This window comes from Melitaea cinxia, chromosome 14 (assembly GCF_905220565.1).
Source record: "Melitaea cinxia chromosome 14, ilMelCinx1.1, whole genome shotgun sequence".
Lineage (NCBI taxonomy): Eukaryota > Metazoa > Arthropoda > Insecta > Lepidoptera > Nymphalidae > Melitaea > Melitaea cinxia.
Genome location: NC_059407.1, coordinates 9,234,132 through 9,296,583, shown reverse-complemented (window position 1 = coordinate 9,296,583; position 62,452 = coordinate 9,234,132). Strand labels below are relative to the sequence as shown.

At 35.0% G+C, this 62,452-nt stretch overlaps 5 protein-coding genes across 5 annotated transcripts; 2 read left to right on the top strand and 3 right to left on the bottom strand.

Moving 5' to 3' along the window:
- Positions 1-4,027: 4,027 nt before the first annotated feature.
- On the top strand, positions 4,028-10,363 carry LOC123659744 (tether containing UBX domain for GLUT4). The gene is made up of 8 exons (XM_045594925.1): positions 4,028-4,205; positions 4,301-4,493; positions 4,577-4,793; positions 5,776-6,175; positions 6,562-6,756; positions 9,358-9,520; positions 9,796-9,979; positions 10,197-10,363. The coding sequence occupies exons 1-8, from the start codon at positions 4,125-4,127 to the stop codon at positions 10,303-10,305; spliced, it is 1,542 nt and encodes a 513-aa protein (XP_045450881.1). The 5' UTR covers positions 4,028-4,124; the 3' UTR covers positions 10,306-10,363.
- A 1,469-nt stretch (positions 10,364-11,832) lies between these two features.
- LOC123659743 (zinc finger CCCH domain-containing protein 3) lies at positions 11,833-13,497 on the bottom strand. Its single transcript, XM_045594924.1, has one exon. The coding sequence runs from the start codon at positions 13,495-13,497 to the stop codon at positions 11,944-11,946; it is 1,554 nt and encodes a 517-aa protein (XP_045450880.1). The 3' UTR covers positions 11,833-11,943.
- A 12-nt stretch (positions 13,498-13,509) lies between these two features.
- On the bottom strand, positions 13,510-22,730 carry LOC123659747 (U6 snRNA phosphodiesterase). Its single transcript, XM_045594927.1, has 6 exons — positions 22,639-22,730; positions 22,448-22,541; positions 16,946-17,091; positions 15,814-15,997; positions 14,033-14,195; positions 13,510-13,692 (listed from the first exon to the last, which is right to left on the bottom strand). Exons 2-6 carry the CDS (start codon positions 22,531-22,533, stop codon positions 13,510-13,512), a joined length of 762 nt encoding a protein of 253 aa, XP_045450883.1. The 5' UTR covers positions 22,534-22,541; positions 22,639-22,730.
- Positions 22,731-28,848: 6,118 nt separating this feature from the next.
- Positions 28,849-55,154, top strand: LOC123659745 (dehydrogenase/reductase SDR family member 4). The gene is made up of 6 exons (XM_045594926.1): positions 28,849-29,170; positions 49,093-49,270; positions 49,683-49,760; positions 52,470-52,616; positions 54,203-54,337; positions 54,859-55,154. Exons 1-6 carry the CDS (start codon positions 29,040-29,042, stop codon positions 55,027-55,029), a joined length of 840 nt encoding a protein of 279 aa, XP_045450882.1. The 5' UTR covers positions 28,849-29,039; the 3' UTR covers positions 55,030-55,154.
- On the bottom strand, positions 55,146-58,290 carry LOC123659751 (protein ecdysoneless homolog). The gene is made up of 3 exons (XM_045594932.1): positions 57,814-58,290; positions 56,933-57,135; positions 55,146-56,768 (listed from the first exon to the last, which is right to left on the bottom strand). The coding sequence occupies exons 1-3, from the start codon at positions 58,010-58,012 to the stop codon at positions 55,491-55,493; spliced, it is 1,680 nt and encodes a 559-aa protein (XP_045450888.1). The 5' UTR covers positions 58,013-58,290; the 3' UTR covers positions 55,146-55,490.
- Between the last annotated feature and the right edge of the window lie 4,162 nt (positions 58,291-62,452).

Below are 62,452 nucleotides of genomic sequence, written 5' to 3'. Positions count from 1 at the left end.
TTTTGAAATATAATCAATTACAATGAAACGTCACTCAACCGGTATGCGCAGTGTGCACTGCGCACCGTATGACCGTCAGGGATGTTAGATGGCCACTCAAAAATCCTTGTACTGAATTAGGTATAAAATGGTACTGAAAACGAAAAAATGGTACGCCTTTGCTCCGCTGCGGCGCTGCTAACACTGATGTATAAACTGTGTCGGAAATCGCAGCCAAGCGAAAAAAAAAATATAATTCAATTTCGTGTACCGATAATAGAGAACAAACCTTTCTTTTTTGATATTATATAACATTTCAGATATAAAATGTAAAATAAATTGAAAAAAAAATCGTAACGAAGATTTTCATCGGAAACGAGGGTTGTTCGCTCAAGCAAACAGTACAAGAGAAGTTCGAAACCGAAGTTAACGAATTTGGACGCCGAAGAAATATTTTTACTAACCGTACAGTGGCAAAAAACTAACGGCTGACTGACAACTCTGTTTGATATATTTCATATGCATCTCTAAAATTTGTTGGTTATTCTATATTGTCGGTGTATTTTTGTCGATCAACGGCCAGTCCTGGTATTTTTGCATACCACTACGTACCATGTACCATGATTGAGTAGGCATGGAACATGGTATGTGACGCTAAAAAATGGTATGTGTACCATCAAAATGGTACGTCTGACATCCCTGATGACCGTACCATATTACCGCACCAATCAATAGTAAGGACTTACAAACAGCGGCGTTGTTGCGAACGAAAAGTTATGCTTATGACACCATCAAACTAATCTCACAGTCACAAGTCACACACGCCGTGACCATATTTAGTAGATTTCTACTTTTTTGGTAGATTTCGAGTTATCTGTAACAGTATCTAGTGGGTAAAAAAATTTTGATATATTTTGGTAGAATTAACGCTTTTCAACTATTCTGGTACTTTTTTCTTCATATGGCAAACCTCTCAAAAAAATGTGGAGTATTCTACTTTTAATCGAATGGGTTGTAACTATCGCTTTCCACTATTATATTTTCGAGAGGAAAAGCTGTTGGAGGAATCACACATGTAGTAAAAAAAATTGAATAGGTTAGTTTGTCTTTAATTTTTATTCTTTTCGTAACCGTTCGTGCCATGAGCCAGTGATGTAAAAGTTACCGATTTATCGGTGGAACTCCTGATTTAATTGGTGAATAAATACCGATAAAATGATTTCAGGGTATAATTTCCAGATTTACTCCATTTTAGCACATGAAACTTAAATTATACGAGTTTTGAGGTTGTAACACTGTTTGTACCTAAATTTAACTGTACATTCCCGGAGGCATTTTAAACTAGTCTCTTTTAAGCAAGCCAATCTAAGCTGTATTTCATAGGTACTAAGGTTTTAATATTATTGTCTTTGGGATAGGCGCTTCCCAGAGTTATCAATTCCGAGTGAAACACAAAACTTCAATAAAAAGTAGAATAGATTAAAGATGCTAAGAAAGAGGGCTTTCAAATCAAATTAATGGACTCAGCTTTATGACAATGTTCCCTACAGTCCGGCCGCTTTAAGAATGCGTTTCTGACAGATCGTGATCCACAAAGCGATGTAACTTTGAACGGGCGTACAATTTACGGCAAAATTTCAAATATCTTTTATTTACCTTATTAACGAGTGATCAAATTAAAATAATTATGCCAACTTACAGTAAATGTATTAATTTTGGGCTAAAATTATTACAATTATTTTATTAAAACATATAAAAACAATAGCTTTTAAAAGTCAATCCAAGTCAAACGGCGCTGTTTCAAGGTTATGTCAACTGTTTGTTTTTGTAGTGATCTGATAAAATAACGAGGCAATTGTAATCGAATATTTTTGTAATCTTAATATGATCTGTAGGTATAATATAAAATAAAACCTTATAGTTTTATAATAATTAATAGTTAGTTAATAATATAATAAGGCTGGTACGTCCAAACAAAACTTAAGAGAATTAGTGTCATAATATCAGTCAGATGAATAATAATTGTATTTGCAGGCAAACGAAAAAAACCCACTTCAATTATATCGACAAGTAATACAACGTAGGTAGACGAAAAAATAGTCAAGTAAAAACGCATTATCAAAGATTTCTCCAAAAGTTGTAATCAGATCTCAATGAAATTTAAATGTGACCACATGATAAACATCGGCTTTCGATTAAATAAAAAATAATCAAAATCGGTACACCCAGTAAAAAGTTATGGAGATTTTCGAGTTTCCCTCGATTTCTATGGGATCACATCATCAGATCCTGGTTTCCTTATCACGGTACCACACCAAGGATATCTCCTTTCCAACAAAAAAAAAAGAATTATCAAAATCGGTTCATAAATGACGAAGTTATCTCCGAACATACATTAAAAAAAATTATATATATATCGACTGTCCCTTCTTACAGTATCGAAAATGAAAATTTTCGATTTTTTTATTGTATGAAAAAACTACTTTATATGTATATTTTCATAGAAAAAAGATAAAAAGCTATAAAAGACATATAAAACCACATTTTTCGTGAGTTTATACTCAATATCGATACTTAACTTGCCTATAAAATAAATAAATAAATTAATTAACAAATCATTCAGCGTGAAAAATCGTGCTTAATTTCGGTACTATACGCGGTTACAAGGAGCGTGCGAGCAGGACGAAATTACCCCTTTCTTGCGGCTTCTTCCGTCGCATTTCAACCCTCTTTGTTTTATTTAAAATCGTTTAAGAATATCATTATTTTTCTTACCTAACAGTTTAGAATTTACAGGCCAAGTATCGAAACTTGTAAAATACGTTGACGTACTGTATCGAAAGTGACACTTCCGATAATTTACTAAGTAATATATATATGTACAACGTAAAATGTCGAAAGAGTCACATTCGATAAACTTTGATAAAATTATTCACAAGTAAATAATCAAAACTGCCTGTTTCGAGTGTCCGTATAGCATAATAAATGACGATTTTGTACACAAAATTAACTTCATATTGCTCTCCTGTAAAATGCCTTTTTTCAATTTCTATATTATATGTAGGGACAGTTGATATATGCGGTCGAATTGAGTAACCTCCTCCTTTTTTGAAGTTGGTTATTAAAAAAAACATTGAAAATAAAATAACTTATCACTTTGATTTTGAAAAAGATGAAGATGCTTTATGCGTTTTTAAAAGAAGCATGCGAAAAAGTCACAAGAGATGACTGGATGAAAGTGCTTGAAAAAACTAAAAACATTATATTTGATGACTTTGCCGCGATATCCGTATAGATACTATTATTGACAATAATTTGATTATACACGTTAGTGAAGATGCGGCGACTCCTCAAGCAAATCGGAACATTAAATTGTTTGACATAGTCTTCATTGTTTAAGGCTTAAAGGCGTTTACATTCAGAAATTACGATTTAATTTAATTAACTGATTCATTAAAAAATTATTTACATTGTGAATATTTATTAAGAGCCATTTCACAAAAATCGGTAACAATCCACAAAATTGTAATATGTACGATTTTATTTTTGTGTTACCCACACATTAGGAATTTTAAACATTTTTGAATATCATATCAAAAATTGACCGCTCCAGCGGGATTCGAACCCGCGTCTCCGACTGACCGTGTCGGCGCTCTAGCCAATTAAGCTATGGAACGATGTACCCGCTAGAGCGAAATTTTTGATATGATGATTTTTATTTTCGTTTTTAGCGAACCGTGGCGCCGTCTATAGTGAGTTCTTTACAGAGACCCGTAACTATTCAAAGTTTCATATTACAATGAAAATCTTTGACAGGAGACGACACCATGCTATTTTTAATATGTACGATTTTATTTTTGTGTTACCCACACATTAGGAATTCTAAACATTTTTGAATATCATATCAAAAATTGACAGCTCCATCGGGGTCAATTTTGGTCTGAATATGAATGAAATCGGTCACACTGACTCAGACTCACAGACAGATGACAGACCACAGTGAAATGTGGCTCCGCTGCAAGACCTTTATATAAGACAGTGATTTGTATTTATATTGACAATATGACAATCGTTTTCGTAGTTTGATTTGACATATTGTTTTAACGAGTAATTCTGATCAAAAATTTTTATATATAATTTAAAAAATGTCACGAGATATCGTTATTCTAACACCAAATGGAAGGAGAGTAAAAGTACATTGTACTGCAGACACAAATATTTTACAGGTAGATAAAATAATCGATTTTGAATCCTTCGTGGAATTTTAGAAAAAGTATAAAAATATATAATATGTTAATTTAATACATTAATTTTATTTTAGCTCTTAGAAGATGTATGTGCTAAACAAGGACTTGAACCAAATGATTATGATTTAAAACACCATAAACATATTTTAGATTTAACAACAACAGTTAGATTTTGTAATTTACCTAATAAGGCCTTTCTTGAATTGGTTGAAGCTGAAAAGAAAAGAGTAGAATCAAATGTTACTATAGGACTTACATTGAATGATGGTAATTATTATAAAATATTATTTTAATGTAATTTTAATGACCAAAATAAAAACTTATACTTTTATCTATTTAATTTTTTAAAGGTGAAAGACTTACTGGTGATTTTTCACCAAATATATCACTTTATGATTTAATAACATTATTGGCTCCAAATGAGCTTCAGCAATTAAAAAATCCAACTATTTCGTACATGAGACAAGAAGTAACTGGTGTTTCTGCCTTAAAGGAAAAATCTTTAAGGCAACTAGGACTAATAGCAGGCAGGGCTGTTCTGAGGTTGTTAGATAAAACAGAAGCAACGTAAGTGACTTAAATAATTGTAACAAAATTTGATTCTCAATCATTAATTTTATACTATTAAAAGTAAGAATCAATGTTTAAAAACCATTCTTAAACAAAAATTATAAGTTATAAAATTCTTAAACCATCTATTTCTATTAATTTCTACAAATTAATTATATGGTTTGTAAGCTCATTTATATTTTAACAGCAAATAAATAACTAGTTTGAACTGCTGTAACATAACCATATTTTTATACTTAAAATATCCCATTCTCCAGAGTACCATTATCTTAGGTAACTGGAGCATCCCATTAAAACTATTTTACTTCTATTGAATCTAAGAAACTGTTCTAAAAAACTTTTGTAATATAATAGATAGTGTAAACAAATATGTATAGATAGTATATTTAAAAATAAGAAGTTGTAAGCAAAATATTTAATATTTTTAGGTTTTTACCTTAGTACATTGTGTTTATAGGTAAAGAAGAAAATTCTTTATCTAATAATATACTTAACGGTTGTTTGTTCCTATGGTAAGCAACTTATGACTGTGTAATACGTAACAGCCGACTGTTATAACTATTTGTTTTTTGATAAATATACATAGAAAGTTTACATATAAATATATAAATACAAATATAAAATCCAGACTTGGTTATAATATTTGTATTACCCCATGGAGTAGAAAGCACAGGCACAGGCCACTACAAACTGCGCAACAGGTGCATTTTATTATTATTATTCTATAACAAGCAGGCAGTTGAGACAACTGATAAAAAAGACTGCAAACGATAAATAATTTTTTGGATATATATGCATCCAGTCTATTGTTGAACTGGTTTGTGGGCTATGCAGACATCATATCTGGTGGCAACATGTTCAAATACCCACACAACTCTGTTAGCAAAAAAAACTAGTGTGAGTTATTTAATTATAAAGCCCTAGATAATTGAAGTTATTGTAGTAACAAACAAAAAACATTTTTTTTTTATAATTATAGGCAAGCAAATGTATCATCAGTCTATCGACGTGTCAAAACTGAAACACCTGAGAGTGATTTAAAAGCTTCTGCAAAACAAACACTTCCTGATAAAAATGAACATTTGAATTCTGATGATTTATGTAAACCTGGTCCTTCCACTACTAAAGATGAGATTGTACCAAAGTTTTTTGATCCAGTGAAACTAATACAAAAAGAAAAACAACAGAAAGAGATAACAATAGAGGTAAAACCAGAAAGTAGTAAAGTTGATGAACTTGAGACAGTTGAAAATATTGCAGTCCACAACAAAAATCCTGTAACCAAATCATGTAAAAGTGTAGCACATGAGCCTCCGCAAACTTTAATGACTCAAGAGTTACTTGAAAGGCGTCTAAAGATAGAGGATGAAGTTACATTTGTAAGTGATGTTCTATTATGATACGTAGGCATGATAAAAGGGTAATATTTGGTGAATTTGAAACCAATAAAGTAATAGCAAATGAATTGTATTTTACTGTAAATAGAGAATAGAGAAAAGTCATAAGCAATATGATCTATCTTTGATTTTAGGTCTGTTCACGTGGTTTGATCCATTGATCGTACGCAACACATAAAAAGATTTTGATATATTATTTTTTTCACAATCCAAAACCATAATATTATACAATATTTATATTCACAGTAGTGAAACTGTTAAAGTCTATTCCTAAATTATATTTAGAGTAATATTTATCCACAACTGGGAAACTGGCCCTAAGCACATATTTTTCTACTGTTATATTAAGGCCATTGATAAATTTTTAGATTGGGTCGCAAAAAGCAATAGCTTTTATGCAACCTGACGGAAATGAAGAGGAATTGTCTGATTTACCAGATGATTTCTATGAGTTAACTATTGAAGAAGTAAGAAAAATTTATCATGAGTTGCAAAAGCGTCGTATTGAACTAGAAAACACGCCAATGCTTACATCAACAAAGAGAGAAGAATTTGCACAGCAGGTAAAAACAGTATGCCTAAATGTACTATTTTTTACTCTCTATCATTTAAACTTATGTAAAACCTGAGGATAATATTGATCAGCGACTCTCAAACGTTCTGTCGCGACTCATTTTATTTATATTTGTTCGTTGATTCAAGCAATTCTCCACTGATTCAAGCAATTCTCAACCACTTTTTGTTGCATCGATTTTTATTTATTTTATTTGGTTGCAAAATACGAACTGTTACTTATTTCTTAAAGCCAAAGTATCTGGACAATATGGACGAATATGATTAACATTTTTCGATCTTACCGTCATATGAACTGGTTATTTAAATAAAAAATTACGAGTGCAATTAGAAAAAAAAAGGAAAAAAGTAATCAGTCTGGAGATATGAAGATTTGCACCGGGGTCTTCGCATTTCAAAACCGACCGATTTCCCAACTGAGCTATTATAATTATTACAACAAATTTTTCCGATTTTCGTCCTATTTCGATTTTACCTTTCCTTTCAAAAGTTTTAGAACGTCATGTTTATCAACAAATCAGTCTGTTTTTAAACAAAAATTGTATCCTTAGTCCTCTCCAGTCAGGTTTCCGCCCCGGTCATAGTACGACTACCGCTCTCGTAAAAATTACCGATGACATTCGCTGTGCAATGGACAATAAGCAGCTTACCGTACTGGTCCTTCTTGACTTCAGCAACGCTTTTAGCAGTGTTGATTTTGACCTACTGGCAAGTGTGCTAAGTTCTCTTAACATATCTCCTTTGGCAGCGGACTGGTTTCGTCGTTACCTGCAAGGACGTCGGCAGCGCATACAATTTGACGAAAGTTTTTCTGACTGGTGTGACGTCAAAGCCGGTGTTCCGCAGGGTGGTGTGCTGTCTCCTCTCCTGTTTTCTATTTTCATAAACTCTATTACTTTCAATTTAAATTCTCTCTACCACTTATATGCAAACGACCTCCAACTTTACCTAACTTCGAATCTTGAGAATCTCCCTAATACTATAGCTGCGATTAATTCAGATTTGGCTACTGTCTCCGAATGGTATTAGCAATATGGTCTTACGGTTAACCCATCAAAAAGTCAAGTAATCCTGATCGGTAGTCAGAAAATTACTGCAAAAATTGACTACACAAATTTGCCTCTTATTTCTTTTGACGGTGTTAAATTACCTTTTTTGGACAAAGTGAAGAACCTTGGTATCTACTTCGATCAAGAATTATCCTGGACTCACCAAATTAGCGTAGTGAGTAGGAAAATGTTTGCTGCCGCGGGGTCATTGAGACGTTTACGTAACTTTCTCCCTATTCCAACCAAAATTGCGCTTGCGAATTCACTTATGCTTTCGATTTTGGACTACGCTGACGTATGCTATCTTAACCTCACTGAATATCAGTTAAATAAACTTGAGCGACTTCAAAATGTTGCGATTAGGTTCATATTTGGCTTGCGTAAATATGACCACATTTCGGAATTTCGTAAAAAACTCAACTGGTTACCCATTCGTCTTCGCCGGAATTCTCATATATTGTCTCTTCTGTACTATGTACTATTTCATCCGTCAACACCTGTTTACATAAAGGATAAGTTCGAACTCCTTGGTTCACATAGTGAAATTTTAAGGTCATCAGAAAACCTTAAGCTGCGTATACCCCTTCACAGAAAAAACTTTTATAAAAACTCCTTTGCTGTGCAAGCTGTTTTGCTATGGAACGACTTAGCCGTGGTCATAAGACGAGCTCAAAGTTTGTTTCTGTTTAAGAAGCATTTGAAAGCATATTACCTCACTCTATAAATTATTTTAAAGTCACTAAATTCAATTGATAAAAGATCATTAAATTTGCCATTAATCTATATATTATAAGATTACTGTATTTATATTAGTGTGTATGTATGTAAATGTTTATATTTATTTTTTATTGCGTACGTACGTGTATAATGTATATGTGTAATGTATAATTGTTATATATTCTATTTTTTTTTTCTTTTACTTATTTAAATCTGTATACCACCTGCCCATCTGAAAAGCAATATCCCTTTCATTATCAGGTTGTCTGGAAGAGATTGCTTTTTAGCAATAAGATCGCCTGGTTGTACAATTTGTAACTATAATTGCTTGTAATTTTAATTTTGTTCTTTATTTAAATGTGCAATAAAGTATATTATTATTATTATCTTATAGACGACAGCGAAATTGACTTTCATATTCTAATGATATTGTGAAACGACAACAACTAAAAATTAATCCTAGCTAGATCGATTTATCGCCCCCGAAATCCTCTGCATACTAAATTTCGTGAAAATCGTTGGAGCCGTTTTCGAGATTCAAATTATATGTTAAAGATAAAATAGAATAGAGAAAAGAAAAAGAAATAGAGAAATAGAAAATTGGATTGACAACGCAATGAGGCAGCTGTCACTGCTATTGGCTGTTGTGCTACCGGTTGCAGGCTCGATACTCGCTCATTAACAATTTTTTTTAGTTTTGCGATATTTTTTTTGTGTTATGTGTGTTCCAGACATCCACAAGGTTTTATTGGATGGGATATTTTGAGTTTTTAAGCATTAACTATTATTAATAAATAACATGAATAAATTACATTATTTTTTCAGGAAACGGCTTCAAAATTGAACACATATAAAAATGTTGTCGTAAGAATACAATTTCCTGATAATATAATACTCCAAGGTGTATTCAATCCAAACAATACATTAGAAGATGTGCAAAATTTCATTAAAGAACATTTACAAGTTCAAGATAAACCCTTTCATATATGTAAGTGGAGTGATTTTAAAATGTATATAGATAGAATATTCTATTGTTTTCAATAATAACCAACTATCCAATATTGAGTCATCATTATTATAAAATGGACTTAAAAACTGGTTGAAACAGCCTAATTATTACAAATAAACAAAAAGTTTAGCATGTTGTCACGATTGCATCATACAACATATAAAAATTTCCTACCCAACATTAAGGTGTGCTTGACATGTTGACATTACATATTAAAAATTAGTTAATAAAAAAAATGTTTTCCTATTTCTTAGTCACAACGCCACTCAAAGAAACTTTAGATCCAAAAACAACATTACTCGAAGCAAAATTTGTACCCTGTGTTCACATGCATTTTAAATGGCTAGAAGATAATTCAGGTCCACCATATTTAAAAGAAGAAATTTACTCAAAGAAGACAACAAATGATGCAGCTTATATTTTAGCATCAAAGTATCGGTAAGAAATTAAGTTATTTATTGTTAAGTAGCTGTCAGTCTACCGCCGTTTTTTTATGAATGTATTTTTAAAATGATCTTTTATACAAACCTTATCCTGACAATAACAAACAAAACAAAGAATAATCCAGTTTGATGTATACACATACATTTCTGCAATTCATTTTTATTTATGTAAATAGGTTCATATAGATTAAATACTTTGTTATTTCTTGCAGTGCACCTAGCAGAAGAAAATTAGAAGATTCACCTAATAAGTCACATAAATCTAATAATGAGACAACAGGTACTAAACAAAGTAAAGTGCCTAAGTGGTTTAAGAAATAGAAAGTTATAATAGGGGATTGGACAAATTATCAGAAAATGTCTTAAATTAATCTTTATGGGTATTTATTTCTATAAAAATATTTTTTTTAGCCTTTTAGGTACTCAAAATCATGTTTTAATATTGTTTAAGAATCCCGCCAAAACGCCACGTTATGTCATCTGAGAGCGCGTGACGTCATTTGTTGTAATAACAATGGGCGTGTTCCACCTAAGCCCCACAACGCCATCGATCACGACCGCTAAAATTGCCATTCCACTAACATAAAAAACGCTACGGGCGTTGTGGGCAAATTTTATAAGTGGAACGCATATTTGGGCTCTGTTAAGTATCAGGCGTCAGCTGTGTGCTCGCAATATGGCGACATGGTGAAAACATGATGCGAGCGTTGCGGATGCTTAGTGGAACGCGGCCAATGCTTGATCCCACAAATGACGTCACGCACTGTAGTGGGTGCAGTGGACGCCGCGTTGGCGCAACGGTTACAGCCATGGATTGTACCTGTGGCGGTTGCGGTTGAGATCCCCGCACATGACAACATTTGTATTGGCCATATAGGTGTTTGCCGTGGTCTGGGTGTTTGTGCAGTCCTTGTGGGTCTCCCCACCGTGCCTCGGAGAGCACGTTAAGCCGTCGGTCCCGTTGTAATCATATACACCTGATAGCAATTGTTACTCATATTAGGAAATATATCCGCCAACCCGCATTGGAGCAGCTTGGTGGATTAAGCTCTGATCCTTCTCCTACATGGGGAAAGAGGCCTGTGCCCAGTAGTGGGATATTACAGTCTGAAGCATACTGTAGTGAGTGTTTCTTTGTCTTTCCTTGTCTTTATTCAAAAATACATAAATGAATTTTATTCAATTATTATTCGATAAATAATCGTAGAACAGTATATTTATTTTATCTAAGTACAAGATTAATCTGATTACTTTCCAATCCCCTATTATGTATTTGTTTAAAATCTTTAATTTATGTTAAGTTAAATAAATAGTAATTGTTTGATAATTAATTAAATGATGGTAAGGTAATACCATCCTATACCTTATAATTTGAAGAAACGTGTTTTTGTAAAGGTTTAGTTTTATTTTTCTTAATGTTCAATTTCTAAAAAATAAATAGAAAAATAAAAAAATGTTTTAAAAAGTGTAATGAATTTTTTGTTATATCATTTATGTGAATAATGCCTAGTAACTAACATAAGTAGTTCTTATAAGCATAGTAGATCATATACATATATTCTATATTTATTTAAAACTATAAAAATATTTAATACAGTCTTCAGAAGCGCAAAAATAAAGATACATCAATTTCAAAATTTTATACAACGAATATAATTTTAAAAAAAGCAACTTTCATACAAATTTAACCTTTACCCCCTACTTTATACCCCTCTTGCTGACTTACTCAGATGAGCAATATCAGTGATAGATATAAGTATGTTAATGAGATGAGTTTTTGAGTGTTGGTAATACTGGAGAGAAAAATATTCTTTACTCAGGATCTATGGGAACAATAACACACAACAATGTATTAATTGAAATTTATTTCAAAGTATTATATATATACATACAGATCTAGTTAAACATACAATAACGCGTACAAAAATAAACTTTACATTATGAAAATATTAACATATTTTACAACTCTATGAACGAAGGCAAAGTACCTATCTTACATCTAGTTGGTTTTATATTGCTAATTTCGTTAGAAGAGGAAAAAGATGATTCTTTGTAATACCTACACTCGACATTACTCTGATCGTCATTTTGTGTGTTAATGTTAGTACTATCACTACACAATGTTAACCTTTTACTTTGAATACTACCTTTTGGTTTCCCTTTTTTTAATTTTATAATTTTGTTTTGTATTTTATTACGTGAATTAATCGATAACAATTTAGGCTGATTTACTTTCACATGTCTTAATTTGCATGTGTCACCTTTTTCACAGTACCCCCTCAAGAAGTTGGGGCACATTTTGATTTTTTCACTTAATTTAACATGCACATAAGGGCAGTTTTCTTTAGTACAAACACCCTTTAAATAAAAGAAACACGTAGGCATCTTATTAGCTGTTAACTCGTGTGAAAGTGTACAATTACTGTCGTGACATATTCCTTTTAAGAATTTTCTACATAATGATACATGTTTCTTGTCATGGAGAAATTCACATTTTCCATAATCTTTTCTTAGACATTTTCCGTATTTGGTAAATAATCGACAAGGAATATTATTAACTTTGAAATTTGCCCTTAACAATTTTATTTTACTAGGATCATTTTTATTTAAAGCTTGAATAAACGCTTTCGGAGAATTAAGATGTGTAAGGGGTTTTGAACTAGGTCGTATCAGTTTATATCTATTATTATTCAAAGAAAATTCAAGCTTATTGAATTTTGCAGTATTTTTTGTCTGCAAAACTGTGGGGTTTGATTTAAGCTCCTTAGCCTTGATTACTGAAAGGTTTTTCTTCAAGTATGTTATAGGTACTGTTTTATACTTGCTTATTTTGATTTTTGTTATTTTCTCTGAGGGCTTGTTCTCAGATCTAACATATTCATGATTTTTTATACTATGATTGACATTATTATTACATGTGCCAACACTCAAACTTTTATTTGGAGTTTCATTTAAACTGGAACTTATCTTTTCTTTTAAATTCTCAAGTTTATTTTCTGCTTTAATATTTGATAAATCTTTATTCTTTCTAACAATGGTGTAACGAGACTTAACAATCGGTACTCCATTTTGATATTTATCATGTAGTACTTTTTGTGTATTAATACTTTGATTGCTTATGTCTGTCTTTTGTGTGGTATACATACTATTGTATTGTCTATCTTCCCTGTAGTTATTTCTTTGGCTAATTACATTTTTAGTTACATTTGCTACTAATGAGTATTTTGATGTAGATATTAATTTTGGAGAAGACTTCATACTCTCAGCTTTTATATTTGTTTCCTGGAATGTTGAGTTTGCCCGATTTTCATGCTTGACTTGTTTAAAATTTGGATTAACATAAATCCGCCTATTAGAGTTATTTTCTACAAATAACATATCATTTTGCATTTGCTGTGGAAAACATTGATACAAATTTTGAACATTAGGATGTATAAAGGGCCAACTGTTGTTTATTAGAGGTCCTTTAAAATTTGGATTTAAATACACTTTTTTATTTAAATTCCCATCCATTTTTTTTTTTAATTATTTAAAACAGTATTGATAAACTTTATTTCCACTTTTACAGTTCACTTTTATAATATTTACAGGGTTGAGTATTTTGTTTTTCTGATGATTAAAAATTTCATTTAAATATTGTAAGTTTTTCAAAATCAATTCCTTTTTATTTCCATTAATACTCAAAATACTCATATGAAATAATGGGTTCTGTGAAAAAAAAACTAAATATATATCTAGATTATTTATAATAATTAAACAACTAACAACACAAATCATATTTGAAAACGTTAATGCATTCAAATATCATCTTATTAATACAGACATGTACATCACAAATGCATCTCCATTAGTGATAAATATTACACATTAAAGATAAAGCTAGCTAAAACCACAATTTATTGATTCGAGAAAAATCTTCAATAAGAATTTAAATAATATTATCCATAATACAGTTGGTAATTAAATTAAGATTTATTACTTATATATTAATTTAAAATAATTTACTTTTATTAAATTATTGTAATTATAATTTATGTGTATTTCTTACCTCATAAAACTTTGGTAGTTTAAAGTCACCTAATATGTTATCTATTTTTTCAACTATATTGATCAAATATTCGTGACTCATAGCATCTACTCCAAGAGCAAGAAAAGTACGGGTTTTTTCTTCATTACAATATACTTCGACGGAATCAAAGTTCAAGTCAAAACTGCAATAAAACAAAATATAAATAAACCCCTGTACTTAGTACCTTTGATGTCTTAAAATGTTATTTATTTCCTGAAACAGTTTGCTGTGTTTGATGAAAGTTGATTGTTTAAAATTTTATTTATTGTTTCATTTATTTCTTCATAACATACCTACCCTTCCTTTTTAAACAGTTTAAATTTTTTTAGTTGTGGATGTCGGTAGAGCAAGCAATTATCTATAAAACGATATATAATTTATGTGGAGTACTGGTTTTTTTCTAAAAAAGCGTATAAATATATATGTTTTTTTTTATTCTTGTATTAGTACAGTCAGTTCAGCCTATTGCAGTCCACTGCTGGATATAGGCCTCCCCAAGTTCACGCCAGGCATCCCGGTTTTCCGTAATCCTCATCCAGCCTACACCGGCAGTCTGACGTAGATCGTCGGTCCAACGGGCTGGAGGACGTCCCACACTGCGTTTGCCAAGACGCGGTCTCCAGTCCAGGGATCCGTCTGCTCCAACGGCCATCGGCCCTGCGACACAGATGACCAGTCCTGTGCCACTTCAACTTGCTAATTCTGTGGGCTATCTCGGTTACTTTCGTTCTCTCGCGGATAGTCTCATTTTTAATCCGATCTTTGAGAGAAACCCCAAGCATAACCCGTTCCATTGCACGTTGAGCGACTTTAAACTTGTGGACCAGTCCCTTCGTCAGTTTCCAGGTCTCGGCTCCCTATGTTAACACAGGCAGGACGCATTGCTCGAAGACTTGTCTTCAAGCATTGCGGAATCTTCGAAGTGAAGACTCGACGAAGCCTGCCAAACGCCGTACAGCCCAACTGAATCCTCCTATCGGCCTCCTGCTCGAAGATGTTGCGACCTAGTTGGATAGTATTGTCAAGGTAAATATAATCCTGAACATATTATTGTCGAGAAGGGCACCATCGACCGATACCGGTCTCGGTATGACTTGGTTGTTAAACATAACTTTCGTTTTGTCCAAGTTCATACCGAGACCGACACGTCGAGACGACTCGTTTAGGCCGGCCAGCATTTGGCCTAGCTCATCCAACGTCTCCGCATCCTCGCTCTCCTCGTCGGCGAAACGAAGGTGAGAGATGTATTTGCCGTTGACGTTGATGCCTCGTTCCCCCCAACCCAAGGTCTTAAAGATATCCTCCAGCGCAGTGGTAAACAGTTTCGGTGATATTACATCTCCCTGTCTTACCCCACGCTAGAGGAAAATGGGTCTTGTTCTCTGGTCCTATGAGAACTGGTCTGGTGATATGAACGATCATCGTCGCCGCGTCGAACATACATCTCAGTACCTCGATATATCGCCAGTCGATATGACATATCTGCGAAGAGTCCAAGACAGCCCAGGTCTCGACAGAGTTGAAGGATTTCTTGTAGTCCACAAATGCTATACACAGTGGCTGATTATATTCTTCTGTCTTTTGAATAATCTGCCGAACAGTATGGATGTGGTCTGGTGCTGCAGCCATTTCGAAACTCAGCCTGCTCTGACGGTTGGAATTCGTCGAGCCTTCTGATGAGACGTTTCGTAAAAACCTTGTATTAGTACATAAAAAAGTAAATAATTTATATAATAGTTGTTATAACTTAATAAATTTACCTTTCGATATTGCTCAATACTTCCTGTAATGATGTTGTGAGTGGTTTTATCATGTGATACCTTAGAACAAATGTCTTAGACAGACTTATGTGGACGTTTTCACATACAATACATGACTCGTCAATAGTTGTCAATACAGTATGTAATAAATCTATAATTTTCAACAATTTATCTTTTTTTGGATCTAAAAAAGAAAAACTTTAAATATATGAATCTATACTAATATTATAAAGCTGAAAAGTTTGTTTGTTTGTTTGTTTGAACGCGCTAATCTCAGAAACTACTGGTCCGATTAAAAAAATTCTTTTAGTAGAGATAGCCCATTTATCTAGGAAGGTTATGGGCTATATATCATCACGCTAAGAACAAAGGAGCGGAGCACCAATGAAGAATGTTTCAAAACCAGGGTTTTTTTTTTCCTTTAGAGAGCTTTCGCTGCGTGCACTGTGAAAACCGTTAAAGTTTCGCAAAAATCATGTATGACAGAATTGATCCTCTTTAAAAGTTTTAAAAAAAAGTCCGCGACAGCATATATCTATCTTTTAAGGTTGACTCACTGTAACCCTTTTTTATGCTAACCAAGTTTGTTCTAAAAGAATGCATTATTTGCAAACATGATATTAATTCTTATCTAAATAAATACGTTATTCATCACAAGTATTTAATTTAAAACAAAATAGCCTTTTACATAATTCGATTTCAATGAGTATCTCAGGAACATCGCAGCAAAATAATGATCAAGTATTGCGCGCGCCTCTATTCCACGCGGAGGAAGTCGCGCGCAGAAGCTAGTATTTTATATTTTTTATGTAACATTGGTAAAATTATATGTAGTATCTTGGCACTAGTGAAGTATGTTATACTTTTATTATTTACAAATAATATAAAATAATATCTAAGTAATAATTACAAATTATCAATGAGTAACCTTTACACTAGTAGTAGATGGACTGTGTATGTCCTGTGTGTGTTTTGCTACTGTGCTTCGGAAAGGACATAAAGCCATTGGTCTTGATTGTTATCATAGACACCAGATAGGGATTGTGCGAGGTGTGCGTATTCATAGTAGGGAAATTATCAACCAACAGACAGTGAAGGCTTTGATAATGGAACCTTAGATAATAGTACTTACATTCAATGTAGACAAATGTTGCCCAATTTCCTCTTACATGTGAAAAAGTGCGAATACGACCATTGTGGAGTGATGGATCGTCAATATGTTCTTCAGATAACACCACAGTGCTGACTCCACTTAGATTTGGTGTTGGCAGTTTTGGCCTGATTATGACAATATTTAGATAAAAATAGACTAATGGTGTCATTAGTTTTTATAACAGTATTGTAAGTAAATAGGAAATATAGGAATAAATGGAAATCTTTTATGAGTGGAAATAATAGATTTACCTGAGTAATTTAATAATGAAAACTATTAAAACTAAACTAAAAACTAAAAATTTACATTAAATTTGCTAAAATACTTTATTTTTTGTATCTATTTAGAAAAACTTATTTCTTTAAAACTATATATAGGTATGTAAAATGTTTTATGAGAATGTGTCTAGCAATTTCAACATCAGCTCACGGACGCCCACTGCTGGGCATAAGCCTTCCCTAAAGCTTTCCACGACGATCAGTTCTGCGCAGCACGCTTCCAGCAGCTTCCCACGACCCTGACCAGATCGTCGGTCCACCTCGTGGGGGGCCTGCCAACGCTGCGGCGCCCGGTACGCGGTCGCCACTCGAGAACCCTTCCGCCTCATCGGCCATCGGTTCGTCGAGCTATGTGTCCTGCTCATTGCCACTTCAGCTGTGCGATCCTTCGAGCAATCTCGGTTACCTTAGTTCTACTACGGATCTCCTCATTTCTGACTTTGTCACGTAGGGAAATACCGAGCATTGCCCTCTCCATTGCCCGCTGAGCGACTTTAAGCCTTCTCATGAGACTCATATATAGCGACCACGTCTCGGATCCATATGTCATCACAGGCTACACCCACTGGTTGAAGACTTTCGTCTTCAGACACTGCGGGATATTGGACGCGAAGATTCTCCGTAGTATCCAGAACGCTGCCCATCCGAGTTTCGACGAGAGATCTCGTTTTCGAAGTTGGACTTACCTAGCTGTATTGACTGTCCGAGGTACACGTAATGGTCAAAAACTTCGAGAACAGTGCTCCCAATGCGAACTGGAGCGGTTGCGACATGGACGTTCGACATAATTTTCGTCTTGTGCATGTTCAGTTTAAGACCGACTCTGGGAAACACTGTTGGGATGCTCGAGCATTGTGTTCAGGTCTACCAAGGTCCCAGCCATAAGGACTACGTCATCGGCAAACCGAAGGTGGGTAAAGTACTCGCCATTGATGTTGATGCCGAATCTTTTCCAGACCAGAAGCTTGAAAGCGTCCGCCAACGCGGTGGTAAACAGCTTCGGAGATATAACATCCCCTTGCCTCACGCCTCGCTGAAGTGGTATTGGCTTCGAGCTCTGGTCCTGCAAGCGGACCGACATTGTGGCGTTAGGGTATAAGTACCTCAGCACCTCGACGTACCTGCAGTCCACTTGGCACCTCTGGAGAGCCTGCAGCACAGCCCATGTCTCGATCGAATTAAAGGCCTTCTCATAGTACACAAACGCTAAGCATAATGGCAAGTTATACTCCTCGGTCTTCTGTATAACCTGCCGCAGCGTGTTTATGTGATCTATGGTGCTCAAGCCTTTACGGAACCCGGCTTGTTCGGGAGGCTGGAAGTCGTCAAACCTGCGTGCGAGACGGTTCGTAATGACTCTCGAAAACATCTTGTAGATATGGCTTAGAATCGAGATGGGCCTGTAGTTTTTCAGCCGCCCGCCCTCATAATCCTCTGCCAATGCAAAAGGCTCCTCGGCAAAAGCTGGGGCATATCACCTAAAATTACTCTATGGCTTTACAAAACCATTGTCAGGCCTATAATCACCTACGGTGCGGTAATCTGGTGGCAGAGAACAGAACTTACAACCGTTAAAAATAAGCTCCAGCGGTTTCAGAGAATAGCATGCTCTGCAATTACTGGCTGCATGCGTACCGCCCCCACGGCAGCTCTTGAGGTTATGCTTGACCTGGCACCGCTTGACTTGTTCATACAACAGGAGGCGGCTATGTCAGCTATCAGGCTGAAACACTTGGGCTTGTGGTGCAACCAGGAGGGTCCACACAATAGACTTTGGAGCATCCTTGTGAGCTATGAGCCACTACTTGCTGCTCCGTGTGATAGGATTCCCAAACAACATATTTTCCAAAGAAAGTACCATATATAACCATTTGAGGCTGAAAGAGACCAATCCGGCATACGTGAGGTCCGCATTTACACGGATGGCTCCAAAATGGGGTCTGGAACCGGTGCCGGAGTGTACTCACAAGACCTCAATATCAATTTATCACTAACGCTGGGCCAACACAACTCCATCTTTCAATGTGTGTTGCGATAACCCATGCAGCCACCGCCGTCCTGTCAAAAGGCATTAGGGATTGCAACATCCGTATTCTGTCGGACAGCATGGCCGTACTTAAAGCACTAGGGAGCAATTCGACCAACTCTAGTCTTATATACGAATGTCATCAAACCCTGGAAGTATTAGCCTCACATAATGAGGTAATCCTCCAGTGGATAAAAGGACATAGTGGATCGCACGGAAACGATGCTGTAGACGAGCTTGCAAGACAGGGGTCCAATACAAAGGTTGCCGGTCCAACCATCTTATTGCCGCTACCATTTGGACAACTGCGCTCGTGGGTAAGGCAACGTACACGTGCAAATTACAATGCCCTTTGGGCAAACCAAACCGGCTGTAGACAGTCCAAATTGATACTCACGGAAGTATCACCGCACCTAGCGTGCCGACTGCTCAGTCTTAACCGCCTGGACATCAGAATAGTTGTTGGCACGATTACCGGCCACATGGCACTTAATCACCACCTATTCATCATGAATGCAACAGACAGCCCTCTTTGCAGGGGCTGTCTGGCTGCTGAAGAAACAGCCGCCCACGTAATCCTGGAATGCGAGGGAGTGGCCGCACACCGGGCTAACATCCTTAAGGAAACAAGGACGCTCCGAGAAGCCTGTGAACGCCCCAGGAGGCTTCTGAGCTTCTGGAAGGAGCTGGGCTGGCTGAACTAGTCAGCCCACTTTTCACGCATAACGGACCACCTTTGCGTCTAAATGCAGAAAACCGAGCCCAATACAATACAATAGAGTGGCGAAATGAAGCTGCATTCGGTAATTAATTTTTAAATTGTTACTATTATTTAAGTATAGAGTAACATGGGCACGAGGTAGAATTTTGAAGCAGTACCGAACACATGCATTTTGTACACGTTGTATAACGTTTTTGGTGCGAGCAAGTAATCGTGATCCAATGACTGCGTCAGCGTAGTTAAACTTGGAAAGGATTAAAGCTTCACATAATTTTATTTGCACTTCAACGGACAGAGAATCTCTAAAGCGATAAAGAATTTTTAATCTATAAAAACAATTTTTAGCAATTTGTATCACATGGTTTTCGAAACGAAGTTTCTCATCCATTAATATACCTAGATTTCTACCCTCTACTACTCTCTGTATACGTTGTCCACTTATTTGTATGATGGGATCGTGATGTGAAATTGATCTTATTTGACGCTCCGTGCCAAGTCTTAAATATTTCGTCTTTACCGAATTCAACACCAGTGTATTAGCTTCCAACCATTTACAAATACGTTTTAAGTCTTCGTGGAGAAGTGAAAGAGCATTACTAGTAATTTCTGATTTAAATGAGATGTACAAGTGTATATCATCGGCGTATATGTGGTATTTACAATTTTTTATTTGACTTATAACATCCACTGTATATATAATAAATAAGATAGGGCCTAAAATAGATCCCTTGGGTACTTCTCTCTTTACAATGCGATTCGCTTCGGCTTTGAACTTTAGTGTAAACAAAGTAATTTTTTCTTAGTTCTGATGTCTATTTTTGTGCCAAATAAAGTGTATTTGCGGGGAATTTTATTGCACTACTTTATTCAAAAGAAATCTGCAGCTGAAGCTCATGGAATTCTTGGTGAGACTTATGGTGACGATGCTTTGTCAAATACGACATGCAGACACTGGTTTCTACACTTCAAAGATGATGATTTTTTAAATTAAGGAAAAATAACATTCTGGCGCACCGAGAACATTTGAAGACGAAAAGTTGGAGGAATTACTCGATCATGACCGATCTCAGACGCTAGCAGAGAGATGAATCAACTGTTTCAAAACATTTGAAAGTTTTAGGAATGGCCCAGAAGCAAGGACATTGGGTACCGTATGAATTGAAGCCGAGACACGTCGTATGGCGTTTTCTCACGTGTGAACTACTACTTCAATGGCAGAAAAGAAAAAGTTTTTTGCACCACATCGTGACTGGCAATGAAAAGTGGATACACTACGATAATCTAAAGCATATAAAATCGTGGGGTAAGCCTGGCCATGCATCAACATCGTCTGCAAAACCAAATATCCATAATTTGAAGCTTCTTTGTGTTTGGTGGGATCAGCAGGGTGTAATTTATTATGAGCTGCTTAAACCGAATGAGACTATCACGAGGGATTGCTATAGACTTTAATTGATGTGTTTTAGTCGAACCTTAAAAGAAAAATGACTGCTATTCGAGCAGAGACACGACAAAGTGATTCTGCTACATGACAACGCTCTGCCTCATGTTGCAATACCAGTGAAAACCTACTTGGAAGCACTTCAATTGGAAATTCTACCCCACCCGCCGTATTCACCTGGTATAGCCCCTTCTGATTTTCACCAATTCCGTTCAATGGCAAATTGCCTAGCTGACCAGCGCTTTCATTCTTATGAAGAAGCTAAAAAATAGATCGATTCTTGGATAGCTTCAAAAGACATGTTGCTTTGCCGATGCAGAAGTCATATATTGCCAGAAAGATGGGGAAAAAGTGGTCGCTAGTGATGGACATTACTTTGAATGAAACGTTTTTGTTACTCGTAATTTAAATAAAACTTTTAATTTGTAAAAAAACAGCAAGAACTTATTCAAGGTCCTAATATTTTTATAACAATTTAATGTACTTAAATATCAAACAAATATATAAAATATGTCATAATTTATAAACTTTACTGTAGTTAAGAACTTTTTCTACAATTTCGTACACCACTTATAGAATATTAACTAAAACTACCCAAACAAAAACTGGTAATGTCGGAAAAGATTGACAAGATAAAAAAAAAAAAAAACAACATGAAACAAATCTATCAATAACAGAGTTATTTATGCAATAACATATGGTAATTAATCTCAGAAGTAATAAATTAAACCATTGCACCCAAATCATTAAATTTTAACAAAAAGCAAATGGGTAATCTGTAAAAATTTGGAATAGAATTTTTTGTTGTTATGTTTAAAAAGCAAGACATTAATTTGTATAAATGTGCTATAAGTGTAACAACGTCCCCTTTGCACCGTGGCAGAGGAATTTTTCCATGGAGTATAAGTGACACATCCATTCCCTATATCATAACGATGGAACGCACAACAATGACTTATAAAAGCCTGAATCTTAAACAATACTAAATGAAAATAAATTATATTTACTAACGTACTTTTTCAAAGGTATAGAAATGTCTTTATCACTTTCGTCTGAAGTATCGTCGCTTCCGTAATCACAAAGGAGATTCAATGCAGACATGAGATATCCTTAAAACAAAATTCTTTGTTACGTTTATGAAATAACAGCTAAAAATAATACCTGTGCCAAAAATTATCACACTTTATAGATAAATTCATTATTTACCAATATAAAATTGAAGAAACCTTTCTAATGATCAGAAACGTTTTGTTTTAATCAAAGGGTATATTTTAAGTTTTAATAATGACAATGACATATGATATGAGTCAAAGAGTATAAGGTAGAGTTATGATAACAATACAACATAGACAAAAGAGCTTTGAGGTGAGAATTGAGGAATTTTTGCAGAAGACAAGAGGTGGCTCGTGACATTGTTTGATGGGTTCACAAAAAATAAAAGAAAAACTAGAGCTTATGTTAGTGTCCTGGTGAACGTTAAATTGAGACTAGGTGACTCATAGATATAGTAAAAAAAAGTAGATAATGCGCGGCCTTTGTTGTTAGTGAAGCCACAAAACTCGGCTCCTTCAAGTAAATACACGCGCTCACGCACACATATGCATCAAACTACGCTCATTTTCGTTAGTATGTCACGAGGCTTCATACAGTAACTTTGCTTATAAAATGCCGTCTTGTGTGATTAAATGGTGCAAAAACAATACCAAAGTAAACAAAAAATCTGAAGGAATATCGTTTCACACGTAAGTACATATAAAACTTTAAATTTATTGTTATTCCAAAATAATATTGAGGTTATTCGGAACTTATAATTTCAATGTCACGAAATGACGTACCACGGGAGTGTTGCCAGTAGTTCTTTTTTTCAATACCCCAAAATGTGGGTAAGTAAATTGTACGCAATCAGAAAAATAATTAAGTAAAAGGTAGACATAGTTATTGTTTTTTTTCTCGTGTTATTTTATGTTACATAAATTGAAAATAAAAAAATCAAAATATATTTATGAATTATTAACTCGTTTGTTTTATGTTTTAGCTTTTTACAATTTTTGAGTAAACTAGGTACCCATATTTTACTATCAAATTTCATGGTTTTAGGTTTCCAACGAATATTTTAATAAGAGGTGAATGGGCGGCGGCTGTAAGACTGAGAAAATGACCACGATTATGCTGGCCATGCGCATAAAGTCAATTTAATACCATTAGTGATTGAAAAATATTTGAACATAAGACTACATCATATTAATCCGCCGAAGCGGGGGTGGACTCTTTTGGCGCTATAATGCGCAAGCGTAGCGCATCAATGTTGCGACGGGTGCGAGCCAGCGCCAACACCATCCTGGGCGCACTGACGGATAGTTTTGACTCGCCGATAATGGAGCACTGGATACGACTGCACGCAGTCAAGTAGAACTTCTATCCTACCATCGGCCAGTCAAAAGTATCCTATTTTAGTATTTAGTATTTAATATTATGTAATTTATCTAATTTTGTTTTAGTATTGTTACTAACATAGTTTTATAAGATCATTGTTACTAACACTTTTTATGGACAATTTTTGTCTGAAATAAATGATTATTATTATTATTATTATATTAGTAAAATGCAAACAATGACGATGACTCTGAGTTCTAAGCGACAAAAATTTAAAAAACTTATCCAACATAAAGGATTCTAGGTTTAAGAAAAATATTTAAAAAAAACCGACTGCAAACTAAAAAGAGATAAACAGAGGGGATAGGAAGTGTCCATTCATACGATTATCTTACGAATATTTTTTTTTATTATTCTACCGATTTTTTGTTTTATTTTTAGTAAATTTATTTAAAACTATAAACAGGTTTTTATTTTCACATACCCATTTTACCTATATTAAATTAATTGTTTAATAAAAATTATAGGGACTTTTTTTAAAAGGTGTCAACACTTCACTCACTCACACATCTTTAAAAAAGTGGCTTCACTTTTCTGTTCTAGGTGCATTATCTACCTTTTTTTACTTGATCTATGAGGTGACTGTATACAGTTAGGCAAAAAACAGTGTGGAATAAATGAGGTCGCCTCTATCTTACAGTTGGCAATCCGAAATACTTCGTCTCGACCATCTATGCTCCATGGTCTCGACACTGTTTGATACTTGTAATTTTTACCATTAGACATTCGGATGTAGTACCTAATAGTTACTTGTGATTATTAATTTTTATTATTTGTTGTTAATAATTCATTATCATATCAAACATAATGTATACAAAATTATAATTATGAATAGCAAAAGGAAACTAAAATTAAAAGCCTTATTGCCGAAATCAGATACATTATTCATTATTGTGAAGATATGTTGTCTCTGCCTATCCCTTTGCGAAACAGGTGTGAGGTATGTGTGTATTACAATTTACTTAATTAAATGAAAAATCCAACAACATAATTTATTTAAGTTATTAATGAATTTTTGGATTTCAGTACATAATTTCAATAAGGGTTTAAAACACCATAAAAGAAAACACTTTTTGTCTAATCGCACGTAAATCGAAGTCATCAAGATCTTTCTTTGGGCGACCTTTTCGATGTTTACCAGGTGTAGAAAAAATACCATTATTTGTCTCACCCTCCTCAACTATTTTTCTTACAGTGTTGACAGATTTACCTGAAATAAGAAATTACAACGGTATTTAAGTAATTTCATGTATAATCTCTTCAAGTATCAATTTTTGAATTATACGCGATTTCTCAAACTGCAAAACATAACCTCATATTTAAATTTTGGTAAACAAAACTTAAAGTCACTAAAATCTAGTTATCAATAAAATTAGGCATCAAAAATCAATATAAGGAATTAAAATAACTCTTATAAGTTGATTAATAGTGATAAATACCTGTCATATCGAAAGTTCTTTTGTAAACATTGTCTATCTCAGACAAAATTTGTCCCGCTTCAGATTCGGCCAGACATCGCAAAAAAACTTGATATATCACTGCTCTACCACTACTACGTATAGTTTTATTCATTTTAAACAGCCAATTTATGATACGATCGTTGAAAATTTTTAAAAATCTATGAAAACAACATCTTCTTCTTTTACTTTGGCTCCCTGAAGGATTTGCCAATATATGAGTGGAGCTTAGCTTATGTTATGAGAATTTTTAAGTTAGGGCAGAAAATTTTGCTTTGTGTAAGGCTTTGTGGCAGTGCAAGTCGTAAGAGTAAAAATAAAGACTAAGAAGTGAATCAGAAAAAACGTCGGAGTTGTTGCCAGTTTTTCACAATTTTAAGTGCCGAGTTAGTATCTGAAACAAAAGACAAACAAGCATATATAAACATTGGTTAGTAGGGTTAATCAAGACAAACAGTGCTACAATCTAATGTTATTTTGATTAATATATGTACATAAAATGTCAATAAACGGAGAGTGAACTAATGATAAAAGAGACCTCAGGTTAGTTGGGCGAAGTATCTGAGGGGGAAGAACATCATAGAGGGAAAACTGGAGTTTTGGACAGTTAAAAATATGTGATCAAGAGTGCCTTCCTCAAGACCACATTCGCAAAGTGAAGAGTCCTTTATTTTAATATTGTGAAGGAAGACAGGGGAGCAAGAATGAATGAAAACAACTTGCATGAGTGCACTGTTGACAAGGTTCATGGAGTTGGCACCCAGAATTATGAATTTATAATTTATGATAATTTAGTTTTATTTAATCGTCTGCGCGTTAAAATTTATGAAAAAAAGGATCAATAACATTTGTTTGCGCGTATCCTCGCTTTTGAGAAAAATCAAAATCAAAATTGGGTGCTCCAACTTCAGCACCCAAAAATGAAATCCACTTTTGGCTTAAAAATGTCAGTATTTAATATTTTTATTTATACATATCAACTGCGCATGACACGCGCAGATGGTACCCGAAAGAATTAATGAGCTATAATAACTCAATAATTAATTATTAATATTTTTTATCGGGAAATAATCAGTGTGTTCCACTACGCGTTCCATGCGCGGGCATGTAGTGGAACCCGCCCAATAGTCAAGCCACACTGCCACAGATTTTCTTTATTGATCTAACTTCTCATTTTATAACTAAACTATCATCCCGCGCCGGATTCGCACGGGTATTTAAGAAAAATTTCAAAATAATTTTTTGTTCGCTAACTTTTTTTAAAATGTAATATAGCCTATGTCTATAATCCTTTCGAGTGCCATCTGCGCGTGTCATGCGCAGTTGATATCTGTATACGCGCAAACAAATGTTATTGATCCTTTTTTTCATAAATTTTAACGCGCAGACGATTAAATATAAGTAAATTATTATAAATTATAAAATCATAATTCTGGGTGCTAACTTCATGAACCTCTGTTGCACGGTCTATCGTCTCTAAAACTAGTTTTTTACTCTTGCACATATGTATAAAATACCTATGTGTGAGTGTGCTATTGGATACCCTACCAAAAAATACAGTATTCGAAAAATACAGTATTGTAATTTCATGCATTTTATTTCTCGTGTTTGTTTTGTTTTGTGAGGTGTGCAATAAAAAGTATTTGTAATTTTGTATTGTCTTGTATTGTATTCGGTCGGTACGTCGACTGGCAACATTCATTGCCTACCCATTGCCCCACAGCATTGCCCGCATAGATTATACACTTATATACTGGTATAGATATGTCCACTACCTACCCCACCCCAGCCTGCAAAATAATGATACTTGTAATAAAAAAAAATACTAATCGATAGATTTTCAACAGCTCAATTCAACTACGTTGTTATTTTAAATTGCTCAACTTAAATTATTCAATTAAAAATCAAAAAAGTCGTTGAAAAATATTCATTTATCAATAATTTCAAACTCCTATATCTTTTGATGTATACAATATTTTAAATTGCTCAAAGTGTTAAAAAACTGCTCAAGTTGCATTTATAATTGCTCAAGTATGGTTTCGAACAGATCCACTTTCCTTAATTTTTAAATTAATTTAAATAGTTTGAACAAATAAAATAATGATATTTGTAAAAAAAAATTACTATATTTTAAATTGCTCAAAGTGTTAATAAACTGCTCAAGTTGCATTTATAATTGCTCAAGTACAGTTTGGAACAGCTCCACTTTCCTTAATTTTTAAATAAATATGTGTGTGTGGGTCTTCCTGACAGGCCCGAGGGTCTGTCCGGGTACGGGCCTCGAGGTTGCCCTCTTTACCCGGGCTTTCTTCTCCGGGGCTTCGCCTCCGGGGTCGTATCCTTTCGGCCCTATTGGGCCAGGGTCGCAGTGCCCTTAGGGTCATCGTCTTGTTTAGGTACTTTCTTATTTAGGTACTCTGCTATATCGGGATGTCCTCCCCCGCGTCGTCCGGATCGTCGCCACCACTGTCCGCGCTGGGTCGGCTCGGCGGTGGTTGCAGGAGCTCGCGTGGCAGAGGACGCCCTTCTGGCGGTCTCGCGTGTAAAGGGGCGATTCCGTGGAGGTGTACGCACGCGCCTTTGTCCGCGCGAGCAAACATGGCGCGCGCCAGTCGGCGCACGTACTCCTCCACGGTGGGCGTCCTGGTGTCTCAATGAAGTACGTCATTCTTGATGTACCACGGAGCTCCTGCGATCAGGCGCAGGCAGCGGTTCTGCTGGACTTGCAATCTTCTGGCCTGGTGCGCCGAGCAGAGAGCGTACCAGGCCGGGGCCGCATACGTCAGGCGCGAGTGGACGTAGGCACCGTAGACCATCAGTTTGGTTCTGAGGGGTAGTCTTGATGACCAGACGGAGTGGAGTTTCGACCGGGCTGCCGCTGCATGGCTCACCGCACGATTGACGGTGGGAACCATGCGCAGCCTCCGGTCGATGAATATATAGTTTAAATAAATTTACCGTTTATATCATAAGCCAGGTGAGCGCTGCGGATGCGCATAGACTATGATGGGAAGCAAAAAAATTGCGGATATTCGTAATAAAAAAAAATACTAATTGATAGATTTTCAATAGCTCAATTCAACTATGTGGTCCTTTCAAATTGCTCACCTTAAACTATTTAATTAAAAATCAATAAAGTCGTTGAAAAAAAAATCATTTATCAATAATTTCAAAGTCCTATATCTTTTGATGTATACAGCATTTAAAATTGCTCAAAGTGTTAAAGAACGCGTATGTATGCGTATGCGCAGTGTTCACCTGTCTTATGATATAAACGTTAAATTTGTTACGCCACTCAGAAATAAAAATTAATGTATCATCACCTCCCCCACCAACAGATGGCGTGCACGTACAATTTTATTTCTATAATAACACTACAGATGGCGCTGTTTACTATTAATCGGAAGGATAATTATTATTCAAGTAATATACCCAGTATACACAGAGTATAGTAATACTTATAGAAACCAGTATATAAGTGTATAATCTATGGCCCTGGCCGTTGACTTATAGAAAGAATTGAATATACTAACGTAATAGTTTAATTATATTTTATTGTTTTTTTCTTATCTTTGTGTCAAAGAGTATCTTTGTGTTGAACATTACCCTCAATCATTTTCAGTTTTGACCTTTGCAACTTTGGTTTACAACGCAAAGTTACCAGTCATCAGGATTAGTCTAAATTTTATTATAATAAATAACTAATACTGGATTATAATGTTCTTCTCATCTAATTTAACAACTAAGGTTGCTATACCAAAAGTATTTACACAATTAACGAGTGCAAATAATTTTCATAGTAGTAGACTTAAAGGTAAAGTAGCTATAATTACAGCATCTACTGAAGGGTGAGTATTGGCCAAAACGCCAATCTTTTAAAAAAATAATAGATATAAGAAAGAGTGTTATAATTTGTTTTCTAAAATTTAGATTACAACAGTAACAAAAAACAATAAAAATAATGGAATTTTTAATATAAAATCTGTAAATATTTAGTTCTTAATTTGTGAATTGTAAATAGGTATAATTTTTATATAAAATTAATTATATATATGTATATTTTATGTAATTTTAAAACTAGTTAAAATTCGGTGTTTTTCTACTTTATTATATGCCTAAATTTTAAAAATTAAAATCAATTACAGCTAATTAAAATATTTAATACATAATTGTTCAGAAATAGTGCCTCGACAAGATTATTCTTTGTTGATGCTTTTTTTTATAAAGAATTAATAACTTACAACATTTATTACTCTTAGTTAATGTATCTTAGTAAAAGAATTAATGAGTTCAGATATTTCAGTGTAGGTACATTAATTTCAAAGGAATAAATTTTTTGCATTTATAATATCATTATTTCATCTGAGTGGTCCTACCTATTGTTACAAATATAGTTACTTTTTTACACATTTTTAACCGACTTCCAAAAAAGAAGGAGGTTCTCAATTTGACTGTATTTTTTTTTAATGTATGTTACATCAGAACTTTTGACCGGGTAGACCGATTTCGACAATTTTTTTTTAATCGAAAGGTGGTGTGTGTCAATTGGTCCCATTTCAATTTATTTAAGATCTAACAACTACTTTTTAAGTTATATCTAATAATGCGTTTTTACTTGACACTTTTTTCGTCGACCTATGTTGTATTATACCACATAACTTTCTACTGGATGTACCGATTTTGATAATTCTTTTTTTTTGGAAAGGGGATATCCCTAGTTTAGTACCATGATAAGGAAACCAGGATCTGATGATGGGATCCCAGAGAAATTAAGGGAAGCTCTCGAAAATCCGCAATAACTTTTTACTGGGTGTACCGATTTTGATAATTTTTTAATTAAACGAAAGCTGATGTTTATCATGTGGTCACATATAAATTTTATCGAAATCTGATAACTACTTTGTGAGTAATCTTTGATAACGCGTAGTTACTTGACTATTTTTTCGTCGATATACGTTGTATTACTCTTCGATGTAATTGAAGTCAATTTCTTTTCGTTTGTGAGCAAACACAATTATTGCAGGGACGTTTTAGTTTTTTAAAATACTTTGTACAAGTAGTTAAATTGATTTTTAAATTTTTTTCATTCAACTCAAATCTCTACTATTCTTTGTAGGTACTTTTTTGTACATTACAAAAATTGCTATATTATCATTTTTAAAGTGAAGTATTTCTACATATTTTATCTTAAGTTATTAAAAACTAAAGCATACATAATCCTGAAACCCTGTTAAATAGGTCTTAGCTTCCAACTAGGTTTCCTGACACATTAACAAATAGAAATACTTATGATATGTACCTACATTATTCATACATATAAAATATACTTAAATAATACTTTGATTTGTCTAAATAAAATAGGTTCTCACCATTGTTATAGATAATAAGCTTCACAGACTAAATGTCCCTAACAAGATGCAGTGGCGTAGCGAGGGTGGGGCAAGGGGGGAGCATCATGCCTCGGATGCTACTCCCAAATGGTTCGCAAAACAAAAATTGCTGGACATATTATATGGTTTTTGAAAGGGGGCGGGGGCGCTAAATAGGCATTGTGCCCCGGGCGCGAGTTAAGCTCGCTACGTCTCTGACAAGATGAGACACAGTACAATCGCAAAAGGACATATATGGCGTATAATTCAAACCTGCGACCACTAGCACAACAGCCAGATCATATTGTTTATTTATTTCATTATTCACTGACGCGTTAGTGCACTGATTATTCACAGGTTCGCTACACGCACATGATAAATATTTGTTGTATAGGTTATGTATTGATAATACATAATCACGCCTCTTTCCCGTAGGGGTAGGCAGCCACCACTACCACACCAGCCTAGACCACTTCTTCCTTCCACTTGCTATGATCCTTACATCTTTCGCTTCGTCCACTTTCATTTTTCCTTTATACATGCTCTTCAGTTTAGGGTACTCTTAACGTGGCCTTTTTTCAAGACGTTCCTTATTTGGTCTCGGAACGTCCGCCTTTTTTTATTTTTATTTTTTTATAGATGAGGAAATGCATTTACGCACTAACCCCGCCACACGAGGGTGACGGGAGTGTGGAACTCCCGGCGTGGGGTGCAATGCCAGACTATCCACTAAAACCCACATCTTTTTTCCGCCGGCACCTTAGTGGGGACGCCATTAGATCGCTTTCGCACACTACCACGACGCCCCCCCAAAGATGGCCTTTCAGCCCCGTCGGTAGGGACGCTCAACCTTTCCAAGTCGATTTCTCCGCCGTCTGTCATCTAGGGACACGCCCAGTAGAAGTCCAGCAACTCCGCCTGGGTCGGAACGTCCGGCTAGGTCTACCCCTTCCAACCCTTCCATCCACACTCGCCTTATACACTTTTTTCGTCAATCGTCCTCCACTCATTCTCTCGACATAGCCAAACCATCTGAGCATACCTTTCTCAATTTTTGTCACTACATCTTTTTTCAGACCACAACGTTTCCTTTGTCACTCAGTTTAACTCCTATCATACTTCTTAACGCTCTGGCTCTGACTAACTGTATTTATTCTGCTTTCATGTTTCTTCTGCTATACCCAACTTTCACTTCCGTGCATGAGTGTCGGAACCAACACCCCCCCATTCACAGCCAAACGAGCCTTGTTAGACACCTACCGACTGCTCATAAAGGAGTGCAAAGCTCCACTCATCCTTCTTCCTGCATTCACTCTTCTTTCAATATCACTCTCACACTTTCCATCTCTTGTAAACTTTGAACCCAGATACACAAACTTTCACTTTCGTACATGAGTGTCGGAACCAACACCCCCTCATTCACAGCCAAACGAGCCCTGTTAGACACCTTCCGACTGCTCATAAAGGAGTGCAAAGCTCCACTCATCCTTTTTCCTGCATTCACTGTTCTTTCAATATCACTCTCACACTTTCCATCTCTTGTAAACTTTGAACGCAGATACACAAACTCATTCACCTGTTTAAGTTGTTCATGTCCAATCACGATATTGCAGTCTGTCACTGCCTCATCTCTTTCAAACACCATCACTTTCGTCTTCTTTACATTCATCTTCATTCCCTTTCTTACAAGCTCCACTTATAGCAGCTATAGCACGGACGCGGAGCACGAAGAATTTCGTACATTGACCCCTCATCTTTGGTCTTTGTCGCTCGGGTATAAGCATATTGCCGTTGCGCTCACACAGGTGTAGTAACAGCCGTACTCATAGTTTGTCAACCTTTTTACTTTTATTTTTTTTTTACCAAATTCAAGTCACAAGATTCATCGTTTTTCATTTTTAATTTAAGTCAAAAGTTATAAGTATAAGTATACTTATATTAAATGCGAATGTGTGTGTTATTGGTGTCTTTTTTCACACAGCCACAGATCTAAGATTTTTTTGCATATACAAAGTAAAGCCAGCAAATTGTACACATAGTAATATATACACTAACTTTTATTTATATATATGTATATATACTTATGTAGGATTTTTATTTTATATAATTAGATATTATTTAATTTAATTTAAGGTGATTATGTAATTAATACGATGTAATAAATTGTGTAAAATGGAACGATAAGGGAAACGGCTTGTGATTGGTCGAGAGCGGGGAGAATGAGTGATGGCAGATTCGGTACGACGAAGTAAAGGTGATCAAGGTGTTCTTTTTTGTAATAAAGTTGTTTAGTGAGTTTACGCCTATTATTTCCATCCCCACAATTTTGGGGGTTCGTCCGGGATGGAAATATAGTATAGGTGTATGGGAAGAAGTCAAATAACATTTTTCGTCGCATGCCGGGCACGTGGCTTGTTAACAAAGAAAAATCTCGGGCGTTGAGAAGGTCATATCTACGGTGGCAAGGAGGTGTATTTAAGGCGAAGAAGGAGTATTCAAGGCGGAAAAGGTGTAGAACGTAAGGAGATGGCGGACGAAGACAAAAGAAGTAACGGTGATGGCGGGCGAGTCCACGTGGCGAGCCATTTGAATGCGATGACCTCACATCTTTACGAAGGTATAATTTCTAAATTTAACGGTACCGACAAAACACTCAGCTCTTCTAAATGGCTACTAGATTTAGATGAAAACGGCGAGCTATTTGGGTGGACACCGGCACAAAAACTTATCGTGGCGCGGCGTTGTCTGACGGGCAGCGCGGAGCTGTGGGTCAGGTCAGAAAAAGTATTTAAAAGTTATGATGATTTTAAAACGGCGTTATTAAAGGAATTTCCCGACTCAGTCAATATTAAAGAACTGCATGAGCTAATGTCGGCAAGGAAGAAAAATAAAGATGAGACTTATTATGAGTATATGCTCGTTATGAAGGAGTTGGGAAGGAGAGGAAAAATCCCTGACTATATAGCGATACAGTATATAGTTGATGGAATAATTGATTATGAGTGTAATAAAGCTATTTTGTATGGTGTCACTACATATCCTATGCTAAAAGAAAAATTGGCTATTTATGAAAATATGAAAAAGAAGATAACAAAAAATCGTCAGGATTCACCACAATTATCATCAAAAGAAAAGAAAGCCGATTGTGCATCGGTTCGACGCTGTTTCAAGTGTGGTGAAAAAGATCACATAGCAAGTAAATGTAAAAATGGTGTTAAATGCTACAAATGTAACGAGTTCGGCCATATTGCGACGTCATGCGCTGAAGGGCGGGATGGTGAGAAGTTCAACAAACGACATGAAGTTGGCGTTAGTGAAGCTCGCGCGGCAAGATGGCAGCCTCGCGCTATGTACTTGAAGTCGGCAGCGAATGCGCAGGCGACTTCCGGTGGTGATGACGTCACAGCCGGAGAGCGTTCTGACACTACTGATCAAAATGGCGGCGCAAGCGACAGCTCTGAAAGGCGTATCTGTCAAAGCTGTCAATGTCAACAGGCGTTAAATGTGAACATACAGTGTAGGAATAATAAATCAGTGAAATTAATTGAAATTGGTGGTTTAAAAGTTGAATGTTTAATAGATTCCGGTAGTGATTTAAATTTAATATCGCAAGACTTGTTTTTCGAACTAAGTGTTACCTCCTACGTCAAGGAAAATATAGAATTTACTGGACTTGGTGCTACAAAGATTTATTCATTAGGGAAGATTGAATGTGAAGTAGACTTTGATGGACACTGCTTTAGTTATATATTTTATGTTATGCCCAAAGGGGTTATGCCTTATAATGTAATTTTAGGTCAGCCATTTCTTCAAAACACAAACCTGGTTTTCAATAAAGGGGTAGTGAATGTTTGGTCACAAGAGAATGGTGGTATGTCACATTGCTTGTTTACAGGTGTTACAGAAGAACCAATTGTGTATGTGCCAGATCAGAAGCTAAAGACTGAAGTGGAGGATCTTGTGAAAAAATATTCTCCTGTTCAAACCAAGGAGGCACCTATTGAGATGCACATTGTTATGAAGGATGACATTCCTGTCGCACAGAGACCAAGGCGTTTGGCTATCATAGAACAACAGTTGGTAGATAATCAAATGTTGAAGCAGAAGTTAACAGAACATCCCGTCTTGAGAATTTTTGACCCAGCTTTGGAAACACAGTTGCACACGGATGCTTCTCAGGTAGCATATTCTGCTATTCTCATGCAAAAAGATCCCAATGAATCTCTTTATCACCCAGTTTACTACATGAGTAGAAAAACATCTGAAGCGGAGATGAAGTATTCCAGCTACGAATTAGAAGCTCTAGCAGTGGTAGAAGGTGTTAAGAAGTTCCGTAAATATTTAATTGGTATTCCCTTCACAATTGTGACTGACTGTTTAGCTTTTGAGATGACATTAAAGAAAAAAGACTTGGTAACCAGGGTTGCAAGATGGGTTTTACTGCTACAAGAATATGATTATAAGGTGGAACACCGAGCAGGTTCGAGGATGAGGCATGTCGATGCTCTAAGTAGAAGTCCATACATTGAAGTTATGGTGAATAGCATTCATAATCAACTAAAAGAAGCTCAAGACAGAGATGAAGGTTTAAAGGCTATTAAGGAAATTCTAAAAACAAGTACATACAAGGATTACTGGATGGAAAACAATATACTCTACAAAGGAAATCAACGTTTGATTGTTGTACCAAGAGGTATGGAGAAGGAAATAATTGCGAAAATACACAACAATGGTCATTTTTCTATCAGAAAAATGAAAGATTTGATTAACAGGGATTATTTTATTTCAGATGTAGATAAGAAGCTAGATGACTATATGTTGACCTGCATACCTTGCATACTAGCATCAAGAAAGAATGGGAAACAGGAGGGATTCTTAAGCCCAATAGAGAAGGAATCATTACCACTCCAAACTTTACATCTTGATCATGTAGGTCCACTGACAGCAACACATAAGCAGTATAATTACATTCTGACAATTGTAGATGCCTTTACAAAATTTGTATGGTTATTTCCTACCAAGTCGACCACATCTAAAGAAACTTTATCAAAACTTTATATTTTACAGCAAATGTTTGGAAATCCAGATAGAATAATTACAGATAAGGGGACTGCATTCACCAGCAGTGAATTTAAGCAGTATTGTGAAGATGAGAATATATTGCATATAGAAGTTACAACGGGAGTGCCTCGTGGTAACGGACAGGTGGAGCGTATTCATCGTATCATAATACCAATGTTGACAAAGCTGTGTATTCAAGATCCAGGTTTATGGTATCAACATGTCAGTAAAGTACAGCGAGCACTCAATTGCACGTATCATAGAAGTATAAATACAACACCTTTTAAACTCTTGATTGGAAGAGACATGAAAAATAAAGAGGATATGGAGCTAGTAACTTTGTTACAACAAGAAGTCGCAGAAATTTATAATGATGATAGAGAACAATTAAGGATAAAGGCAAAGGAGCATATATTCAAAATTCAAGAGGAAAACAAAAAACAGTTTAATAAGAATAGAAGGGAGAGTAAGAAATATAACATAGGAGATATGGTGGCTATTAAGAGAACACAGTTCGGTCCAGGCATGAAATTAAAATCAAAATATTTGGGACCTTATCGGATAACTAAAGTAAAGGGGAATGATAGATATCATGTTGAAAAAGTAGATAGATCAACAGAAGGTCCTTATGTGACGTCTACCTGTGCTGAGTACATGAAGCAGTGGCCAGTTCCTTAAAGCTAGGTACATATATTCACATCTAATTTCATTTTTTTATTTATTTTTCAGTTGTAGTATGAGCTCAGTTCAAATGGTTGTCCAAGGCATAGCGTCTTTGAGGTCATAAATATGGTGCAGATTCTCAATGAACTATTTACCTTTCATAATTTAATGTTTATTTCTAATAACTACTGTTGTGTAAATTGTAAAATTAATATATAGTGTTGAAAGTTTTATATTTAGTGAGTTTAATAAAATAGTGTATCCATTCCATTGTACTATGTGAGAGATTAAAATTAAGAGATTGTGATGTATTAATATTGTTGTATTTGATCAAAATTTGTTATTTTAAGTTAGTTTAAAATTAAAACTCTGTAAAAGTAACTGAAGGAAGTCTGGGGACAGACTTCAGCAGGATGACCGAAACTGTAGGATTTTTATTTTATATAATTAGATATTATTTAATTTAATTTAAGGTGATTATGTAATTAATACGATGTAATAAATTGTGTAAAATGGAACGATAAGGGAAACGGCTTGTGATTGGTCGAGAGCGGGGAGAATGAGTGATGGCAGATTCGGTACGACGAAGTAAAGGTGATCAAGGTGTTCTTTTTTGTAATAAAGTTGTTTAGTGAGTTTACGCCTATTATTTCCATCCCCACACTTATAACTTATATATAAGTTATTTTCTATGATTAAACAAAAAAATATTCCATTCTGTGACTAGACCGATCCACGGACAGACAGCGTAGATTTAGTGTAGTGTGCAAACAACGAGTTCTAGGACATTCCAAATTCTAAACTCTACCGATTTTTTAAAGCTTCGTGCTTTATATAAAATTTTGAGAACCACTGGCAGTAGGTAAAAAGGTCATTGTACAAAATTCTTCGAGCTCCGCGTCCGTGCTATACCATCTCCTGCAACTCCTCGGCCGAAGACGCAAGTAATACTTGGTTATCAGCATATAGAAGACATTTGACGAGTAACTCATTCATCCTCAACCCACTTTTATTCTCTTTTAAATCTGTCAAACAATTGTCCATGAACAGATTAAACAGCCACTGTGACGCTACACCTGTCTAATACCTTTCTCGATATTAAACCATTCAGTGTATGTCCCGTTTATCCTCACACAAGCACTAGAATCCCTATAAAGAGATTGCAATGCTCGTATCGTTCACACCATTCACAGATAATGCTGACCACAATTCATTCCTCACTACTCTATCATAGGCCTTTTCTAAATCCACGAACGCGCAATAGACTGCACCGCAAAGAAAAGACCTGATCCGTACATCCCATTCCGTTTCTAAATCCCGCTTGTGCATCCCATACTTTTTCATCTGTTTCATTCACAACCCTTTCAATCAACACTTGCATATAATTTACCGACGACGCTGAGGAGGCTTATACCGTGGTAATTTATGCAGTCCTTCCGTGACTCTTTTCCCTTGTACAATGGGACGATTACAGCTTTGCACCAGTCTCCCGGTACTTGGACATTTCGCCAGCACAAATTGAAAAGGCGGTACAGTTGGCTAGCCACTATGCCATGTCCAGCCTTCAGCATTTCGACGGTATTCCTGTCATACCCTGTAGCCTTACCTAACCTCATACTTTTCAACGCTTTCACTATTTCATCCATTCTTATCCCACTTTCATCAACATTTATATTCGCTTCCATGGAAGGTGCCGTATGTTGTACCTGCACTTCCTCTCTTTCAAAAAAACTTTCAAAATACTCTTTCCATCTCTTTAACACACATTCTTCTCCTTTTATAATGCTCCCACCTTGACTCCTCTGATTGTACCCAGCTCCGAGGTATAAGTTTTTCCTCTGGCTGTTTTGATGGCTTTCCAGAAAAACTTGATGTTTGACTGGAAATCTTCTATCAATATCATATATATATTCTTTCTTTCTAGACACAACTTCTTTCGCTGCCAATTTTAATCTCTTATACTTCGTTCTTGCTTCCTTTATCTCATCATCCGTTGCCTTTTGAACTTTTTGGTTAGTTTTTGTTACTAACCAATCCAACTACGCTTTCTTCTTTTCTTGCACAGCCTTTTTTGTACATCTTTATCCATCCACACATTATAGTTCTTTACTCCTTTCCTTCTTTTAGCTACCCCGCATACCTCAATAGCAACATTTAGGACCCCTTTCTTAAATGTATCCCACAAATCTCCAATCACACCTATCTCTTCTATGCCTTTAAAACTTTCTTTCTTATATGTATTGATAAACACCTCATATTTAACGGCTTCCGCTAGATGGTGTCTGATATCTACATGCTGCTTTAATAATATAATAAATAATTCTGTTTGCTCGCAAACGAAAAAAAAACCGACTTTAATTACATGGACAGTAATGGAACGTAAGTAGAAGAAAAAATAGTCAAGTTATTACACGTTATCAAACATTACTCAAAAAGTGGTCATCAGATCTCGATCAAATTTAAATGGTACTTCAAAACGAGCACCGACTTTCGATTAAAATAAGAATCATCAAAATCAGTACATCCAGTGAAAAGTTATGCTGTATAAAACCGTAGGTCAACGAACAAATCGTTGAGTAAATACGCATTATTAGACATAACTCGAAAAGTACTTGTCAGATCTCAAATTCAAATGTGATCACATGACACGCACCACCTTTCGAAGAAAAAAAAAACATCTGAATTGGTCTAACCAGTCAAAAGTTCTGAGGTCACATACATAAAAAAAATACTATCGAAATGAGAACCTTGTTCCTCCTTTTTTAAAGTCGGTTAAAAGACATAATAACGTTTTTCTCGACTACAAAACAATGTCCTTCGTGTTCTCCATTTTACATAACATAGGCTAAATTAGCCGTACCGTTTTTGGCAACATAGAAGACATCAATCCAAATTAATCTCGCCGCGTGGCAACCGGCTTAGAATAGTGCCACCCCATCTCATCCCGTGAGTATCGTAAGAAGCGGGAAAGAGGATAGAGGGAAAACCACTAGAAGGTGGGCAGCAGCACCTTCTAAACACATGGTTACAACTGCTATCGTTGGCAACCGTGGCGATTAAGCCAAATCCCACTAACGACAGACACGACTAAAAAATTGTCTCCGAGTCCCCGGCGGCCCCGCTAGTCCTGGCTACGGTGGCGGCCACGGTAACAGTGGCCAGGGGGCCATAATCTCCGGCAGAAGCCAGGCCACCACACCCAACGACGACACTTGGCCCTGACAACATAACACTAGGACGCTGCGGACCGAAGCGAAGCTCGTTGAGCTGGAAGAAGCTCTCAGCAGCTTAAACTGGGATATTATAGGGCTATCTGAAGTCCGAAGAGAGGGAGAGGACTCGATAACCCTCAAGTCCGGGAACCTGCTTTACTACCGGGAGGGCGACCAACAGTCCCAGGGTGGTGTCGGGTTCCTCGTCCACAAGTCTCTCGTCCACAGCATCGACGTCGTCAGGAGCGTGTCGAGTAGGGTGGCGTACCTTCTACTCAGAACATCCAAGAGGTATTCGCGAAAGGTCATACAGGCTTACGCACCGACCTCGAAGTGGAAGCTATGTATGAGGAAATCTCTACAGCCATACATAGCTCTAAATGCCACTACACTGTTGTGATGGGAGACTTCAACGCGAAGCTGGGCAGACGATGCAGTGATGAGCTGAGATTGGGACAATTTGGATACGGGCAACGTAACTCACGGGACCGACCGATGGCGGGATAACCATCCAACTGCTGGCTTTGAAATACACAGGCCGTAGACGGGCAGCAGTGTCTTCAGTGCGACAAAGCCAGCCCTGCGGTCACCAACCCGCCTGCCCAGCGTGGTGACTATGGGTAAAACACTTGAGTTTACGCTTTTTTTTGGCGTAAACTTGTGGAGGCCTATGTCCAGCAGTGGACTGTATAGGCTGTAATGATGAACTCACGGGGCCGGCTGCTGGCTGACCTCATGGAGAAGGAAGGACTCTTTATGATGAACTCGTTCAGGAAGCCAGAACGGCGTAAATGGACCTGGTTGAGTCCCGACGACACCGTCAGGAACGAGATAGACTTTATCATGTCGACGAACAAGCACATATTTAATGATGTCTCAGTGATCAATGCTGTAACAACAGGAAGTGATCACCGACTTGTCCGAGCACATTGAATATCGATGCCAAGCTTGAGCGGGGTCGGCTGATACGGTCTGCGCTCCGACCTGTGCCTGCTCAGATTCAAAACCCCGAGAGTTTTCAATTCGAACTCCAAAATCGCTTTGAAACCCTGGCCGACTGCGTAGATGTGGCCGAGCTCAACGACGGGCTGGTGGAAATTGTCCGCGCGGTGGGGTCTAAGTTCTTTAAGACCCGCCGCCAAAAAACAAAGAAGCTCTCCGACCACACACTCCGACTCATGGCAGATAGGCATGACATGCGGCTGCAGTCCTCGGCGGATGCTACCCGTTACCAGCAGTTGAATAGACAGATCTCGAAGTCCTTGACAAGCGACCTTCGCCGCTTTAATACTGAACGCATTGAAGAGGCCATAGAGCGGAACAAAGGCTCGAAAGTGTTCGCACGAGATCTGTCTATTGGACAAAGCCAATAAGCGCAGCTGAGAGCCGACGATGGCAGCGTCATCTCGTCAAAGCCTGAAATCCTGAGGGAGATCGAGAGCTTCTACGGGCAATTATACACCACACAGAAACCCGCCAACATCAAGGCAAACGACCCCAGAGCCAAACTAACAAGAGAAACCGAAGAAATCCCAGACGTCAGCCTGTACGAGATTAGTAGTGCTCTCAAACAACTAAAAAAACAACAAGGCGCCGGGTGATGACGGAATCACAACTGAGCTTTTGAGGGCGGGCGGCTGAAAAACAACAGGCCCATCTCGATTCTAAGCCATATCTACAAGATGTTTTCGGGAGTCATTACGAACCGTCTCGCACGCAGGTTTGACGACTTCCAGCCTCCCGAACAAGCCGGGTTCCGTAAAGGCTTGAGCACCATAGACCACATATACACGCTGCGGCAGGTTATACAGAAGACCGAGGAGTATAACTTGCCATTATGCTTAGCGTTTGTGGACTATAAGAAGGCCTTTAATTCGATCGAGACATGGGCTGTGCTGCAGGCTCTCCAGAGGTGCCAAGTGGACTGCAGGTACGTCGAGGTGCTGAGGTACTTATACTCTAACGCCACAATGTCGGTCCGATTGCAGGACCAGAGCTCGAAGCCAATACCACTTCAGCGAGGCGTGAGGCAAGGGGATGTTATATCTCCCAAGCTGTTTACCACCGCGTTGACGGACGCTTTCAAGCTTCTGGACTGGAAAAGACTCGGCATCAACATCAATGGCGAGTACTTTACCCACCTTCGGTTTGCCGACGACGTAGTCCTTATGGCTGGGATCTTGGAAGACCTGAACACAATGCTCGAGCATCTCAAAAGTGTTTCCCAGAGTCGGTCTTAAACTGAACATGCACAAGACGAAAATTATGTCGAACGTCCATGTCGCACCTGCTCCAGTTCGCATTGGGAGTACTGTTCTCGAAGTTTTTGACCATTACGTGTACCTCGGACAGTCAATACAGCTAGGTAAGTCCAACTTCGAAAACGAGATCTCTCGTCGAAACTCGGGTGGGCAGCGTTCAGGAAACTACGGAGAATCTTCGCAACCAATCCAATATCCCGCAGTGTCTGAAGACGAAAGTCTTCAACCAGTGGGTGTAGCCACTGATGACATATGGATCCGAGACGTGGTCGCTAAATATGAGTCTCATAAGAAGGCTTAAAGTCGCTCAGCGGGCAATGGAGAGGGCAATGCTCGGTATTTTCCTACGTGACAAAGTCAGAAATGAGGAGATCCGTAGGAGAACCAACTTAACCGACATTGCTCGAAGGATCGCACAGCTGAAGTGGCAATGGCCAGGACAGGATGGGGCGGAAGGGTTCTCGAGTGGTGACCGCGTACCGGGCGCCGCAGCGTTGGCAGGCCCCTCACGAGGTGGACCGACGATCTGGTCAGGGTCGCGGGAAGCTGCTGGAAGCGTGCTGCGCAGAACTGATCGTCGTGGAAAGCTTTAAGGGAGGCTTATGCCCAGCAGTGGGCGTCCGAGCTGATGATGATGATGATGAATCTATACAAATAAATTAAATGGGAGTGTCTGTTCGTAATATTAAAATAACCGCTTTTTAAACATTTTTGAATATCATATCAAAAATTGACCGCTCCAGCGGGATTCGAACCCGCGTCTCCGACTGACCGTGTCGGCGCTCTAGCCAATTAAGCTATGGAACGTTGTACCCGCTAGAGCGAAATTCTCGATATGATGATTTTTACTTTCGGTTTAAGCGAACCGTGGCGCCGTCTATAGTAAGTTCTTTACAGAGACCCGTAACTATTCAAAGTTTCATATTACAATGAAAATCTTTGACAGGAGACGACACCATGCTATTTTTAATATGTACGATTTTATTTTTGTGTTACCCACAATTAGGAATTCTAAACATTTTTGAATATCATATCAAAAATTGACCGCTCCAGCGGGATTCGAACCCGCTTCCCTTAAACCGAAGTACCGAAGTAACCGAAGTTCGCTTAAACCGAAAGTAAAAATCATCATATCAAGAATTTCGCTCTAGCGGGTACATCGTTCCATAGCTTAATTGGCTAGAGCGCCGACACGGTCAGTCGGAGACGCGGGTTCGAATCCCGCTGGAGCGGTCAATTTTTGATATGATATTCAAAAATGTTTAGAATTCCTAATTGTGGGTAACACAAAAATAAAATCGTACATATAACCGCTTTTTACCAAATGCATATGGCTGTATACACAGTACATATACTAAAATAACATTTTTTACAACTTTTGTCTGTCTGTTTATTGGTTTGTGATTTTGACGGGACTTTCACTGTCAGATAACTGATGTAATAAGGTGTGACTTAGGCTACTTTTACTTTAGAAATTTATTTATTTTATAACTCTGCGGACTGAACAATAACTTTTTTGTTAAATTCCACGCGGACGAAGTCGCGCGCACTGCTAGTTATGAAATAAATGTACTACTACATAACAATACCTACTTATTTACAGTATCTAATATTTTATAATTAGCATGAATAATAACAAAAACGAGGTAGTTATGGTTTACGCAAAAAGAACCATTAAAATATAAATACATATCTTGTAAAAAAAAAAATGATTTGAATAGATGTTTTGTGGACGTAAAAATGGTTAATAATTTATTGAACAAAGCACTTTAGGCACTTTATGGTTATTTCTATTTTATTTCTATTATTTTTGAATATCATATCAAAAATTGACCGCTCCAGCGGGGTTAGAACCCGCGTCTCCGACGTACCGTGTCGGCGCTCTAGCCAATTAAGCTATGGCACGATACACCCGCTCGAGCGAAATTTTCGATATGATAATTTTAAATTACGGTTTAAGCGAACCGGGTTCGAACCCCGCTGGAGCGGTCAATTTTTGATATGATATTCAAAAATGTTTAGAATTCCTAATGTGGGTAACATAAAAATAAAATCTTAGATATTATTTCTATTAGTTTATTCAGAAAAAAAATATTAGATTGTGTTAAACAACAAGTATGAAGTTTAGTGTGTTGATACTGTACATCGTGCTTACGTTTTTTACTCCTACCAATAATATGGACATATTCATTTTATCGTACCTACTTATTACATTTTAGTTAAGAATTTAAGTATTAAATACATTTAATTATTGTGTATTAATTTAAGTATAAAACAAAAAAGAAACAAGTATTTTAGTGTAATTAGAATAAAATGATTGATATAGTTATAGTTATATATAGTATAGTTATAGTTGATATATCTTAATATATATAAATCTCGTGTCACAATGTTTGTCCTCAATGGACTCCTAAACTACTTAACCGATTTTAGTCAAATTTGCACATCGTGTGCAGTTTGATCCAACTTAAAAGATAGGCTATACTTTATTTTGATATATTATGTTATTATTATATTTCAGAAAAAAAATAAGGTGATACGAAGTTCGCCAGGTCAGCTAGTACTTATATATGATTGCTTCTCTTGGATATTTTGTATGAATTAGCTTTATGATGTTATTCAAAAAACACAATATATTTGTTATTAATAGATAGGAGGTATATTATACCTCCTTAATAGTAAAAAAAAAAACATGAAGCATCGCAAGCGCGTTGTCGACCTTACCCTCAAAAGCTCTGGCCACCTTACTCGCCAAAGGAACACAACACTGCTTGAAAGCAGTAATATTTAGCTGTGATCTCCTGTAAGGTTGAGGTACTTCCCAAGTCAGGCTGCTCAATATTTTCAACGGGATATTTCATTATAATGGAATAAATTTTTCGAACTTTATCGTGGTTTGTTAGGTTTTTTTACATGCCCTACGTTTCCGATACTTTACAGCAACCATGACACGGGAGGATATTTCCTGCTGTGCCCTACCTTAGCTGAAAAACGTGAATGCAATGTGACAATGTGTGTTATAGAATCGATAAAATGTATTCGTATCTAATTGGTCAGAGAATTAACAAAAATTGTTTTTAATTACGTTTATAATTTAACTACTTCTTAGCCGTGTTAGTTTTTCTATACGTTTCAATGATCGAATTAGTATTCGATAATAATTAGTAGGAAGATTTCAATGACTGAATATCATAATATGCTGTACAAAATTTTTAAAAAGGCTTATTTAATATGTACCGGAAATTATTAACTGAGTTTTTTAGCTATAATTATTTATTTGTACTGAATTGTCAGTACTGAGTGTATTTCATTTACTATTCTTATCTTAATAAATATTCATATTTCAGCTATAGCGCCACAAGTCAGTATTGTCTTTTTTTTCCTCGACTACACTATACGAGTATATCCTATAACATTATATATACCTAATAAAAAATCTAATATATAAAATTCTCGTGCCGCGGTGTTTGTAGTTAAATACCTCCGAAACGGCTGGACCGCTTTTTATAAAATTTTGTGTGCTATCGGGTAGGTCTGAGAATCGAACATCTATTTTTCATCCCCCTAAGTCATAAGGGGGGGGGGGGGGGGAATAATTTATATGACAAAACAACGTGTGCCGAGTCAGCTAGTATAATTATAAACATATCATATCACATACGAATACCTATGTGAAAGATTTCCCACTGCAATTTTTATTACTATCAAACTAAACTACTTTTAAAACATAATTAAATATTCTAACTTTTTTGCACTCTATCATTCTTCACGACTAAATTCCTTATTGTGTTAGCCTAATTTGCTAATTATGAAAGGTATTATCCTCTTCCTCTCGGATCACCGTAAGGTGTAGGAATAATCAGTGCCCTTTATAAATTTTATTTTAAATAATATATTTGAAAATATTAATAAAACTATAATTCAACAAAATAGGAGTGCATAAAATCATAGAAGATATAATCACACATAATTGAACGTTAAGACTATTACAACTGCTCGCACCTGGTTCTTCATCGTGGCTACTAGTGCTCAGAACCCCAGCGAAACGTAAGATCACATGCTATCTCCGGGCTTACCTACCTCTTTGCCCATCGAATCCACCTATTTGCCAAGCCTCGCCCTAGTGATTACGCTACTGGTCAGCGACCACGTCTTTGTCCATCGCTCACTGCGTGCACAAACAATTACCTGCACTAGAAAGCTTACTGGTTCTTTGTGTGCTATTTAAGGTGCATTTAGAAATAAAATCTTCATATCCTTTGGTACAAATGGAATCGGTAGTGGACAAACCGGTCTCGATTAACGAAATAAAGTTATTATGAAGTGATAGAACTTCGTCAACCTATGTACACTGTGACAGTGAAGTGAAGAAATTAGGAAAATGAAGAAGAAATTAGGGTTCATTTTGAAAAATAAACCCTATAATAATATATATTGTTAGCATAATCTCGATTATTTTAATACGTTTCGTGACGTAATGCAACAATGTTAATAAAAATAGTTCCCTACCCGCTAATACGTTTTGTAACGTCATGCAACAACGCACAGAGGGAGATTTGACCCAAAAAGCTGGTCAAAATTCAAAAATTCAAAATTTATAAATATTAGAAAATTTTGCTACATAGTCATAGATAAGGACATAATGAATGATATACCGTAAACTTTCATTCACTCTTGCTTCGTTAAACATATCAATCAATCGTCATTTTACCGTCTCGTTTAGATCGTCTTTGTTTTATACGGTTTGCTGCGAAAAACAATTGAAATTTATATTTTATTTGAAACAAGATTAAGTGAAACTGAACTTTTTTATACAATGGACCTTTATGCACCAGGTATGTGTAATTAATGTTTATTAGTAACTTGGTATTATATTGCTTAGTATCTTTAGAAACAAGTTTTTTTCTAACTACCTTCAACATATTATTTATTTTATTCAAAGATTAAATACTTAAGTTTTTTTAATATGTTTCCCGAATGGTCCCAGCTTGTATTTTTTTTCTACTATTAACCTAATGAGTTGTGAAGAGAATTACATAAAATTTAGGTGCCAACAAGTGCCAATTTCGGAATGATATTTTTTTAATTAAATTGACTCTTTTACAAAGCAAAGTTTTATTTGCGTTCAGATATTTATTTACCGTATTTTATGGTTGTAGGTTCTTCTGGGTTAACTGTTTTATCAAGACACAGTATGTATATGATGACTAAGAACATAAATGAGAAGAGTTTTAGCGAAAAAATAGATAAGGTACAAGAAATAATAATAAATAAATACAGTTTAAATAGTAAGGAAAAGAAAAAATTTATCATTAAATTTTCAAAGTTAAAGTCGGAAATGAAGTCACGATGGGTAGCTGCAAAAAGAACAGAAGATAAATTTTTGAAACTGCATCGAGATTGGCTGCAAGGGACAATAAACGTCGCGACGTTTGCTACGCTCCGATAAGTCTTCAAAGTCTTTAGAGGGACGACCAACACTTGATATTTTTTTTCTCGTCATTGATATTGTCCCTTGCAGCCAATCTCGATTCATTTACAAAAATTTATCTTCTGTTCTTTTTGCAGCTATCCCCCGTGACTTCATTTCCGACTTTAGCTTTGAAAATTTAATGATAAATTTTTTCTTTTCCTTACTATTTAAACTGTATTTATTTATTATTATTTCTTGTACCTTATCTATTTTTTCGCTAAAACTCTTCTCATTTATGTTCTTAGTCATCATATACATACTGTGTCTTGATAAAACAGTTAACCCAGAAGAACCTACAACCATAAAATATGGTAAATAAATATCTGAACGCAAATAAAACTTTGCTTTGTAAAAGAGTCAATTTAATTAAAAAAATATCATTCCGAAATTGGCACTTGTTGGCACCTAAATTTTATGTAATTCTCTTCACAACTCATTAGGTTAATAGTAGAAAAAAAATACAAGCTGGGACCATTCGGGAAACATATTAAAAAAACTTAAGTATTTAATCTTTGAATAAAATAAATAATATGTTGAAGGTAGTTAGAAAAAAACTTGTTTCTAAAGATACTAAGCAATATAATACCAAGTTACTAATATAATTTAATTACACATACCTGGTGCATAAAGGTCCATTGTATAAAAAAGTTCAGTTTCACTTAATCTTGTTTCAAATAAAATATAAATTTCAATTGTTTTTCGCAGCAAACCGTATAGAACAAAGACGATCTAAACGAGACGGTAAAATGACGATTGATTGATATGTTTAACGAAGCAAGAGTGAATGAAAGTTTACGGTATATCATTCATTATGTCCTTATCTATGACTATGTAGCAAAATTTTCTAATATTTATAAATTTGGAATTTTTGAATTTTGACCAGCTTTTTGGGTCAAATCTCCCTCTGTGCAACGTCAATAAAAGCAGTCCCTACCCGTTCAGAGGGCTCATTTGCTTCTCGGCTTTCGGAACGATAGGTCGTTGTTTCATGACGAGTGCGTTGATCATTTTTATATTCAAAGAAACGGTTGTTTGCTTGGTTAATTTAATTTGTAATTCTCGGTCATTATTTTCGATAAGTTAGTGGTTAAGGTTAATTTTTGTGATAATTGTTATATTTGTAAAAATGAGTAATAAATAGAAGTTAAGTGTTCGGTTTTCTGTCTTTTTTTTAAATAAATAAGTTTGTTTCTCCTAAAAATATATTAAAAATATAAAGAATAAATGTAAATAATAATGAAAACGAATCGATAAAAACAAACAACTAAAGCGATCTATGTCTCTTCTTGCAAATTGCGCTTTGTCAATGTATTTCTTTGTTCGCTGGCCGTATAATTATAGAATTAACTAAGGAAGAGAGAGGGCGTGACTATATTCTAATATATTTAATGCCGTAACGACACAGCCATTTTTTACATGCCGACAAGTCTAGTATTACGTCTGATTTATCCATCAATATTTTTTCTGATTTATGACTCATATTCTGTTCTCATGACTGTACTCGTAACAAGAGATCGAAAATACACGTGGTACTTAGATAACGAGTATTGCATAAGTATCAAACCAATCAAATTTGTGTAGTTATAAGCGCACAAACACATATCATTGCGCACATACCTGAGTTTGATTATCTATAATTGCTTTATAACTAGTTTTTCATATCAACTTCTTTTTAATTATAAATAAATAAAATCTATGTAATTATTAGAGGAAATTTTTATATTTTTACAGTATAGGTTACGCCATTGCTAAAAGACTTGGTGATGAAGGGGCATCGATAGTTATAAGCAGTAGAAAGGAAGAAAATGTTAAACAAGCAACAGCGAGTTTACGTGAAAGTGGTATAAATGTTGAAGGTGTTGTATGCCATGTAGGAAGCGCAGATCAAAGAAAAAAACTTTTTGATTTTGTAAGTACTTAAGAAAGTATTTTCAGCTTTATATATAATGACAAGCTGACCCCGCAAACGTTATTTTGCCATATATGTTATTAACTCCCTTAATCCCCCCCCCCCCCTGGTTGCTTAGAGGTATGATAAATAGATGTTGGCCGATTCTCAAACCTACCCGATATGCACACAAAATTTCATAAAAATCGGTCCAGCCGTTTCGGAGGAGTATTGTAACTAACATTGTGACACGAGAATTTTATATATAGTTAAGATAATTTATTTATCATATACATGATATATTAATTACGACATTTTTTAACGAAAACCATAACGTTAGTCAGAGTAGTATGATTTTGGGGGTCTTTTTACATACAATATCAAAATTTACATATATATTTTTTTAATTATCTCTGTATTTATAATTTTACAGGCAAAACAAAAATATGGAGGAATTGATATTCTTGTTTCAAATGCTGCTGTAAATCCTGCTGTGTCGCCAATACTTGACGTAAGTAATGAATGAGAGTGTATCAGATGTACAACATTAACGTATTGCCGACTCTTCCCAGGAGCTCTGATCACCTTACTCAATACAGGAACATAACACTGCTTGAGCACAGTATTATTTAGCTGTGATATTCTGTAAGGTCGAGGCACTTCCCCCGACCGGTTGCTCCAGATTCTTAGCAGGCTATTTCCTGCTGTGCCTTACCTCAGTTGAGTAATCAGTGATTATTGTGAACATTGATGCTTTGTAATTCATCTATTTCTACCAAAGAGCAACACGGAGGGGAGTAGCCATAGCGTTTTTTACCGATACAAAACTGTCTGTCATTGTTTGCGGAGGGAAATCATCAACACGCATCATTTATCTAATTCCCACAGAAAAATAATCGTCTGTCACTACGAAACTCATACATACTAAATTAAAAACACATAGCGGTGGGCGTTATTTAACGTAATCGGTTTCAGTAACTAGTTACGAAGCTAATAACCATATACGTAGTTTCGCCGATACGAATGTAACGATTATTTTACGTACGCAGTTTTTTTGCGTACGCAGTTTTATCAAAAACTTGACACAACGACAGCCGCATAAGCGTTTTGCCTAATAACGTAACAGGTTACTAATATTAATCATTACAATACGCAGATACGCTTACGCGTAGGATAAAAAGAGATGGCTATAAGTACTATAGATGCATCTTTGTTTTCGAATATGCTCATGGGATTTTGTACGCAATTGACTATGAGCTTAAGTTTATTTTAATACGCACAGTTTTTTTAAAGAAATTTTAATTTCGGTCGTGTTTCTTTTTAAATATTTTCGAATTTACTATTTAGCATTAAGTTAAGACAGTTGACGAGTGATTAATTATTAACGATTAATGTTATTGTCTCGTGTTGAAGTATATACTAAAATAGTATGGGTTTTTTGTTGTATTTTTAATTATATGTATGTATGTATGTATTTCGAAAAATAATTAAAAACTGTACATAAAAAATCAAATGAACTTCTAAATACGCCTGCATCGATTATTATGACTATACAAAAATCAAAAAGTAATTTAAATAACATGTTTTGCAGCCAGTCTTAAGCCTGGATAAAATATGAAGGGAATTTAATTTAATTATACTATCCATCAATATTAACGCACGTAACGGCATTCGTATGTATTACAAGTTATAACACATAACTACTTCATAACCATAATACAAACAAAAGTAATATGACGTCGCCGTCCCGTACTGATACTGTATACAAAAATAACTAGTTTCGAAAAATAAGCAGTTTCGAAACTAGTTACGCGTATCCACGAAACTACGTATAACCGATTACACATAAAAGACGTTACGACCCACGACTAAAAACACACATTTTTCACACACACATAGATACATTCGGAGTCATTACAGTATGACAACATGACATGCCGCAACTACACTGACAAGTTGCTTACAGCCGTGTTTGTAACAACTGTCGATACGCATTATCGATAAATTCAAGTACTCGGTCAGGGAAATTAGGTTTTTAAACTAATACAATGAAGTGATACAAAAGTAAAATGGATTAGTTTGCTATAAATATGACGAATACATTTTTGTGAGTTTTCTTTTTTCATTAAGAAAGAAATGCTTGTTCCGGTATATTTTTTCATTATTAATCTTGCCAGTTCCACACTTGAAAGTCAGAGGTATTGAAATTATTTGAGCAAATGACACTATTTGTTGTGGGCGTTCAGTTTAGTCTGTACAAAAAAAAATCCATGTATGCCTTAAATTTGGATCTTTAGGAAACCTGCAAAAATTAATATAAAACATTATGGTCGAAGTTCACACTAAGTAATTCTAGTAAAATGTGCTAATACTCGTAAGTATTGTATTATATTTAATTTAATGCAATTTTATTATAGAACTATGTACATTAAAATTAAGCTCGCAATATTATATTATAAATAAATCTAGAATCTCAAATATGTCTACCTCCTCCTTTGCCTTTGACGTTTTTATCGATAACTATCTACAAATAAACCGGTAACAACGCTATCGCTCGGCGACAGCAACTTCTCGGAAATAGACTCGGATCAGTCGCTCTTGCGATCCGCATATTGTATTAGGGCGAGCGACCAGTGCTGTAAACAAATTCGAAACAAGACGACCGATAACATTTGTAATTTTTAAGTTTAAAAAAGGTTACTTTTAATACAGTAACAATGTGATTAAAAATACTTACATATGATAGGTAACGCCATCTTTTAGTAAATTTGACGTGGCAGATCTCTTTTTGCAGCAAAAAACAAAACAATACAGCATTTTTTGAAGGACTTTGATTCAATCGTACAACTAGATTTAGTCTAGTGATCAGTGCGGCTGCAACTAGTTAATGTACCCGTAGGACCATTTGATTTGGATTTATACCTTGACAGAGGGGAACGCCTGTGCATGGTTACTCCCCTCCGTGTTGCTCTATGATTTTTAACTGTTAAATTGTGAACGTTTACAAAACTCATACCTATAGGCAGCCGTTCGCTTAACTCTTTCTATTATACTAGTCAACCAAATAGCCCAAACATGATTAACACTATTTTTCCAATTTTATACGAATCCAAATAAAATTAATTTTAAACTGCCGATGTTTAAAATATTACGATGATCACACATACTTCTAATCACTAATGAATATCGATGTAGTTAATACACTGATTTATATTTTTAGACTGATGAAAAAGTTTGGGATAAAATATTTGACGTCAATGTAAAGTGTTCTTGGCTATTAGCTAAAGAAGTTTATCCAGAGTTGATCAGGAGAGGAGGCGGAAACATCGTGTTTATTGCATCTATCGCTGGCTATCAACCAATGGAAGTACGTTAATCACTTTTATATATTTTTAAAACTCCTAATGAAAAGCCCACAGTAGGATTTATTCTTGTGTCAGGGGTCTGGATACACACACAACACATAAGCACAAACACGCGGACCAAGGCAAACATCGTTTGATTAATGATTACAACAACTAGCGGAAGCGTTAGCTGTCGCGGTTTTGATTCCCGTACATGACATGTATTTGTACTTATAGGACATAGGCTCCCAACCATTTATGGACAACCGACCCTTTTACAAGAAAGCAAAGTTCCAAAGTCACATAATTGTTAATTATACCAATTTTATTTGTATCATTATCTCTTAATAATCAAATTTTTCTATTTTCCACAATCCAGGGTGGAGAGCTAATATAGATTTTTGGAGCCAGAACTCTTGGTATCCATTTCTAAATTTTACTTTTAATTCTTTATTACTTATGAGTTCTATAAATTTGATAATTCTGCTGTATCTACATATGCGAAAGGGTCAAAAAAATTAGGTGTTAATAGTTGTTTTTTAATAGCGTTATCCAAAACATTAGCAGCTGAAAAATGTTGATTAAGGCGTTCAATATCCATGTTATTTAAAGGAGTAGGTATTATGATATGTTGTGCCAATTCCAAGTATTTTCAGAAACTTCCATGTTTTCGCATGTTTCGTAATTAATATATTTTAAATATTAATAAATGCAAGTATAACAGACACCACGCTGGGAAGGCGGGTTGGTGACTGCAGGGCTGGCTTTATCGCACCGAAGACGCTGATGCCCGTCTTCGGCCTGTGTATTTCAACGCCAGCAATTGGATGGTTATCCCACCATCGGTCGGCTTTTTAAGTTCCAAGGTGGTAGTGGAACTGTGTTATCTCTTAGTCGCCCCTTACGACACCTACGGGAAGAGAGGGGATGGCTATATTCTTTAATGCCGTAGCCAGACAGCTAATTAAAGCAGATGTATTGCAGCGATTTCTGATAATCATATAATGATAGTTCATCGTCTTTTGCCATTTCATGGATTCTTCTTTGCACTGTATTATTAGTCAAAGGAATTTTTTGATGATATCTGATGGCATCTTATGATGAAGAACATTCTTGATAATCTCTTTGACTGCCGGCATAATAAAATCGTCACAAATAGTGTGTAGTTTCCCCGCTTTTGTGGTTAGTAACGAAATATTATATGAAGCTCAAACCTTATACAAGCTATAACAAGCTAACAACCGCTCTGGTGTAGTGGTGCGAGACTGCGAGTAGTCGCCTGAAACACTGACGGTTTGCGAGTTTGATTCCCGCTCGAGATTGGAGAAAAATCCTATGTCCAACAGTGGGATGTTACAGGCTGAATGCGATGCGAAATATTTCCACCAGGGCAGGCTTTAAGGCGCCAATTACAAAGGATATTATATATATTTAGGATTATTATTTTCAATGTTAGATTTTAAAACTAAACATAAAATTTATTTTAAAATATCACGATAAAATCAGTTAGTCATTAGTTTAATCTACAGCCTTCGCTTTTGGCTCCACATGTTCTATCCACAGGATATATATGGGCTTTTGTTTGAAATTATTGATTTATATTTTTCAGCCGTTAGGTCCTTACAGTGTCAGCAAAACCGCTCTTATAGGATTGTCTAAGGCAATCGCAAAAGAAGTGGTCAACGATAACATCAGAGTCAACTGTGTTGCTCCCGGAGTTGTCGACACGAAGTTTGCTTCTGCGGTAAAACTTGCTAAAAACTCTTATAAAACTAAAAATTATAATTTAGAATCATTATCATCATCATCATATCAGCCTATCGAATTATGATTTAGGCTATGCCTCATTAAAATCTACCGTGTTAGTACTTACTTTGAGAGAATATACAGAGTGGTTGCAAATAAATAAATTTATATTTAATTTTTTAAATTAAATACAATACTTAATTTATTACTTTTTTTTTTTTTTTTTATAATATACACAAGGTGAAGTGCTGAACTCCATATTCAAGTTAAAACAGAAATTTTAGCTTAATTACTGTAAAAACAAAAACTTAAAATATATTCCAAAACCGAAAACCCTATAATTGGCAAAGGCTTAGTCACTTTTTAACTGTTTCATTCACCTTGTTTTTTTTTTTGTTGATCTAAATTGAAACTATAATATTTTCAAAGTACTTTCAAAGTTCTTTCATTGACTAACTAAAGAAAATTTTAAAAGCAAACTGTTTCCTAGGAGTAAATAGTAATGTTCGTCATTTACAGATAACTTCCTCTGACATGGCAAGAGACAAGACTTTATCAATAGTGCCGATGAACAGAATTGGGAAACCGTCAGAAATAGCCGGAGCTGTCGCTTTTCTAGTGTCAGAGGATGCCAGCTATATTACTGGAGAAACTCTTGTTGTAGCTGGAGGCACATATGCACATCTCTAAGATTATTATTTAAAAACATATAATACTTGAGATGCGGTGGTTTTTTTGTTATGGTAGTATTTTGGTGAAGAGAAATACTATATATATATAATGTTTTATTTAATAAAAGATCAATATTTTTACAACTTTAAATCTTTTATTTTTATTAAGAAACGACAATTGTTTATAACTGGGTCAAGTTTTGATACTTGTAAGATTTGTCGATATTGTATTACAAAATTACATAATGGACACAAGATAGCTAGAAAATTTTATCATGTAAAATTTGCTATCCTAAGCAGACTAAGCAAAGGAATATTATTTTCGTAATCGAATTGTTAATTTTTGAGAATTGTTTAACATATATTCTAATTTTATAATATTAATGTTGATAGTAAAATTCAAAATCAATTAATTGGCCATTAAAAATAGCACTTCAGAAAACAATTTGTCTCAACAGTTAAATTATAATTAATTTTCTTTCAGGCATCATCATCAGAGTCCAATAAATCACTCTTATCAATTCCTATTGTTCTAAACACATTACTAACTGGACCTGACAAGCCTTCTTGCTTCATGCTTAATATAAAATTATTCAGCACAGCTTTTTCGTCATTCTGGCAGCTTAAATAGTCAGTTTTTAACTTTGATGAAAGTTCTTTATCTTGATCTGAGTTGATAACATTTGCTTCTGAAGAACTATCACCATCATCACTGTCGCTTTGGTCTGACATATCAAAAACATCATTATTTGAAATGATATTAAGCATTTTTTCTAAGCAATTGACAAAATTCTCTGAATCGAATTCAATTGTATCACCTTGTAAATTATCTTCATTAATTTTTTCAACTCCTTCATAATCTGAAGTCTCCTTTAAAAAATTTGTTAATTCTGAATTTATAATATGAGGAGTTATGGGGTCATTGTTTTTCAATTGATGTTTTTTTCCATAATGATTATTCAAATATGAATTCAACTGATCTGGATGAATATTTAACCAACTGTCATTATCATTTTCTAATAAACCACTGTTGCTTTTGTCTTTTAACAATTCTACTGTATTGTTGAACTTTTTACTTAATTTCAAATCATTAATAATTCTGGAAACATATGTACTCACTGGACACTCCATTTTAAAAAAATAAGACTTTGCATTTGCCAATAGCCTTGTATGTTCAATAGAGCCTTCTAAATTATCTTTAAAATATCCATTTCTAACCAAACTATTAAAAAATGTAGTGAATTCAGGTGTAGAAAAAATATCACTAGATGATTTAGCCATAATTGATCTGTATCCACATATCAATTTTAGGCCAAGGATAATTTTATTATCGTTTGCTATAGATTTAAATCTAAACCCATTAGGAAATCTTGTATGCAAGAGCATGGCATAAAGGAATTTTGTAAATTTTACTTCAACATCATAGCAATCATTAGAATCTATATCTTTACAAAATTTTGCATCAAGGCTGTCAAGACTACTATAGGCACTTACTAGAGGTGCAATAAGAGAAGGTTTCAGTGTTAATACTGCAGCTATATCCAACGGCAGTTTTATTATAGCTTTATGACAATTATCTTTTATTTTCTCAGGATAATTGCCAATCTTTTTAAAAATGGCTTGTTGTATTTCTAGAGATGCTTTAGTTTGCTCTGACTTCTTTGCAACAAGTGATAAGGCTTCATTTACTTTTAAAGTTGAATCAACAGGAACTAGGCTAGGTGGTATTAAATGAACATATTGGTCATAAATAAAAACCTAAAAAAGAAAGTTACACAATATAGAAAAGTAGTTTTTTTTTTTTAATAAAAATTAACTGTGACTCTTAATAGGATTTCATTTGAAGTCAATGATCACTGCTGTGTTCCAATAATTTGTAAAATGAAGTTTTCCTTTAGTTTAAAATATAGCTGTTTACTTACTCTATTTTCAGAAGAGTCAGGATTAGCCCACGATGGTAAATAATCAGCTGCTTCTATTAGAAGAAAATGACCATCGTTATCTTCAATTTGAATGATAAGATCATTATGTTTTTTTGTAATCTCCAATAAAATATAAACAATAAACCATTCATCCTCTATGTTGTCTCCGAAACATGTAACACTGACAAGATGTTTTGGAATATCTGGAATCACAAAAAAATTAATAAAAATTACAAAAATTAGTCCCTATTTTCCTTTGCCATGACATCACTCAATGACTTAATTAATTTCAGTCACAGTTTTCTTATAAGTTTTTATACTTTATAGAAGGTTGTAGAATCTCAAAGTTAGCAAAATTAAGGAAATTGTGAAATATTTCATACAATAATTATTTAGAAAACTTATAGCTTACTTAAACTTTTATACATTTAACAGTTTGCAAGACAGGATATATCAGGTCTATCAGGTAAGTAAGTATAGTTTGCATTCGAACACAAACACGTTCAGCCTGTAACTTCCCACTGTTGGAGATAGGTTTCTTTCCCCCTGTAGGATTGGAGCTTAATCCACCACTTTGCTCCACTGCGGGTTGGTGGATATATTCTCTAGTATGAATAACAATCGCTATCTTTTATTCATAATAACAACCGGGACAGACGGTTCAAACTGCTCTCCGTGGTATGGTGGCGAGCCCACAAGGACAACACCCAAACCGGGAAGAAATATTTGTACAAATCAAATATCCATCTCGAGTGGGGAATCGAACCCCAAACCGTCAGTGTTTTTAGGCGGCTACTCGTACCACTACACCAAAGCAGTTGTATATTATATTTAATATTTATAAGGTTTTAATTAAAAAAAAAATGCTGCTCATTACTCACCATTTTTTTCATCAGTGTTAACAGGCAATACAACTGTAAATTCATCTCTATGCCATATGTATTCATGTGATAAGGATGTTATTGTCTGATTTATGGAGTCACATAACTCTTGCCACTCAATATTAGAATAGTTTTTAGTAGAAAAGAATAAACACTGAAGAGTGTCTTCATATTTCAGATTTATTTGTGTCTTTGACATTGGAATTTTTTTTAGCTGTAACAAAATTATGAATTATAAATACAAATAGGTTAGCAAAAATTATATAAAACGTGAAAACATTCTTAGTTGATCATACAAAGAAAATATAACATTGGAACTAATCTTTAATTTAATAAAAGGTACATATCAACAATTGCATTTCAAGTAGTAAAAAAAGTATGAGGTTGAGTTTAAGAGGTTTAATTAAAACAAACTTAATAGGTAAACTTAATTAGTTAAATACGCTTATAACTTTGAATCAAAAGAAAAGTATGCAATATCTATTGAAGTTTTAATATTTAAAGTGCAATATTTTATATTTAATAAAATATAACGTCTGGTTTTAAAAGAAAATCGAAGATTACTGCTTACGGTATATTGTTAGTTAAAATAAATAACAGCACATAAAATAAATATTTTGTGAAAACAAAAAATTTTGCAAGTCAAATTTACGAGAAATGTTTACAGGTTTTTGATTATGACACAGAGTCACAGAGTATAGTAATACTTACAGAAAGATTATGACATACATATGACACAGATGCAGAAGTACCTAACAAAGAGCAACACGGAGGGGAGTAGCCATGTACTGGCGTTCCCCTCTGTCAAGGTATAAGGCCAAATGGCCATATGCAAACAATAAAACTAGTTGCAGCCGCACTGATCACTAGACTAAATCTAGTTGCGCGATTGAATCAACATCCTTCAAAAAATGCCAAATTGTTCTGTTTTTTGCTGCAAAAAAAGATTTGCCACGTCAAATTTACTAAAACATGGCGTTACCTTTCATACGTAAGTATTTTTTAATCACATTATTACTTGTATACATCTTTTAAACCTTTTTTAAACTTAAAAATTACAAATATTATCGTTCATATTGACTCGATTTGTTTACCAACACAGGCCGCTCGCCCGCATACAATATGCGGATCGGTCGAGCGACTGATCGGAGTCTATTTCCGAGAAGTCACTGTCGCCGAGCGATAGTGTTGTTACCGGTTTGTTTTTAGATGGTTATCGATAAAATATATCGAATAAATATATCGGCAAAAGAGGAGACAGACATTTTTGAGATTTTGATTTATTTAAAATATTATATTGCTAGCTTTTTTTTAATAAACATAGTTATATAATAAAATTGCACTAAATTAAATATAATACACGTATTATGAGTATTAATACATTTTACTAGAATTACTTAATGTGAATTTCCACCATAATGTTTTATATAAAAATTTGGCAGGTTTTCTAAACATCCAAATTTAAGGGATACATGGAAAAAAATGGTAATAACAGATTAACCTGGACGCCCACAAAAAATAGTGTAATTTGTTCAGATCATATCAATACCATTATGTAGTATGTTACATTTTTGTATATATATAAATTTTATTATCTTTTATTTTATTTATTTTTCTTTGGTGTTTTTTTTATATTTATTTTTTTTTCTTCTTAATGAATACTTCTTGCACTGTTTGCCTCGCTATATGAAACACTTACTCATGACCATGGGTTGACTGGAAGAAATCTCTTTCAGAGATAAGTCCACCTTTGCCATAAACCTTTCTATTATTTTATGTTTTATATCTATTTTTTGAGTGCAATAAAGTATATAATAAATAATAAATAAATAATAAATAAATATTTACACAATACACACACGGTCGTCTGTTCCTAAAGTAAACAACTTAATGCTTGTGTTATAGGTTACAGCCGACTGGTATATAGCTACATATTTTTTTTTTTCGATAAACATACTTATAAATAATACATATATAAATATATAAATAAATATTTATATTACACCCAGACTCGGGGTGGGAATCGAACCCACAACCCTCGGAGCAGAAAGCAGGGTCACTACAAACTGCGCCAACGGACTAGTCATGATATGTCATATGTCAAATAAATAAATAAATACCACGAACTTTCAAGTGTTGGCGAACAATAGAAGGATTAGTCGAGGGCACCAAACCAACACTAACGCCACTCTGTTTTTTTTTTGTCTCATGTACAAGGTAATCAAGATATGGTTCACCTTAGTCATAGTAGTGAAATGAAGCTTAGATTTATCAACTTTGAAAATTAACAATGTCCATCCTTTCAGAGTCATCAACAAATCATTCAATCTAGCAGATGGCAAGCTATCATCTTATGATGCCATTAGTGTTACGCTCCCTACTCCCGATTCGTTGACATCACCGTGTACATCATCAACTCCTCAAAATGTATGTTAACTTTAAATCGTTTATTGTAGACTGGCATTGTTTGGCACAACAACGTTGCACCAAACGTATTGTGACATAATTATAATAGTTAGACATAAGCTGTCGCGACACTTTTTAACTGACTTCCAAAAAGGGGAGGTTATCAATCTGACTGTATTTTTTTATGTATGTTACTTCAGAACTTTTGACTGGGTGAACCGATTTTGATGATTTTTAATTTAACAGAAAGCTGATGTTTATCATGTGGTCGCGTTTAAATTTCATCGAGATCTGATAACAACATTTTGAGTAACCTTTGATAACGCGTATATATTATGTATATTGTATTACTTGTCGATGTAATTGAAGTCAGTTTTGTTTTCGTTTGCGAGCAAATACAATTATTGTAGATAATGATGTGTTGTACAAAGTCTTACTACATTATGTATTTCTATTATCATTAGTTTTTGCAGCGTACGCAATGTAAAGAATTTTTTAGGTTATTTTTTTATCCCTTGGGTTACATTATTGGAGATTTAGTAAGGTTATACTATATTTTTGAAAATATAGTATAACCTATGTCGCTCAAGGATAGTGTAGCTTCTCAACGGTGAAATAATTTTTTGAATCGGTCCAGTAGTTTCGGAGCCTATTCAATGCTAACAAACAAACAATCAAATCTTTACTCTTCATAATCGTTTATTTTACATGAAGATGTTTGATTTGTAGTATATAATAAATTAAGTCTATTTTTATAATAACATCTTACCTTTGTATCATTTTAAATACCTTATTTCCCTAACCGAGTACTTGAATTTATCGATAATGGATATCGACAGTTGTTACAACCACGGCTGTAGGCAACTTGTCAGTGTAGTTGCGGCGTGTCATTATACTGTAATGACACAGAATATATCTATGTGTGTGTGAAAAATGTAAGTGTGATTTTAATTTAGTATGTGTGAGTTTCGTAGTGACAGACGATTATTTTTGTGTGGGAATTAGATAAAGTGTGCATGTGTGTAATTTCCCCCCGCAAAAAATGACAGAAAGTTTTGTATCGGTAGCAGACGCAAAGGCTACTTCTCTCCGTGTTGCTCTATGGTACCTAAGGATCAAGTATGACCTACCCCACCCCAGCCCGCAAAATAATGATATTTGTAATAAAAAAAATACTAATTGATAGATTTTGAATTGCTCAATTCAACTACGTTGTCCTTTTAAATTGCTCACCTCAAATTATATAATTAAAAATCAAAATTAAAAAAAAAAAATCAAATATTTTCAAACTCCTATATCTTTCGATGTATACAATATTTTAAATTGCTCAAAGTGTTAAAAAACTGCTCAAGTTGCATTTATAATTGCTCAAGTATAGTTTGGAACAGATCCACTTCCCTTAATTTTTAAATAAATATAAATAGTTCGCACAAATAAAATATTGATATTTGTAAAAAAAAAAAAATACTAGTCGATACATTTTCAATAGCTCAATTCGACTACGTTGTCCTTTTAAATTGCTCACCTCAAATTATTTAATTAAAAATCAAAGAAGTCGTTGAAAAAAATTCATTTATCAATATTTTCAAACTCGTATATCTTTTGATGTATACAATATTTTAAATTGCTCAACGTGTTGAAACCCTGCTGAAGTTGCATTTATAATTGCTCAAGTACAGATTTGAACAGCTCCACTTTCCTTAATTTTTAAATAAATATGTAAAGTTGGAACAAATTTAACGTTTATATCGATAAAGTGAGCGCTGCAGATGCGCATAGACAATGATGGGAAGCCAAAAAAATTGCGGCTATTCGTAATAAAAAGATGCTAATCGTTCGATTTTCAATAGCTCAATTCAACTACGTTGGCCTTTTAAATTGCTCACTTCAAATTATTTAATTAAAAATCAAAAAAGTCGTTGAAAAAAATCATTTATCAATATTTTCAAACTCCTATATCTTTTGATGTATACAATATTTTAAATTGCTCAACGTGTTAAAACCCTGCTGAAGTTGCATTTATAATTGCTCAAGTTCAGTTTGGAACAACCCCACTTTTTTGGCAGGCAGATTTCATACTTTCCTCGTATAATTAAAATAATTACCTACTTTTATTAGTTATCAGGATTCACATACATTGTTAAAGTAACATTACTTTCCACTGTTATCCTCAATTGCCGGTTGCTTCTATTAAATAGTTTAAGGTGAGCAATTTAAAAGGCCAACGTAGTTG

Excerpts from the sequence above, each read along its gene's own strand:
- LOC123659744 (XM_045594925.1), top strand. The coding sequence starts at position 4,125 with ATGTCACGAGATATCGTTATTCTAACACCAAATGGAAGGAGAGTAAAA. Across the intron at positions 4,794-5,775 it reads TTAGATAAAACAGAAGCAAC|GCAAGCAAATGTATCATCAG; the intron begins GTAAGTGACTTA and ends TTATAATTATAG. Across the intron at positions 9,521-9,795 it reads AGATAAACCCTTTCATATAT|TCACAACGCCACTCAAAGAA; the intron begins GTAAGTGGAGTG and ends CCTATTTCTTAG.
- LOC123659743 (XM_045594924.1), bottom strand. The coding sequence starts at position 13,497 with ATGGATGGGAATTTAAATAAAAAAGTGTATTTAAATCCAAATTTTAAA.
- LOC123659751 (XM_045594932.1), bottom strand. The coding sequence starts at position 58,012 with ATGTCAAAGACACAAATAAATCTGAAATATGAAGACACTCTTCAGTGT. Across the intron at positions 57,136-57,813 it reads TAACACTGATGAAAAAAATG|ATATTCCAAAACATCTTGTC; the intron begins GTGAGTAATGAG and ends TTGTGATTCCAG. Across the intron at positions 56,769-56,932 it reads CTGACTCTTCTGAAAATAGA|GTTTTTATTTATGACCAATA; the intron begins GTAAGTAAACAG and ends TTTCTTTTTTAG.
- LOC123659747 (XM_045594927.1), bottom strand. The coding sequence starts at position 22,533 with ATGTCTGCATTGAATCTCCTTTGTGATTACGGAAGCGACGATACTTCA. Across the intron at positions 17,092-22,447 it reads ATTTCTATACCTTTGAAAAA|GCCAAAACTGCCAACACCAA; the intron begins GTACGTTAGTAA and ends TGTCATAATCAG. Across the intron at positions 13,693-14,032 it reads AACTACCAAAGTTTTATGAG|AACCCATTATTTCATATGAG; the intron begins GTAAGAAATACA and ends TTTTTTTCACAG.
- LOC123659745 (XM_045594926.1), top strand. The coding sequence starts at position 29,040 with ATGTTCTTCTCATCTAATTTAACAACTAAGGTTGCTATACCAAAAGTA. Across the intron at positions 29,171-49,092 it reads ATTACAGCATCTACTGAAGG|TATAGGTTACGCCATTGCTA; the intron begins GTGAGTATTGGC and ends ATATTTTTACAG. Across the intron at positions 49,761-52,469 it reads CTGTGTCGCCAATACTTGAC|ACTGATGAAAAAGTTTGGGA; the intron begins GTAAGTAATGAA and ends TTATATTTTTAG.